The sequence below is a fragment of the Tamandua tetradactyla genome, chromosome X (assembly GCF_023851605.1).
Source record: "Tamandua tetradactyla isolate mTamTet1 chromosome X, mTamTet1.pri, whole genome shotgun sequence".
Classification (NCBI taxonomy): domain Eukaryota; kingdom Metazoa; phylum Chordata; class Mammalia; order Pilosa; family Myrmecophagidae; genus Tamandua; species Tamandua tetradactyla.
The window spans coordinates 163,432,565-163,504,653 of NC_135353.1; the positions used below are offsets into that span (position 1 = coordinate 163,432,565).

Here is a 72,089-nt window from a genome sequence, read left to right on the forward strand (position 1 = left end):
GAGAGAGGAAGGAGAGCAGGAATCGATGCTGAGAGGCCAATCATATTTCACCACTCAGCTACTTGGAAACCAGATATGCTTAAGCAATCATGTGCTTTGAGAGATTTGAGGATGCAAAAGAGAAGTGGCTCCATCTTTTGTAAATTATTAACAGGGACTTTTTTTTTTCTGACCATGAGCAAAGATGCAGAGGCTACTTGTCCAGGGAAAAAGCAGTCAGGTTTGGCGTGGAGTATATAAATAGACAAGTCAGGGAAGAAGATTTCTGATGGCAGTTCTGTCACTGACCTCTCTGAATCAGGACAACCCAGAGAATTAGAATTGAAGCCATAAGTAGCTTCAATGTGGAACGTCTCTTTTCTTTATAACAGAGTTTCTCAATCTTGGCACTACTGACATTTTGGGCTGGATAATTCTTTGTTGTGAGGAGCTGTCCTGTGCATTGTAGGATGCTTAGCAGCATCCCTGGTCTCTACCCACTAGATGCCAGTAGCATCTCCCAGTTATGACAACCAAAAATGTCTCTAGAAGTTGCCAAATGTCTCCTGGAAAGCAGAATCACCTCCAGTTGAAACTACTGCTCTAGACCCATACCTTTAGTGAAGTTTTTCAATAGAGGAGGACTGTCCTTTATATCCGAGATAGGCTCATGCCAAAGATAGGTGGTAGGTAAATAGTCAAGGCTTTGGGTGAACAATAGGATGCAAATACCCAAGTTCAGGTGGCCAATTAGCTTTGTCAAAATGGAGGCACATTTAAAGTGGGGAATGCTAACTCTGCAATGACATTTGCCAAACCACACACTCCCATAGTTTTCAATTCTCCAAAATCTACTTTCAGGAATTAGCTATTTTTTCTTTACTCACATATTCTGTATTTGACCTGTGTTTTTGTCATCCCATTGTAGGTAGAATTTCTTCTAGAAAACCATTTCTAGCTGATATTTGACAACAAAACAAATCAAGACAAAGATAATGAGAACATAGATCTCCTTAGCCAACCTCAGCTGGGTTGTTTCCTTAGGAGCTGTGTTAGTTAGATTCAGTTGTCAACTTGGCCAGGTGAGCATACCTAGTTCTGTTGCTATAGACACAAGCCAATGGTACGTGAACCTCATCTGTTGCTAATTACATCTGCAGTCAGCTAAGGGGCGTGTCTGCTGCAATGAGTGATGTTTGACTTAATTGGCTGGTGCTTAAATGAGAGAATGCAATGTAGTACAGCCTAGCAGCTTGGCATTCCTCATCTCAGCACTTGCAGCTCAGCCCAGGCCTTTGGAGATGCAGAAAGAAGTCACCCCGGGGAAAGTTGTTGGAACCCAGGGGCCTGGAAAGAAGATCAGCAGAGACCATCTTGTGCCTTCCACGTAAGAAAGAACCTCAGTGGAAAGTTAGCTGCCTTTCCTCTGAAGAACCAACAAAATAAATCCCCTTTTATTAAAAGCCAATCCATCTCTGGTGTGTTGCATTCTGGCAGCTAGCAAACTAGAACAGGAGCCTTACAGTCATACAAAAAGTATTTTCAATTAAATCGTATAATAACAGACCATTTAAACTCAGATCTGAGAAAATTAGTAAGATGATTTCAAAAGCAAAAGTGCAGATCAGCAAGTTCACAGATGATTGCATGACCTTCAGAAGAACGGCATGTGGAGGGTGAGAGCATGCAGAGGGGAAGGCATTCCAGAAGAAGGAACACTCTGAGAAGCTTCAGAACTTCCTTTCTGAGTAGGAGTGGATATGCTCAAGAGGAAGGTGAGTTTCCCACATGGGAAACTGTCAGTACAGCTTTCTGTCCACTACAGGGCTTATTTTGTAAATTAGTATACAGGGGTCAACCTGGAAGGCTGAGTGTTCTAGTTTGCTAACTGCTGGAATGCAAGATACCAGAAACAGAATGACTTTTTAAAGGGGAATTTAATAAGTTGCTAGTTTACAGTTCCAAGGCTGAGAAAATGTCCTAATTACAATAACTCTATAGAAATGTCCAATCAAAGGCATCCAGGGAAAGATACCTTGGTTCAAGAAGGCCAATGAAGTTCAGGGTTTCTCTTTCAAGTGGAAGGGCACATGGTGAACACAGTCAGGGCTTCTCTCTCAGCTGGAATGGCACATGGTGAGCATGGCGTCATCTGCTAGCTTTCTCTCCTGGCTTCCTGTTTCATGAAGCTCCCCGGGAGGCATTTTTCCTTCTTCATCTCCAAAGGTCGCTGACTAGTGGACTCTGCTTTTCGTGGCTATGTCATTCTGCTCTGCTCTCTGTGAATCACTCTTGTCCTCCAAAATGTTTCCTCTTCTATAGGATTCCAGTAAACTAATCAAGACCCACCCAAACGGGTGGAGACACACCTCCACCTAATCCAGCTTAACAAGCACTCTTGATTAAATCACATTTCCAGGGGGATGATCTAATTACAGTTTCAAACATACAATACTGAATAGGGAGTAGAAGAAACGGCTGCCTTTACAAAATGGGATTAGGATTAAAACATGGCTTTTCTAGGGTACATACATCATTTCAAACCAGCACATTCCACCCTCTGGATCCTAAAAAAGACATGTTTTCCCCATATACAAAATGCATTAATTTCATAACAATATTAGAAATTCTTAATCCATTTCAGCAGCAATACAAATGAAATACAAAGTTAGAAACAGTACAAACTCCTATCAATGTTAGTTACAGGCATGGTCTGTTCTAAGGCAAAATTCTCCTCTGGCTCTGGATCTGTAAAACTCAAACAAGTTATTTACTGCCAACATATAAAGGAGGAACAGTGAGAGGATACATATACCCATTTCCATAGGGAGGAAGGAACACAGGGGTCACTGTTTCGAAAATCCGCAGGGCAAAGTCTGTAAGATTTCAAAGTCAAGAGTCATTTATCTTCAGGGCTTCTGAAAGCAGCAGTCCCACCCTTCCCAAGGGCCTGTGCAGAGGTCTGCCTCTCTCTGAAAGCAACCTTGGGGAACATTGGGGAGACCACCTTTTTCTCAGCTCCACCCTCTCCAAGCACTGGGGCCACACCCAGGCTCTCTGCCATCTCCAGGGCACATGCTCAACCCCACCATGTGGTGGCAGCCAGGCTCTCCCCAAACCCCAAGGAATGTGCTTCACCCTCTTCAAGGGCTGAGGCAGCATGACTGTTCCACTGCAATGAGGTGGAAGGTCCATCTTCTGCCTCTGGGGCAAACTCAACCTCTCCACATGCTTGGGTGGGTCTGCTCTCCTGGCCCAAGGCTTCTTGACTTCAGACCCCAGCCTCAATGGTTTTGCCTCTGAAGTTATTTTTCCTCCAATGTGTCCCTTCTCTGTCCCTCCTAGTCCCGATTGGCAGTGGTTCTCTTTATGCAGATCCTACAACACTCTCATTGGCTTCCTATGCAGTAGCCTTGGATCATGCTCATCAGACATAAGGAGTTTCCACAAACCTTTCCTGGATAATTCCATGTCTAAACCTAGCTTTCTCTGAAATGACTGGTTGGTTCCACATTTGGCCAAATCTTCATGTGGGCCACTATTCTCTGGGGTTTCCCTTCCTGGAGGCCCAGAATTTTCCAGAACTTCAATTTCTGGTTTCTTTGTATCCAAAAGTTCAGTTCTCAGCTTATCTCTTTCCTGTCGCATTTCACTATAAGCTGCAAGGAGAAACCAGGCTGCACTTTGGACATTTAATTTGGAGATCTCTTCTGCTAAATATCCAAGTTCATGGCTTTTAAAATCTGCCTTCCAGCCAAAGCCACTCAACAATTTTGCCAGATTATCTGCCATTTTAAAACAAGGCTCATCTTCCTTCCATCTATAATAACATGTACCTCATTTCTGTCTAAGGCTTTATCAGAAGTGTCTTTAGAATCCACATTTCTATCAACGGTCTCTTCAAAACATTCTAGGTCTTCTCTATCAAGCTTCTCACAACTCCTCCAGATTCTTCCCCTTATTCATTTAAAAAGCTGTTCCAACATGTTTGTTATTTGCAACTGCAGCAGCACCCCACTCCTGGTACCAAAATCTGTTCTAGTTTGCTAGCTGCTGGAATGCAATATACCAGAAACAGAATGGCTTTTTAAAAAGGGAATTTAATAAGTTGCTAGTTTACAGTTCTAAGGCCAATAAAATGTCCCAATTAAAGCAAGTCTATAGAAATGTCCAATCGAAGGCATCCAGGGAAAGATATCTTGGTTCAAGAAGGCCAATGAAGTTCAGGGTTTCTCTCTCAAGTGAGAAGGCACATGACGAACATGGTCAGGGCTTCTCTCTCAGCTGGAAGGGCACATGGCAAACACAACGTCATCTGCTAGCTTTCTCTCCTGGCTTCCTGTTTCATGAAGCTCCCCGGGAGGCATTTTCCTTCTTCATCTCCAAAGGTCGCTGACTGGTGGACTCTGCTTTTCATGGTTATGTCATTCTGCTCTGCTTTCTCTGAATCACTCTTGTTCTCCAAAATGTTTCCTCTTTTATAGGATTCCAGTAAACTAATCAAGACCCACTCAAATGGGTGGAGACACACCTCCACCTAATCCAGCCTAATAAACGATCTTGATTAAATTACATCTCCAGGGAGATGATCTAATTACAGTTTCAAACATGCAATACTGAACAGGGATTAGAAGAAACTGCTGCCTTTACAAAATGGGATTAGGATTAAAACATGGCTTTTCTAGGGTCCATACATCATTTCAAACCAGCACATTGAGTTCTGTGCTTTGAGGGTCCTACAGGAAAAGATATATTGAATGGGCAGGGAAATAAAGTGCTATGTACCATTTCTTTTGGGATAAGAAGGGGAACAAAGGTTGTTAACAAAGCAGAAGGGTGTTCTGAGATGGGTGAACTCTGTCCCCACCTATAGACTAGATTCTAGGGGGCGAATCTGTCTGATTTGGGAAATGCCCAGGCTACCCAATGTGGCCTGGATGGGAATAGGACCCTTAACTTTGAGAGCTGTGTCCCAGCAGCAGGCGCTTCATGAAATAAAGTCTCTTTATTCTACCCTACTGTCTGCTGTGGATTTTCTTTTTTTTTTTTTTTAACTTGGAAACACTCATTTCTTAATACTGTCACAAGATACCACTGGATTACTGTACTCTTTATGTCATAGCTGGTTACCAAGGATTTATTAAACCCCTACTGAATGACCTGCAGAAGAAAAATATGAAAGAATTAGATCACTTAATCCTACCTTCAGAGAACCTTCTTTCTAGGATTATAAAGAGAGAGAGTAAAGAAAATATCTTCTTAGAGCAGATTTGAAAGATTTCACTTCATTTCATTTTTTTTACATAAAATAGATTTTGCTTAGTTTAAAGATTAAAGGAACACTTTAATTGAATGACCTTAAAATTACGTTTTGAACATTATCTTTTTTTTCTTTCAGAATGGCCAGTTGAAAATTAAGAAAGACTACCTAACATTTTATAGATGAGAAAATATTTGTATACCTCTCCAAGGAAGATGTTGGGGATTATTTAAAGTTGTTCAGATAGAGTCCTTGCTCCTCAGCCTGATACTAGAAGCCTCTGTCACCTCTTTCCAACTTTCCCTTCAGGCCCTTTCTCTCTTAAACCCTTTGTCATACTTGGAGTGCCAATTCATCGAGAATACAATGATCTCCCTATGCTTATCCACCACCAGACATTTTTCACCTGACATTTGTTTTTTTCTCCTTCCCCCTATTAGAACACGGTTTCTCTTCTTCCTGACCCAAACCAACCTTCCTTAAACACCTGATTCACAGTTCATCTCTTAGGAGGCCTTCCCCTTTTGGGGGGTGAATTAATCTCTCCACCTCAGTATGTCTATAGGACTGTGTAGCCCTGTAAAAGCAGCTATCACACTCTGCCTTACATTGCAAGCATTCGAGTTCACTACTTCTTCTAGACTGTGAATACCATAAGGTAAGAATTTTTGTCTACTTTGTTCATGGATTTAACTTAGAATAGTGGACTGATCTAGAGCAGGCTCTCAATAATAAAAATCGAAATAAGTAAATTGCTTTCTCTCCTACTGGACTATAAATTATTCAAAGAACACCATGTCATGCAGTGTTCAGCATGAGATACATAGCATATAACTCAATAAATAGTTATTACATAAAACTGAAGAAATGTGTTTACTTAAAAAAATATTTACCACATTTTGCCTCTCACCCAAGGGGGAATAAAAGATTAAACTAGGCTTTCCAGTTGGGTATAGTAACTGAAATTTTACTTCCAACAAATAGCAGCTTTTGGGCTGAAGGAATTCATACCCCATCCCTCAAAGGGATGATTTTTGAAATATCTTTTTTTTTTCTTTGTAAAACAAATCAGTTATGGTTATTTCTTCCAGAACATTAATGGGAAGAGATGGTGCTACCATCATTATTTAACAGATAGGGGCAATGAAAGTGTATCTTTGGAGCATGAACAGTAGCAATGGCTACCATCCTCATTGGTTGGGTGCCCAAGGGCCATTTAACTAGAAAGCATTCATCTTCATGTCAAAGAGGAATTATTTTAATATCTGGACATTCTAGAAGTGTCTCCTTAAGTTAGTTTCTTCTGTCATGAGTTTTAGTGTAATTATTACAAGTAACCTCCATCTTACAAACAGGAGACAGGAGCAGAACATACCAGATATTACTCTCTTGTCCCCAGCACAACTGAACTCTCTGGATGATTCTCTTTTGCTCTATAGTTTGTAGTTTTTTTTACAAAAAAATACTTTTCATGTGAGTATTTGCTGTTTATATATTTTTGTATTTGAAGTGTCCATTTAAGTACTCGCCCCATTTTTTATTGAGTTGAGTTGTAAAAGTTCTCCATATATTCTAGATACAAGTCCTTTGTTGAATATGTTTTGCAAATATTTTCTCCCATTTGCCTTTTCATTTTCACAGCAGTGTTTTGTTGTTGTTGTTTGTTTGTTTGTTTTTGTTTTTTTGCATTGGCAGGCACCAGGAATCGAACCCAGATCTCCAGCATGGCAGGCAAGAACTCTGCCTGCTGAGCCACCATGACCTGTCCCACAGCAGTGTTTTTTGAGGGCATCTGTTTAAAAGTTTGACTTAGCCCAATTTATCTGCTTTTTTCCTTAATAATCCCTGATTTTTGTGTCCTACTTTAAATAATTTTACCAAACCTAAGTCCACTAAGATTTTCTCCTATGTTTTCTTCTAGAAACTTTGCAGTTTTAACTCATCCATTTAGGTTTTAATCTATTTTGAGTTCATTTTTATATATGGTATGAGGTAAGGATTGAGACTCATGTCCTTATATATGCTTCTCCAATTGTTCTAGCATCATTTGTTGAAAAGATTATCCTTTCTACATTGAATTCCTTTGGCACTTTTATTGCAAACCAATTGACTATATATATGTGGATCTATTTCTGGACTCTCTAGTTTGTTCCATTGGCCTATATGCCTATCTTTTCACCAATACCACACAGTCTTGGTTGCAGTAGTCTCTAAGTTATAAATCCTCCAACTTTGGTCTTCTTTTGCAAAGTTGTTTTAGCTATTTTAGGTTCTTTGCACTTTCATATGAATTTGACAATCAGCTTATCAATTTCTACAAAAGAGCCTGCTGGATTGTAACTGGGATTGTGTTGAAGCTATAGATAAATTGGGGAGACTTGCATCAATACAGTATATCTCTCTCACTATATTGACCTTGCGACTGTCATTTCACTTCTTGTTCTTGTGGCTTTTTTGTAGATACTTTAGGATTTTCCTACATAAATGATTATCTTGGTTTGCCAGAATTGCTATGGCAAATACAACATAATGGGTTTGCTTAAACAACAAGAATTTATTGGTTCACAGTTTTAGAGACCAGAAGTCCCAAATCAAGGTGCCAGCAAAGCCATCAGTGTCTTTAGCGTTCTGGTGATAGCCTGATACAGTCCTTGGGGTTCCCTGACTTGCATCTCTGCCTCTATCCCAGAGGCATCTATCTCTGCCTCCTGTGGCTTTCTCTGACTTCTGTCTTCTATTTCTTCTGGTTTCTGGTTCCTACTGTCTGACTGCATTAAAAGTTCCTCTCTTTATAAGGCCTCCAGGAATACAGATTAAGGCCCCCCCCTCCCCAATTCAATTTGGTCACACTTAACTAGTAGTAACATCTTCAAAAGGTGACCTATTTATAAATGTGTTCACATCCATAAGAATGTGGATTAAGATTGAGAACATGCCTTGTGTTGGGGTACATGACTCAATCCACAGCAATCATATCATGTAAAAAATAAAATCAGTTTTACTTCTTCCTTTCCAATCTTTAGTTTTCCTCTTGCCTTAATGAACTGGTTAGAAGCTCCAGTATAACAGTGAATGGAAGTGGTGAGAGTACACACCCTTACATTGTGCCTGATCTTAGGAGGAGAGCATTCTTCAACAGTACCAAGAGTTGATAAACCAAACTTTACCAAAAATTTTAAAGTGTGGTCTTCCTAAGTGTGGGGGGTAGAGAAAATGTTTTTGTATCTCTGAAGAGTTGGGCATTCTGAATGCATTTTACTGAAAACTTAGGACCCCAGCTAAGAGCAAGCCTTGAGAAAGTAATTTACAACCGTATAGATAGTGAGAAAACTCCAGAGACATGTACAACTCTAGAGGCAGTATTTACATTTCAAGAGAAAATGAGGTTCAGGACCAGGGAGACAGCCCTAGGTCACAAAAAAAAATAAAACAACAAACACAAATAAAAAAACCAAAACAACAAAAAACACACAAAAAAACAAACACTGGGGATTATCTGGTCCTTAAAGAGATGTATTTGCATTCCAAAATACATTAGAGTGAGAAAGGAGGATTCTTTCCTCCCAATCTCTAAGGAGCTCAAGTTTTTCTCCCTCCTTTGCAGAGGAGAGGGGAAAGCAGCTGACTCCTTCTCCTGTATATAAGCAGACAAAATCCATTTGTCTTTGTCCCTTGCCTAAATTATCTAACCCCTCGCATAAGAAATGTTTCCATCTTGCTTTCATAGTATCACCTCAGGAATAGAGCCTGGGGTCAGGGGACTAGGGCAGATATGATTATGTAAATAGCACTAATGATAATCTATCTCTGATTCAGAACACTGTGTACTTTCGGGATGAAATAAAGATGAATATTAAAAACCGAACAACAACAATAAACCACTAGGCTTTGTTTTTTCTTTCTCCCTTGTGGTAGGAGGCTATAAAGAAAAGGTCCTAATTTTCAGGGAATTGGAAAATGCCCTCAGGACAAAAGCATCTTCCCTGTTCATTTACCTTGTTTTTTTTCCCATCTTTTCCTTTCACTCTTGAGCTGATATTTACTTGTAAAATATTTTATTCAGGGAGTTGGTCTGAAAAACCGACCCAGACACTATCAGAAACAGGAAGCCTCCTTTTACTTCTTCCACAAATTTACATGACAGTTCCCACACAGATTAGTTACAATAAGCCCCAAACTAATATCATTGGTCCTATGGCATCAGGGGAAACGTTTATTTACTTTTTGATAGAACACTAAAAACAAGTATATCTTTAACTTTACCTTAAAATATATACTACATCTTTATTCTTGGGTGCATTTTTAGTACTTTTTCATATAAAGATTTCTGACTTTCTCATGTGGCTGACACAGAGTTAACACAAAGTGAACATGTTAATTCTACAAAATACATCATGTACAGAATAAATGATTTTAAATTAAAACTATTCTTTGGAGAGCAGTCAGCTTGCTTTTTTGGTAAAAAAAATACTCTTTTCTCTAGTAACAATGAAATAGAGAATATGCTGGCACCAATTTTCTGTTATCTACATGCTGTCATTTATTTTTCTGTCTTCTTTTGTTTTCTCTGTAAAAGAGTAATGAAAATACCACATGCTTGCTGAGAATAAAACCAAGTTTTTTCAACTTTGAATTTAGAGTCAAAAATAATAAACACAGAATGAGATTGTATTCTTCATTTTATCCTTTTTGTAGAAAGAAAAGAAAATGGCATTGAAAACTTAAATTGATGACAGTCTTCTGAAATTGAATGGGAAATTTTCCTTCCAAACTCTTCTCTCAATCTAAATGCTCCAGCAATATTATTCAAAGTTCAGATAAGTTGCCTATTAAGTAAATTAGCTTTGAACACACAAGTGGTGTTCAAAAGCCTGTCTAGCCATGAAAGATTTGAGTTGAGTTGTACCTGCAATGAAGAATGAGGAAAGTATTAGAAAAGCTCATTACTTAGAACGCACATAGCAATTCACGTTTTCTATGCATCTATAATCAGATGCAAGTCATTGCTCAAAAAGGCCCTGTGTGGTCAATGGGCACATTTTCCATAAAACCCACAATGGCAGAATCTCACATTTCCATCAGTCTCTGCTCACTACCATGCATTCAGTATTCAATGGGCACCAACAATGAGCCAGGTACAATGTGAGGCAGAAATGAATAATGTCTGCCAAGGCTCAGCATCTTCAGCATTTCACTCCCAGCAACGTTTGAGAACTCTGGTTACAGATTTGTTGTACCCGGGTTTTGCTGCCCTGTCAGAGCCCTTTGAATTGATAGTTCCTTGTCCACCACCCCATACCCATGTACTATTTGGTTCTCCAGCCAGCTTTTCCTTTGACATTACCATCTAGTTCTCCCTCACTCCCTCCACACCCTACATCTTCTAAACTTGTCCAATTGCTCTCCCTTTCTCAGATCTGGAGTCTGAGCTAGGTGCAATGCCCAATGTCCCCAAGCAGAATTGGGAAGAGGGATGCCAGGCAAACCCCCATTAAGTTTGAATTTTAGATAAACAATTAACTTTTAAAATATAAGTTTGTCCTGTGCACTATTTGGGATGGAACAGATTTATACTAAAAAAATCATTTTTTGTTGTTAGTGTAGATTTAACCACGTTTATATTTGCTAAATCTGGTTACCCTAGTAGACACAAATAAAATACACTCTTCAAGGAACTGACCACTGTGAATGAACGCATGTGTTACTAGACGATTCATAGTAAGACTTTCTGGGGGATTGTTTTAGAGAAGCAAAACCTGAGATAAATATCTGAGTGCAAGGGAGGTGACATAAGAGAGTGAAGGCAAGGAACCTAAAAAGGGTGCATTAACCAACAGCATACCCCTGTGGGTAAGTGCAGAACTTGCTTCAGAGGTGTCTCTCACAAGGCACAAGAATGCTGGGAGTATCCTCTGCCATTGGTTGTGGGCTGATCCTGAGGGTTTTAACTCTCCGCGTTGGCATTCAAGCATTTCTCTACAGCCAGAGGAAACCCCCCTGGCAGAGAGTAATAGGTGCATGTAGCAAAAGCCAGCAAAAACGATGTGCGCCAAGGGAGTGAGGAACTGCTGTGACGGCATCTGCTACAGTGATATCTCTGGAGCATAAGCCCCATATACACTGAGTTATTTTAGGAGTCAAGTTAATTTGGGAGTCCAAGAATCATAGCAGGAAAGAATTGGGAAAGACCTCAGAGATAATCTAGTCCAATTCCCTTATTTCACAGATCAAGACACTATGCCCAGAGAGTTTCTTGTCCAAAGGTACAGAGTTATGTATTTGCAGAGCCAGAATGCTATTTTTAACATCAGATCATCACTGAACGACATGGGACAATTTGCAAAGAATTTTCGCATTTTATAGAACCCTGGCTCCACCACTCCAATTCCCAAGAGAGAAACAGCTCTTTGAGCTTGGTTAGGAGTAGGGTTCTGGGCAAGTACTCCATTTATCTGGGTATCACATAGACTCCAAGGCGCCTCTGTTGTCATGAGCTAAAAACTCAGCCTTTCTTTCTGCTTGGGTCTGCAAAGCAGGGTAGAACATGAATTAGGAATCAGGTCTGTTACATGCAGAGGTTGCCTTGCCCCTGCACCATGTACTGCCCTTCTTCTCTTCCCCACCCTCAGACCAATAAGGTGACTGGCCATTCTCAGTCCATGCTCAGATCCCATAGAAAGAAGTTCAGTCTGGGGGAGGATGGAGGATCTCCAAGCAGGACCAAGCTAGGACAACCTCTCCACTCCATCACTTTGATATTACTCTAGAAGAATCCCACACAAACTTTAGAGGTAGATGAGATTCTTGCTCTGCTCCTCTCCCAGAGTTTGTGATAATCAAGTGGGAAGACAGTGTAAAATATCTCAACTCCTATAGATCTGTAATCTATAAAAGAACATAGATATTCCACTCAAGGCACAGAACTGCCACATAGTAGACACATTGACCATTGCTTCCCATTTCTTTGTATGTTTCATAATATTCCATTGAAACCTGGACATTTTGATATATTAATATGTTCTCTCTGGAATTCAGGCACCTGTTGTGTCCTAGTGTTAGGACAGAGATACTAGAATGCTAGGACCAAAGAAAGAAAAAATAAAACACCTTTCCCACTCCCCAGTCTTTGCTACTTGTACATCTTGTCCCAGACATATATTATGGCCCCAGGAATTATCCCATTTACACAGATACAAATGTCCTCATTCCTCTAGGAACCATTGTTTCTTCATGGCCCCACGTGTGCTACACTGTACATCCTCAAGCTGGTATTCCTTTGCCCCAGGCACTGTTCTGTAGGGGAACTCAGTGAGCTGCCTCTAGGTGCAGGGCAAACTCTAGGATGGCAAGCCCATGATGCAGGTCTTGCTTGAGGACTTCAGGTGCCTCCTGACAGACTGGCACAGATATATACACACCCTAGTAGGTGCGCAAAGGTTACTCTGCTCCCTCCAGAAATGGAACTGGGGACCAGAGACCCACACTGAGAGCATGGGCCGGCTCCATGCTAAAGTGGTGAAGGGACAGAGGAGGGGACAACAAGGGTGCCACGAGAGCCTACCATTTTAGGTTGCCTTTATCTTGATCTGGTACACACTCTTGTCATCACAGCTCTTTAATTGCTTTCTGGAGCATTTAGAAAGTTACTTCTGCCCATTTTTGCTGGTTATTCAAAGCTTCTGTGGGGGGGGGGGTGGGAGGGGAAAAGCCCTGCTGTGTCTCACTCTGCCATTTGGGGCAGAACCTCTACTTCTTTTTGCTCAGTCTGGGAGAAACCCTTGACTACACGATTTGATAGTGATGGTCATATTCTGCTGTTCAAGACATAGGGTGCAGTCAATAGTCATAGGAATAGCTAGATAAGAGGATGGCAAGTATGAGAAGAAATTTCCAATGTGAATTTTATGACCTAAACAAGATTTTTGCAGATCTAATGATCTTTCAAAGCTACACGAGGCTTTTCTATACTTAAGCATTTAAATTCAAACTCAAACAATAAAACAAATCAAAATAAAGTAATTGATTCTAACTTAATACAGGCAGATTTCTCTTACAAAACCAGAATTTATCTCATGCAATATGTGTCAACTAACAATTTTCATGTCTGGCCCAAATGACCTCACAGCATGGCAAAGAAATTCACTTTGGATTTTATCATTATATTTAATGTTTTATTTTTTAATTCATTATACCAGATCCACACTTAACACATTATAGATTGTAAGTGAACCCATTTATCAAAGTTACTTTATAATTAGTATAGCCCTGCGAAGAACTGTGGGCAGGTACTAAGCCACATAATGAATCTATTTCTCCAAGCCCTGAAGCACCAAACCACAGAAGTAAACTCAGCCTGGAATGTTCCATATGTTTTCAAGATATATGTGGCAAAAACCCTATGTCTATTTAATGAGATGATAACTTCTTGAAATCATATGCTTTCTGAGTAGATAATGAACGTAACTTAAGTCAGTATCACCATGAGTTTCTTTGCGGATATAGTGTCTTACATTCCAGGCAATCTGGATGTAAGCTCCGAAAAGGATCTTGTACATAATTAAGTAGATTCAACTCATTTTACAAATGACAAAGCCAATGACTAGAGATGTTAAGACTTACTCTAGCCCAGGAATCAGGAAACTTTTCCTGTAAAGGCCCAGATAGTAAATATTTTAGGCTTAATAGGCCATACTCTCTCTGTCACAACTACTCAGCTCTGCCATTGTAGCATGAAAGACAATACATAAATGAATGAGCATGGCTGTGTTACCATAAAATTTTATTTACAAAAACTGGTGGTGAACTGGAATTAGCCCATGGGCCATAGCTTCCCAATCCTGACTAGATTACACAGCTGAGTAATGCTTGAACCAGGTCAGACCCAGTTTCCAGGACTTACTATGTTGATTTATATATCCATCCATTTAACCAATACTTATTACAAATCTACTGAGTGCCAGACATGGGGCAAAGTGGTAGAGCATTCTGTTATACCCAAAGAAGTTGACTTCAATTCAGACTGTAGTAGTCTGTCTACAGGGATAAAACTTAGCAGTCTCCACTAATTGTGTCTCAGAAAAACTTCTACAATAAGAAATTGTGTTTCTGATCATGGAAATTTTCTATGGGTTTCGAAAAATTGATCTCCTTTAGTGCTAACAGCACACTACATCTGCATTTGAAAGTTCTATGTTCCCAAATACATAGATATGCATAGATGCTTTGATAATTATATTACCAGACATGAGCCATCAGGATTTCCGGGTCCCGGTGACCTTTCCTACTCAACTCCGGGTCATGAGCATTTCATCCAGGTAGTTCTCAGAGCATCTGGCTCACCCTTCAACCACCTCATCCTTCCTAATACAGTGTATCCCCCAAATGATGCCATGGGGTTCAGTCCCTTCAGGCCCAAATGAGGAGACCAGATCCAGAGGCCTGAAGGAAGCAGAGGGACAATAGAAATGCCGAGTCACTCATGGACTCTCTTTCTGCAAAGCCCCTATAACATGCTAGAGATACAGAGGTGAACAGTAGAAAAAGGTCCCTGTTCTAAAAGGGCTTATATTACAATGCAGGGCACTAGGGGTGGCATTAAGCAGATAATGATGAGTTCTGTGAAAATAAATAAAAGAGAGTAATGGAATACAGAGTGACTGGGGGCTGTGAAGGAAGGAAGAGGAAACTACATAAAATACAGCGGTCAGAGGAGACCTCTCCAAGAGGGTATCCTTTGGAACAAGTGCTGTAAGATGACAAGGATCCAGTCTCAAGGAAATCTGGGTAATAAGAACCTCTGGCGCACACGCTTTGAGGCAGGAACTTGTTTGGTGTGTTCAATGTGGCTAGACTAGAGCATGGTAGATAAGCACAAGGGTAGTGTGCAATTAGGTCAAAACAGAAGACAGGGTGAGCTACAAGCCCTGATCACCATGCCTGGGAACCAGTGTCTACAAAGCAAGACATGTGTACCACAGGCACGATATTAGATGACCTGCTGGAGGATGAAAACATTAGCACTTTAATTTAAATGTATTTTTGTCTTAAAAAATACAAGAAAAATTAAGCTTTGCTAATAGATCACATAAAAGCTTGTCACTGGCTCCCTCTGTCAGTCAGGATGTCTGAAGGTCATGAACCAGGTATGTTAGTGGAAAATTCCTGAGGGAAGAGGGTTATTGAGGGGTCTGTGGGAGAACCTGCAATATTTTTGCTTTCTTGCCTTGCTAAGTGAATGTATGGATTATATTCTGTAGTTGTGACTAAGTGAACCCTCGTAATACACAAGTGGCTTAAAAAGCTCTGTGTAAAGGAATCAAGGATTGAGAGTGATGCTAATAGAGTAAGCACAATAGAAAAACAAGAAAACAGTAGAGTTTACACTTCTCCTTCTCCTAGTATGGGCCCTTCAACTGCAATAGGTTCTGGGTAAAAGCAAGAATGATCTAATGCAATACTTTCAAAAGTTTTTGATGGCCACATTTTCACATCATGATACATGATATATGATATTTACGCATATAACTATATACAGATGTAGAGAGATAGGTATATAACTGAAATAAAAGTTTCTCAAAACAATACCATTAGTGACATACTCTGTTTCTTCTCCTCTATTTTATTAGAAAAGATATTAATTATGATTAATATAATCTACCAAGGGCTATGATAAGCATCTTTTTTTTTTTTTTTAACATGGGCAGGCACCGGGAATCGAACCCAGGTCCTCTGGCATGGCAGGCGAGCATTCTTGCCTGCTGAGCCACCGTGGCCCACCCTATGATAAGCATCTTGAAAATCACTGATAAAATTGGATACAAGGAGAAAATCAAAAAATTTTCAGAGGTCCATAAGAAAATCAAAATTTAGCAGACTGCCTGAAATATGGATTGACAACCAACTGTTAACCATCAATCTCACCATAAATGTCTGATTACTCTCTTTGAAATTAGCCAATGGTAGCATGAACTCACCACAATTTGCAAAATATTTTTGAAACTAAATACCCAGATCATGATGACAAATTGTAACACTATTTATCAATAATATTAAAAGTCATGAGAGATTATTCATTTATTCCTTTTCAAAATGTTGCTAAGCATGATGTCTGTTTGAAAGCTTCTTTCAAGATGTCTCAATATAATAATTCAATAGAAAATGTCAAAAATTTTTTTTTGTTTTACTGAGAAAATGTACAAACAAGTTTGCACATAACCATAGCACACAGGGTTAGTCAGCGCTGGACCTTCAGCCTCCATCTGTGGATTTCCGGAACCCTAGACCAAGGACGGGGCTGTTTCACCTTTTTGCAATACCTATATACCTCACTTGCTATTGCCTAAACCCAATGTTCTCAATCCTTTATCAACTGACACTACGTGGACATTACCTCCTTCATGAAGTCCTTATCCTCGAAGGAGGTGATAAATAGACATATGGCCTCATAAGACCGGCGCACATATCAGTTTTTCCTATGTCAAAGCCTTGTACAAGTCGGTTCATTTTCAAGTCAACTTACTCTAAAATCTGAATATCCTTCTAGAAAAAGCAAATTTGTAAAAGGATCTGTCATATCGTAACCACCATTCAGTTTATCAGTTACATGATAGGCCCTGGTTTGGAGAGAACCAAACCTGGACTAGTCATATTAGATACATGAACACAGGCAATTACCTTAGCCTCTTTACGCCTCAGTTTCCATGTTCATCAAATCATGAAAATGCTTATCTCAAATTAATCCTGCTACCAAGGATTAATTAGCAAATCTATGGAATGCACTTATGCCCAATGTTCTATCATGCTGAGTCCTCCATAAAGTGCAGCTGTTTCTGTTGTGGTGTTAACTGCTGCTGTGGAGGTTTACTTCTGGGTGGCAGATGTGCTTTTTAGAAAAAAAATCAAGTCAGTTTTGCATTCATGTATGAAAAAACAATACCATCTTGATTACATTTGCAAAAAAAACGAAAGCAGTCTTTCAGTCAGATCAGCCCTGATGTTTTGGCCACCTCTGGTTTCCACAGCCACTAGGTCAACTCTCAAAATGAATATAAGATACTCACCTGTCAAGGACGAACATGAATTGGAAGGGCAGGGTGTGGGATATTGCATTCTACTTTCCATTCTCTGGGTAAAGCCAGGTCATCAAATCACTTATTTTTTTCTCTTGGTCTCTTTCCCATCCACCTATAAGATAAATGATATCTGGTTTTGACTCTCTTCTTTGTACCAAATGTGTTATACATTTTTTAAAGAATGATATCCACTCAGTTTTACTCATAAGAATTCTTCTCCTGGGAACATCACAGATGGATTTCTTCCATCGTTCCTACCTTCACCACCCTCAACTGAAATTATGATTAGCTTAATGAAACTACTGGTAATGATGAATGAGAGGGTTTCTTCCACACTTTTCTGCTCAAGGATAAACTTTTACTGGAGAAAAACCCATTTTACCATGGAGAGAATCACTCACATTGTACTATAAACAGAAGTCAAGAATGTCAACAAAATTAAAGAGCTGTTAAGATCAATATAAATTGTCAATTAAATTCCTTTCAATTTGGGAATGCATTTTGCTTCTAGTGGAAAAGTTAAAGATTGGGAGTCTTCATGGGTAAACCAGGCAGCAATTCTGCAGAATATTCCCAGGGCATCAAAAGAATGACAGGATAATTTTGCATAGAAAGACAAAAGGTGTAAGCACTTTTTTCCATTTGTTAAATAACCCCCTCAGTTCTCAGGGGAAAACAAACACTTTTATCCAAAGGGTACCAAAAGCTCTTATTCTCCAATTGTGCCTGCAAATCAAAACCACTGGCAATTTTCCTCTTCTTATTTATTCATCCTGTTCAGGGTCTTGGCTTATCCATGTAAACCCCCACATTCCCTCAGTGGCTTCCTCTGTCCTCAGTCCTGTGTGGCTGACCACACATTCAGCATTGCCCATGCAGTGGCCTCAGGGTGCCCTCAGTCCAGACCTGGGCTCCTCTCTACTTGTTCCCTCATTCCTTCACTCTTGCTAACTTTCTGAGCAGTCTATTTATTTACTGCAGATCTTCCCAGTAGATGCTATTTTCACAGACCAATACATGCGCTACTTGCCAAGGCAAGTGAGAAACTCGTCTTCCTCTCCTCTGCCTGTGCCTGGCTGTCTACTGTTTCCTCCAGTTAGCACCTGCAGTCAAGTCACAGCCTAAAGTTATGACATTATCACAATATCCAAGGCAACCCACGGGAAGATATTAAACAGAATTATTTCAGTGCAAAGCAGGTGAACAAGGCACATGCTTCAACATATATCTTAATTAGTATTAAATTGAGTCAAAGTAATTTCTGGCTGTCATGAGAGGTCTTTTGCAAATTATGAAAAGAAGGAACATTGTGAAATAAGAAATTGCATGGCCAGGCTATAATTCCTCATAAAATGTATGAGAGGATACTGAGAAGAAAGAAGCATAATAGAGAAAATAATTTCCAAACTGTCTTTGTCAAACACGTAAGATGACAATTCTTTCTAGAGTCAGAAGTTATTATTATTTATTATTTTAATAAAATAACCAATTTTATGAACTAGTGGTTAAATAATATGTTTTCTTTAGCCATGCATAAACTACATGACTTCAGTCATAGCTCATGATTAAATTATGAAATAATCTTACAAGAAGTCAAAAACTTTAAATGGCTCCCCACTAACAATAGCCAGGGTAGCATATGAGGTCCTACAGATCGCCATAATCTCCACCAGTTCCTACCCAAGATGCCCTGAATATCTATTCAATCTAAATAAAAGCAACATGCTTGCTGTGCAAACACATCTTCAAGACAAGTTTTCTAGCCACACATCCAACCAGGTTGTTAGTCATAAATGTCTTGAGTTAGAGTCCTGGTCCTCCTCCAGACCCCAAGACAGGGGGAAAGAAATGCTTAAGTAAAAGAAATATGGACAGGGCTGGACAAGGCTAGAGAGAGGACAGACCCAGCTTCACTAGGGTAGAAGCATTCTAGACTCACTTAGTCTAAAGGAAGTTCAGCAAAGTTTTCCGGGAGTTATTGAGCCAAGGTCAAGTGACAAAGGTGTTGGAATATCCTGGGACAGGATGCCTTAATATCTCTATCACATTCAGTCATTGATAGGGAATAACCATGGGAGGCATGACCCACAACGGATTCCAGAACACAGGACTGGGCCCTGGGTCAATTGCTCCCCAGGGTAAGAGGTCTGTGAGACACATTCTCATATCCAACACACCTCTCCCATGTAAACATTCAAGAGCTTATACCTGCACAACAATATAACTTAAGCCTGGTTTCCAAATTTTCCCTGGTCTCTACCTAACACAAATGTAAACCTTACTTTTAGCACTTCCTTTTTTGACATCTTATATTGGTCTAACAACCCCTTGGTCCCTATATGAGTCTCACAGGTTACAACAGTGCTTACCTTCATGTTATTTCCTTCCTTTAGATACCTTTTCCACCCCCAGCCCCCTTTTCAAGATCCTACCTACTCTTTAAGGTCCATCTGAAATGCCAATACAACTCCAAGACTGTACTCATAACTCATGACTCACACCCCTCTGCTCAACTCCCATCTTAATGAAAAGGTTCTCTACCCACTCAGAATTCCATGTTACTTCTACTTGGATATTGAATACTTTCTTTTTGCTTTAGTTATTTGGTTATATATTTTATCTCTATAGCAGACTCCAGGAGGGATTGTATCCATTTCATGTTTGTGTTCCTGTAATAACATGTGAACAGAAAATTGAATAAACAAAAGAATGAATTAACAAAAGACAAGTTCTGAGCTGATGCATCTCTAAACATGAACTAAAAAGAAAGCTAAATGACTTTCATTTTTTCTTTATTTGTGAATTTTTGTATCTGTGCATGTGTGTTATAATTATATGAGATAAACAGGGACTATCAAATCAAAGTAATATTGTTCCTAATATTCAAGGCAAAAAAGACGCAGACCCACTGGGAAGGGATATCATTATTGCTGCAATCATGGAAAAACTCACACAGTATAATTAGCTGACACAGGAAACTGATCCAGTAAATGACTATTTTGCAAGAGATTTAAATATAAGATCCTAATAATACCTCTTCAATTCTCTAGCTCCTTTTCTCAGACATCAATTATCTCAAGTCTTGTTGTCAACCTTATATTAGAGCTCTGGTACTTGTTCACCTTTATATCAATACATCCACAGTTAATGCAAAGAAACAAAATTACTAGCTAGCATGAAGTTGCTTAAGAATCCTGGAGCAGAGATTAACTTTTTTTATTTTAAAAATTTATATGCTTTGTGAAATAATATCACCTGAATTCAAGAGTCCTAGACTAAAAAGAAAATATCCGAATTGATTATGTGAATGGAGACCCTTGTAAACTTTTCAATAAAAGAACAAGCATTGGTAAATGAAGATTAATTAAGCTTCACCTCCCAGGAAAAAAAGAAATTTGAACTTTACAGAAAGCCCTTAAAGCACATCCCACCTCACCTTCAGAAAATGAAGGAACCATATATTACTAACTCCATTTGTGAAAAATCCAAACTGACTTACAAAACTTTTATCTCTTTCATGAGTTCATTTTTAATCAGGTTTCAAGAACCTCATAAGATGCTTCCAAGGAGGAAACATTTTTCTCCAAGACAATTTGTCTCTTTCAAATGTCATTAAAGTGTGATTGGCATAGAGCCCTTGGGGAGCTGACAACCAAAGGGAGAAGAACACATTACTAATAGCTAGTCAGGTGCCAACTGGCTCTAAGCTGCCAACTCCCTTTCCTGGAAAAACCAAGTATATCTAAGCAAAGAGAACTTTGATGATAATCAGAAAACATTCTCTGGCATCAAAATGCTACTTGGCAAGTCATGAGACAGGACTGCAAATACCACCTGAGCCACGGAGTGGCTTCCACCACACAGTCCAGATACACCCTGGAGGAAGCAGAATTTCAGGCCAAGATCCCGTAGAAAATCCTCAACCAAAAAGTTCCCCTCTGGCACCTCAATCTCAAAGAGGCAATTACCCTGACAGATAGTTACCATGTAAAGTAAGTTTGCTTAGAAAAAACTCAGCAAGCTATTCTTCAAGAGAAAACAATATCTTGAGAAATTATTCTTTCCAAAATAAACCATTTATCATCTTAAGATTTCACATTCTCCAGCAAATGTGCTCTTCATTTCATATTGTCCTGAGATGCACTCTTGATGCGTTCAATTGATAATTTGACTGATGTGAGTGAACAATAATTTTGGGGAGCTTGCAACACACATGGCCAAAAGAAGCCAAGCTGGTAAAAGTGACTGTCCAAATCCTCAAGAATAAAAACCAGAATAAACACACCCAACAATAGGTAAAGGCCACAGACAGAGTGGAAATGTCAGGAGACAGAAATGAGCATTTCACTTAAGTGGCAGCAGTCCCTAGAGTGCACGCACCTACGGGAAATCATGAAATGAAGAGACAGAGTCAAGACGGTAGGAATGACACCGTACAAAGCAAAACTCTTCAAGTATGGGGAGAAAACAAATTCAGTAATTCTTCCCTGACCTTTAACTTCAGTGACATTTCTAAAATAGTTTCAAATTGAGTAATAGCAATCTTAACTATTTAGCTTCTAAAACACGAAAAGACAGGAGCTCAAAGTCTAAAAAAAGAGGCTTTCCTTTATGCAAAATCAAGAAATTCTATTGTTCTAACATGGTTTATTTTTTAATTATCCTAGAAATGGTTCACATTATCTCAGGGTTCTTTCTCAAATGATCAATTCAAAGCATAATGCTATGCTTTGCTACTTTGTGCTTCCTGCTGTTAGCTATTATCAACCTATTAATGCAGAGAATAAAAATTGATATCCTGGGTAATTTTGTCCTTGTCCTTGCCTGCAATTGTAGTTCTTCCATGTGCAGTAAATGAATAATTTTTTAATTAAATAAATGTCAAGTAGTTCAGTTCATACATAGGAATGGCCTTAATAAGCCTGGATCATGTACACAAATGTTGAAGAACCTTGTGGAAAAACAGTATTTTCACACCTTCAATTGTTTATTAGGACCAAGGACAGGAAAAAAATCAATTATTTTGAAAGCTAAATTTTTAAGAACTTCTGCAAGTACAACATTTGCTTTCCTAATGATCTACAACATAAATATGCATCTTCTTGTTAAATTTACTTTAGTCAAAGAAAACAGGAAGAACCTCATTTACACGAAGGCATCATGAGCTGATTCAAAGTACATTTCATGGGAGATTTTCTAGTCAGAATCAACTTCTTTTCATCTATAAGAGTTTTTATAGCAAACATTCTTTTTAATTGCACATGAAACATTCCACCGGATAAACTATAGGCTGGTCCACAAAATGAGTCCCAGTAATTTTCAAAAGGCTAAAATCACATGAAGCATTTGTCTTCCCATAGACTCTGAGAAAGTGAAGCGTGGCCCACTTTATTGATGATGCCTGGAGCTTCCACCTGCTGCCCCCACAATAAATTCTCACCTAAAGGCATGATCGCGTGGTCCCATTGATATTGAGCAAAAAATAGTTCAACAGAAATATCCCAAGCCCCATCCCAGCTGCTACACTGTTATATCATCTATTTTTTCAACACAATTGGCTGGACTCTTTATTTTCAGCTGATATCCAATAAAGAATTAAGTTTTGCCACTGGATCAAAACAAAGACTTTTCTTAGACATGCCAGATGAAGGGATTTCACTAACTTCCTTTTGATACCAAGTTAGAACTTCATAACAAACCCCAGTATATATCTGAGTTGTTTGGATATACTTAAACCTAAGTTACTATATGTAATTGTATGTAATTCACATTCCAAGGTATGTGATTAGTTACTCTAAAAAAATTCTACTGTCATCATACCTAAGTTAAAGTCAAGAACTTTCCAGAATCCTTTGTTAAAATTCACAAGAACTCAAAACTTAATCATTTGTTTCTTAGGTCTCTGTCCTAGTAGGACTTGAATAGACATCTTTCCAAAGGAGATATATGAATGACAATTAAGAATATGAAAAGATGCTTAGTATCATTAGCCATTAGGGAAGCACAAATCAAAAATGAGATACCATCTCATGTCATTAGAAATACATAAATTATTAAAGAAAATAACAAGTGTTGGTGAGGATGAGGAGAAATAGGAAACTGCATACATTAGGAATATTAGCACACTGATGGTGATTATGTAAAATGATAAAGATACTCTGGGAAACAGTTTGGTAGGCCCCCAAAACAGTTAAACACAGAACCCGTGTGGCATGAAATATGTCAGACACAAAGGGACAGATATTGCATGATTCTACTTATATAAAATAACTAGAATATGAAAACGTATAGAAACAGAAAATAGACTAAAGGCTACAGGGCGCAGGTGGAGGGAGAAAGAATGAATGTATAATTGGTACAGGGTTTCAGTCTGGGGAGATGGGAAGGTTCTGGTGCGATGGTGGTAAAAATGGAACAGCACTGTGAATGTGATTGATACCCCTGAATTGTATGCCTCAGAGTGGTTGAGATTACAAAGTTCAGGTTGCACATATAGTTCCAAAATTAAAAGAGAAAAGAGAGAGAGGGAGAAAGACTAAAGAGACAATAACAACTGAATGCTACACATGATCCTTGACTGGATCTAATAATGGAGGAGAACATGCCGAAAAGGACATTATTGGAACATAGGAAAAAGCTAGAGTATAGACTATAAGCTTTGTATCAATGTTAAAGTTCTTGAATTTGATAACTTTACTTAAGGTGTTTACATAAAGTGAATATCCTTGTTCTTAGGAAATGTACATGGAAGTATTAAGTGTCCAAGGGGCATGATGTCTACAACCGGCTCTCAAATGTTTAGAAAACAGATAGATAGAAAGATAAATAGATAGATACATACACACATACATACATACATAGAATGATACAGTAAATATGACCATATATTAAAAGTTGATGGATCTTGGTATCTGGGAGAGGGAATATTTGGAGTTCTCTGTATGAGTTTTGAATTATTTTTGCATCTGCTCCTGTAAGTTTGAAGTTATTTAAAAAAAAGTTTACTAAAAAATAATTACACAAAGCAACCAAGTGGAATTTATCCTAGAAATACAAAGTGTAGAAACATATCAGAAATCATTAATGTAATTCCCCAAAGAATAAAGACTTAAGTCATGTGATCATGTCAACAGATGCAGAAGCATTTGAGAAAACCTACCACCCATTCATTATAAAACTCTCAGAAACACAGGAATAGGAAAGCATTCCCTCAATCTGAGAAAGGGCACTTATTAAAAAAAAACTATATCTAGCATCATACTTAGTGGTGAAAGACTGAAAGATTTCCCATATGATCAAGAACAAAACAAGGATATATGCTCTTGCCATTTCCATTCAAGACAGAACTGGATGTTCTAGACAGTGCAGTGTGACTTAAAACAAAGAAACCCTCAGAAATAGAGATTAGAAAAGCAGATATGCATTTATCTTCAGATTACATGATTCTTCATTTAAATATCCTGAAGATCCACAAAAATACAGGACAATTGGGTATTCATTTACCAAAAATTCAATTAACTAATTATAAAGTAGACAAGAGGTTTACCTCATATCATACACAAATATTTACTCAGAGTGTATCCCAGACCTAAATGTAAGAGCTAAAATATAAAACCTCTAGAGAAAATACAGAAAATAACTGCCATGACCTTAGACTTAAAATTGGATTTCATTAAAATTAAAATCTTTTTCATTTCAAAAGACACCATTAAGAAAATCAAAAGACAACCCACAGACTAAGATAGAATGTTTATAAATCATATATCTGATAAAGGACTTGTATCCACAATATATAAAGAACTCTTGCGGCTCAATAATACAAAGACAAACCACTAAATTTTAAGAATAGGTAGTCTTAGACATTTTACCAAAAAGCGCATACAGATAACTAATAAACATATAAAAGACACACAACATAATTTGTCAATAGGGAAATGCAAATTAAAATCACAATGAATGACTACTACACACATACTAGAATGACTATAATAAAAAAGACAAGAGGCTATGATGAGGATGTGGAAAACCTGGAATCCTTACACACTTCTGATGGTACCGTAAATCAGTGTGGCCACTTTGTAGAAGTTTGGCGGTTTCTTTAAAAATTAAACAAAAACTTATCATAAAAACTAGCATTCCACTCGCAGGTATCAACCCAAGAGACATGAAAACATACGTCCACACAAAGACTTGTATGTGAATGTCCACAGCAGCGTTATTCATAAGAGCCAAAAAGTTAAAACAACCTAAATGGTCATAATTGATGAATGGATAAATACAATGTGATATACACTATGTATTATACACTATTGCATACAACAGAATAGTATTCAGCAATAAAAAGAAATGTTCTACTGATACCTGCTACAACACTGATGAACCTCAAAAACATAGGGTAAGTAAAAGCAGACAGACGAGAAAGATTACATAAGGTATTATTATTCCATGTATATAAAATGTCAGAAAGGGAAATATATGGAAATGGAAAGCAGAGCCTGGAAGGAGTGGTGGTGGAGGAGGAAGAGTGGGAGGTGTAGGGGTGGGGATTGGTTATGAATGAACTCAAGGGAAATTTGGGGGCTATTAAAGTTCTAAAAGTAAATTGGAGTAATGGTGATACAACTCCATACGTTTGCCAAAAACAATAAAAGAAAACATTGGGTCAAATTAATCCAAAAATATTTATTTTAGAAAAGGAAAATTACCATCTTCAGCCCATAAAAATATATGAATATCCCCATAGGACTTTTTGTCTGTCTCATATAATATTGCTTTCTAATTTTTCATGTTGGGGGTTCTGCTCCCCATGGAATGAAGAGCACCTTAGAATATAGGCCAAGAATTTGTGCTAGATTCTTGATGTGTTAAGTTGAACTGAACTTATTTGACTTAAATTCATGGGAATAAGCTTGTGAGACTGAACAATCCTTCTGAACCAGATCTGACAGTATGGCTTTGCTATCTCTTAATTACTCAGTTTATGTACTTTGAATTCTCCAAACATACACAGAAATACTGATATCCAGGGGCAAATAAAACACAGCCTGCAGGATAAAAAAAAAAAAGGACACTGTACTCTGTGAATTAATACTCATTTCTGCTTTTCCTCATTAGTAGTATAGAAAATCCTATATGGAAAATGAGTGGGCATGCTGGGTGAACGCCAAGATTTCTTCTAGTTCCAACAAAAATTATGTCTCTCTATTATTCCTGACTATCATTTATCATTTCTACCCACTATCACCTATTTTATAAGAGTTGAGCACAAATCTATTTTTGTCACACAATTCTTTTACCACATCCTTAGGAAAGTAAGATTTTTTTCATATCAAGAGTCAAAAAAATGTAAGTATCACCTTTTAGAAAAACTGAATCCAGGAATATTTCAAAAATAATTTCCTCAAAATCCAGCATCAACTTAAATATTGAGACTTCTAATTCAAAGTATTGAGTAGTAATATTTTAAAAATGAAGAAGGTACAAACTGAAAGGCAACTCACTTTCAGTGCAAAAGTGAACTGAAATACAAAATAAAATATAGTTCATAGCCACAAATATAATTCATAGTTAGAAATGCAAATCTCACCCAACATGACCACGGGGAGTCAGGATGCTTAAACTCTGCCCAGAAAGGCTGTGAGAAAAGTGATTTACCATTTAAGGATTAAATTTAGCTATTGTTGGGCTCATATCTTTTTTTTTTATGCTGCGTAGCAGGGTTCACATTTCATTCTTTTTCATGTGACTATCCTGTTATTGCAGCAACATTTGTTGAATTTTTGTTTGTTTTTTCTTTTGTTCTTTCTTTGTTCTTTTGTTATTTGGGAAGTGCACAGGCCGGGAACCAAACCCAGGCCTCTTGCATGGCAGGCGCGAACTCTACCACTGAACTATACTTGCACCCCTGGCTCATATCTTTTTATTTGACATTTACCAGTAATACAGAGTGAGTGGGACAATGGCAAATGGAGAATGGAATGGGAGAAATTGTTGAAAAAGGGATGTGGATTTTGACTTTTTACTTTTCTGAATTGTCAGACATTTTTATCATGAGCCGATACTACTTTAACATCTTAAAACCTAAGAATAATTATTCAAGAACAAAATTGAGCTTTATAATGACCTCATGTGAATTTCCTTTGAAAGTACGGGGTGGGGGAGGACATAACAACAACGAACTTCAAGAAGAAAAAGCATGAGCTTTGCCATTAGAAAGCTTTAGATTCGAATCCCACAGCACTGCAGGTATATGTTCATCCTAAGCTTTCACCCGAGTGTAATGATGAGGTTTATCTGTCTCTTCCCTAAGCAGTGAAGAATCCTGTGGCCAGTCTGCATCTTATTTTCATTTTCTCTCATGTCTAGCATGCTGCCTGGTATGTATTTATTGTTCAATAAATATTCATTAAACTGAACTAGACCTCTGAAATCTGCTTCTTCCATCTCTCATCTTTCTAACCTTTGGTGGGTCATCGTGCCATTCAAAGTAACTCCCTCACAGATCTGTTGTTTAAATGAATGTACACACACACACACACACAGAGACAAAGACAGACATATGAAGACTCACTTATCACAGTGCCTGGTACACAGTAGTCTCTAGTCACCCTCATTTCTTTTAGAACAAGTCTATTCCCCAAAAGAAATACTAATAATTTCAGAAGGCAAAAAAGTCAGCCCAGCAAAGATGGACCAGGGAATACATTAGCCTTGGGATATATTTCGGGGATCCAAGACAACCCACATTCAGTAGGACTTGCAGGACTCAGCAGCTGTTGCACTCATGCCTATAGTTTATTACAGCAATCACCGAGTGGAAAAGAAACATCAGGAGGAGTCTGGATGAATCCTGCACAGGTTTGCTATGTTCTCTCCCTGCCATCAAGAAGGAATATGTTCCTTCCTTCAGCAATGAAATGGAGTAACACATGTGCAGTGATTCTGCCAAGTGGAGCCTGCTTAAGACTCAGAGGCCAGGGTTTTTATTGGGGTCTTGTCAATGAACAGTCACAACTACCAAAATTCCAGATTCCCAGAAGGAAGCAGCTGTTTGCTGCCTAGTGGTTCAGTGCAGTGATACAATCACTTAGCGAACATTCTGAAAGACAAGTTCCCTGATGCCAACCAAGGGCAAATCTTGCAAGCAAACTTTCTATCAATAGCTGCCTCAGGCCTTCTGTGCTAATTCTTTCCTACACAGCACATAGTAAATGATACATCAGGAAAGAGTACAGATGTTACAGGAAAAAGTAGTAATAAGTATTAGAGAAAGGGCAAAGTGGAGGAAAGGAAGAGAAAGAAAAAATAAGTGAAGTGATGGCAAGAAAAAAAAAGAGAAGGAAAAAAAAAGGAAGACAGAAAGAAGAGAGAGTAATTATCTGGCTGTCACAACCTGGCTTCCTTTCTCAGGCCACCTGACCCTATTACACCCTTGCTCAATGCCACTCCCCACAACACCCCATTTCTTACTATGCCATGCTGTACATGCCTATTTTTCATCCTCTCTATGTAAATACATATCTGTTCCCCTAGTCCTGCTGTTTTGGTGCCATCTGGCTGCTTTGATAGAGAAGAAGGAAGAGGGAAGGAAAGCCAAGGGTAAGGAGATTAAATAGGAAAAATCATTAGAGCTAAATGGAACAAGATGGCTATAACAGGTTCCCAGAAACCTTTTAAACTTTGAAAAAATACTTAGCTCTTCTGGCTGTAAAAGACAAGAGAGACTGGGGAAATATCATGGCAGAACGGGCTCTTCTTGAGTGTACTTTTAAGTTAGAGTGACCTCCTTGACTTCTGAAAGGTCCTGGGTTACTTCTCTCATTCAAATACCTAAAGCAAGTTTTATAAACAGCTGAAAGGTTCTGGGGTTGTATTCTTCCAACCGCCCCCCACCCCTTTTTTTTTTTTTTTTTAACTTTCTGATGTCAGAAAAAGGAAAATAAGATAAAGGAGCTATTCCTTGCCTCGGAACTTTTGTAATTGAAAAAAAAGACAGATCCTTTTCTCCTTTTCTCACATTTTGTATTTTAAAACTTGCTGTCAGACTAAGGCTTTGCCAAATTTCAAACCAAAGTGAAATCTTACCAAGAAAACTAAAAGATGTAAAGAAAAACAGATGGGACATAGGTATACAGCCTAAATAGTGTTATGTTTTTTTAAACAAGCTCTTGTGTTAAACTTATGATATTAGTTATAATTATAGTTCTGCACAGAAATATACCTGTATGTAGCATTCCATTGTCTTATTAACAGGAAAATGTCACTTTTGTAAAATATATATATTCACCTAGATAAAAACATATCTAGAACAGAGAAGAAATTAGGACAAACATTCAATTTTCTGAATGTCTACCATGCAAAAGAAGGAATAGATATACACTTTACAACTCCAGAGAATGGGGGTTGAACAAATACAACAGAGTTTTCATCAAGGTCACTGTGCTCAGTTAAGGAGAAAACTTGATATCAGTTAGATCCTTCTAAAATGAGAATGGGCTGTCCAACACAGTATTTTTCAAGTGTGGGAGTTCAGGACTGGAGCCCTGGTACTGATGAAACTCTGAGAAATCACTGGAGAGCTTATGGAAGGACTAAGCAGAAAAATGAACATAAAGAATCACTGTCCAGCAGAAATGAATTGGGGGCATGGAATGGCTTGTTGATGCGGGGTACATTTCAAAAAACTGGCTGAGACGGGTCAGGTTGCCAAATAAACTCAAGAGGTCTGAGGTTCAAGTTTAGCACAGACATAGAAGGACGTTCCAACTGGATAGGGAGAAAGGGATTGGGATCCAAAGAACTTAAGGGCCAGCAAATAGAGGTGTACTATTCCAATTTGGCTACATATGTGGAGGTAACAAATTAATATGGAAATTTCAGTGGCTTGATACAACAAAGTTTATTTCCTTCTCACATTACTTATTCCAATAAAGGTGGGTAGGGAGTTCTGTTCCACATAGTCACTGGGGGCCCAAACGAACACTGCCACCACTGCTCCATCTGCATCAAAGTGGCTCCAAGGTCTCTAATTATGAGAAACCAGAAAAGGAGGAGGCACAAAGATTCTTTAGTGACTCAGACCTATAGTAAGCCTTCACTTCTGCCCTGTCCCTCAGCCAGAGCTCAGTCACCTGTGCGAAACCAATGGCAAGGGGGCTGGGAAATGTAAGGGGGCAGGAAATGAATAATCAGTGAGCTCTCTGCCCAAAGTCCAGACAGAACTCTGTCCAGGCAGAAGAGCTGCAAACATTCTTTATCTCTGTTTATTCCCTATAAGGCACACCAACCCTTAAATGCATTTTTAACTTCCGACAATGGTGAATTACCATTGTTTGAGCACTCACAAAGAAACCAGGTGTCACCTTATTCAATTAGGCAGTAGAAGGGACACCTTAATTTGTTAGGAAGTGAATCAAATTATGTCTTAAAATCTCATCCAACCCTGAGGTTCCCTGATTTCTATGCTATGATTGGTATTGGATGAACACTGCCTCTTGAGGCAGGAAGGAATTTTAAAGGTCATTCTGTGCATTCTTTCCTCAGCAGTACTATTGCTGACAGGTCATCTGCCTGTGCTGAAATATCTTTAAATCCTTGGAACTTAGTGATTCTTTGATTAACTCTTTCAATACCTCCTTGAATGACTTTGTCTGAGAGACAGCCTTGCATTGAGACAATCGGTTGCTCTGTAGGTCCCACCTCTTTTATAAACCCATAAGAATCAGAAAGACAGCAGAGTCTAGAGACACATCTGATCTGTGCAACAGAGAATCCTACCAAGAAATGTAAAGCCTTTGCCGGTAAACACTGGACAAAATGAATCAGGGAAAATCAGACAGAACCAAAAAGGACTGCAAGCTAGACTTGGAGTGACCCTGAGGTCATATAGGACAGAAGCAGGGACTCAATTTAGGTGCCCATGAGGTGATCACTGAGCATGGCCACCAGCCAGTCTGGGCAAAGAGCAAATTGATTTGTTTGTGCCAGGGTCTGCATCCTCCTGATGGATAATGAATTTATTTCACCTAAAAATTCCTAAATCACAACTGCCCCAAGAGCTCCTTCAAAACTGCAGTTAGAAAGATCTATCTTGTAAGGAGTCTTTGACTAGAAGATATCAAAGAAATTTTCCAAGTTAAATGGATAGTTCTCAGTCCTTCAACATTCAACATCACTAAATACTTTTCCCTTGACATTTCACATTCCTTGTCTTTCCTTGTTTTGACCTTCTTCATTTATGGTCATTTTCTCTCAGCCTCCTTCACTGGATTCTCCTTTGTGACCTTCTGATAATGATGGTTTTCTCCAAGCCCTTGTTATCTTACATGAGACACCTTTGCTGAGCAACCTAGCCACTCCATGACAGTATCTACACTCATATGTTGATGAATTCCAAATGTAAATCTCTCCTAAGAGCCTCTCTCCTGAGCTCCAGCCTCCTCTTTATTTGAACAGGTGACACAAACCAACAGCATGTATTCTCACAGTTGGATCCCATTGCTGCTCACTGCCCTGCTCATGCATTTCCAACTCGGCACCAGAATTACCCAGTCATCAAAACTGGGAAAGCAGAAATCATCTTGCATTCTTACCTCTACATGAACTTCCATCATCCAGGCACCAAGTCCCATCAATTCTATCCCTGTTAACTTTTGAAATTTTGTATTATAATAGATTCTAGTTTAGGTGATTTTTACAACAAACGATAACAGTTTCTTGGCTCAATCGTACCCTAAGACAGTCCAGCTTCCCACAAGCCACCAAGTAAAATCATCACTGGTCTCTGATCATCTAATGGGTGTCTCAATATCTCTAGATAATATGTTTTATGTAACAAATCCTTCCTTGGCTTATTAACATTAGAAATTATTTCTATTAAATTCCTGCTATGGTAGATGAAGATATTAGTCACTTTCCTAACCAAAACTTCCAGTAGCCTTTCTTCCTAAAACTCTATATGTACCCAAGTAAAAGGCATGGTTTTTTCCCTCAAAATTATCCCATCAAAAATAAAGTTCTTACTAAAACTTTCATAACACATGAAGTCTCTCAATTTACTTAATTTTGAACAACAAAATACTACTAGGGGAAAACATAATTAACCTGAAATGACCTCAATCAATGCTAGATTTGGATGCTTATTGAGGACATGCTAGGGAAGATACATAAATGTAATGCAGAATGAGCAGGTATTTCTGGAGAAATGGCTTCAAATGTCAGCTCTGGTTGCCCCTGCACACATATCTTTCAGTAATCACTTTATTTCGATGCATGAATGCTTATATTGTAGCACTCACAGCGAATGAATGGGGATATGTTAATCAGGACAACACATCTAATGACAGCATCATATACAGATTCGAAACCTCAGGAGAAGTGACTATGTACTAGGTTTTCAAGTGGCTCTAGATGAGGAAGAAACAAATGTCAACGTGTATGTGAGGAGCTGGGAAAAAAACTATCATGAAATGTGAGAATGGAAAAGAGCAATTGTGTATAATAGTATATTTTATATAACCTACGATTTAAATATGTATATATAACTGAAGTTTATGCTGAATATTATAGGTAGACATTTAGCTATTTCAACTCTTAAATGTTGGGGAGTCAAGTCGAAAAAAAAGAAAAGTTGTTTTCAGCCTTCTCATTTAGAAAAAAATGATAATTTGATTTATAATCAAGGTTTTCTGATACTTATGCATATATACACTCTAGTTATATCTCCAGATCAAGACCTCCGTGGGTCAGCACTACCAGTAGGTACACTTCTATTTCTCTATTGGTGTTCTATCCACATCAGGCAATGCCTCTTCCCTACTTTCCTGTCTCCATCAATCTGATTCTGTAACAAAAACTGATTTGTTCAGCAAGGGTTGCAAACCGTTGGCCCCTGAGTGAAGATGGCACAGATCTGTGCTGTTAGATTTAAATAGGGATTTTTAAATTTGTTTCCCTGTATTTTAAATAGAGCGATTTTACCTGCAGCAGGAGTATTGTTTTCTTAATATTTTTATTGTGCTTTATTCTCTTGCCTTCTCCATTATATGAACGCCACCCTAGAATAATCAATCATCCAGCTGCCTGGTGGGAGACCAGAATTTATCACAGAAGAAATTTAAAAAATAAGTCCAAGGGAATATTCACTTTCTCATTAAAAATAGGCTTACGGGGGCTGGGACGGGCTGGGGACCCAGGGTCACGTAGCACGACCAACACGCAGACAGCTATCCGGGCAGGGGTGGGGAGGGAGGTAGTGCGAGGAGCTGGTGAGCGCTAGCCAGCCAGATTGGCGGTGGGGGGGAGCATGAGGACAGGTGAGCTCGCGGCTGGCTGGCCTGATGGGGGTGGGGGGAGCACAAGGACAGGTGGACGCAGGCTTGGCGTTGGCGGCCTGATCTACCACGTCTGCGCCCACGCGCCCTGGAGGTGGGGCCCTAACCTCCAGCAAGATGGTGTCCCGGATCATCTCCAAAGTCGTGGTGTTGGTGTTTGGAATGCTTTATCCTGCATATTATTCTTACAAAGCTGTGAAAACAAAAAACGTGAAGGTATATGTTTGGTGGATGATGTACTGGATTGTTTCTGCTCTCTACACTGTGGTTGAAACCGTGCCAGATCAAACCGTTGCTTGGTTCCCCCTGTACTATGAACTTAAGGTTGCTCTTCTCATATGGCTGCTGTCTCCCTATACCAAAGGAGCAAGTACAATATAAAGAAAATTTCTTCATCCATTTATTTCTTCAAAGGAAAGGAAGATAGTTATATGTACAAGCAAAGAAACTAGACTTCAAGGCCATGGTGAACTTCGGACAGCAAGGTTTCAATTTAGCAGCTACTGCTGCTGCCACTGCAGCGGTGAAGAGCCAAAGAGCAATAACTGAACCTTTAAGAGGTTTCAGTATGCGTGACTTAACAGCCATTCAAGGTGATGGGCCTCTGGGCCAAAGACCACATCAGCCTCTACCAGAAGAAAAAAAGAAAAGTGAACCAGCACCCAGTGAATCAGCAGGTTATGGAATTCCACTGAAAGACGGAGATGAGAAAACGGATGAAGAAGTGAACCTATTCAGATGATGAGATGTTAACACATAAAGTGCTTTGAAGATCACAAAGCAGGAAATCTGAAAACTATCGAAGAATCCTGAGACAAATTATCTAATGCATCGGCTTCATTTCAGACATTATATATTCAGGATTTACACATTAAAATAATTCTTTAAATTGTGGTGGTGATTGTGTTTACTTTTATTAATTTAAATAGTTTATATTTCTTTAACAATTACTTCCAAATTGACTACTAAAGGTAATTATGTAAATTTTTTTACAAATTATGTAAATATGTATATAAAAATTGTAGAAAATCATGTTATCTGTTTTAAATTCAGCAATATCAAGTACCTGGAATATGGGGTTGAAAAAATGCCACAGTATACTTGAAAAAAGTCTTTTTTGTGGTTCAGGATATATTAGTCTTTGGTAATACTGTATTGCATTTACCTCCCATTTATGTGTTATATATCTATACATATATCACATGAGGATAGCAATTAAATAGATCTTTGACCCATCAGTCATAAAATAAGGGTTTAATGTAATTCTTACCTTTATAATACTTTCTAGTTTTTCCACCATCAACTGAACATTTTTTAAACAAATATTTGAAAACCAGGTATCCACATAGCACTTTTATTCCTGAATAGTTCTGCACATTTAAAAACTGTTTATTTTACAACTTTACATTTCTTTTAAATTTTATTAACACTTTATTTTGTCACATAATGACATTTCACCTTGGATTATATCATCTATTTATGCCTTGGATTACATCATCTCTTTTGCTGTGGTTCTTATTTGTTAAATTCATTTAACTTTAATAACATAAAAATATAGCTGAACAAAACAAAAAAATTGAAAAAATAAAAATATATACAGCTGATTACTTCATTTTAACTGGATTTATTTTAGTTTGTATTGTTTTTGTGGTTTTTTTCCTTTTTTTAATCAGTGAAATTGTGAGTTTACAGAAAAAAGCATGCATAAAATACAGGGCTCCCATATACCACCCTATTATGAACACCTTGCATTGGTGTAGTAAATGTATTACAATTGATGAAAGCACATTTTTATAATTGAACTATTAACAATCGTCCATGTTTTAACTTAGGATTTGCTGTTTGTAGTGTGCAATTCCATGAATTTTTTTAAAAAATTTCTATTCTAGTAATGCATATACAACCTAAAATTTCCCCTTTTAACACCACATTCAAATACGTAAACTTAGTGCTGTTAATTACATACACAGTATTGTGCTGCCATCACCACAATCCATTACCAAAGCTTTCCCATGGTACATTTTAAGCCTTAATTCCGTATTCCCTATCCCCGCCCCATCACCTGATAACCTATATTCTAGATTCTGACTCTATGAGTTTGTTTATTCTAATTATTTCATATCTGTGAGATCATACAATATCTGTCCTTTTGTGTCTGGCTTATTTCACTCAACATAATGTCTTTCATCCTTATGTTGTCACATGTATCAGAACTTCCAATTCCTTAATCACTTAATTTACAAATAAATTATTTTAAATATTAACCAATTTTCTATATCTAGCTGCATATTGTAGTTGAACTTAGCGTGTGTTTTGGTTTGCTAAAGCTTCCAGAATGCAATATACCAGAAATGGATTGGCTTTTACAACGAGGGGTTATTAGTTTACAAATGTAAGTTCTAAGGCCATGAAAATGTCCAAATGAAGGCATCAAGAGGAAGATACCTTCTCTGAGGAAAAGCTGCTTGTATCTGGGATTCCCCTGCAACGTCGGAAGACTTCATGGCTGGCATCTGCTGGTCCTTCACTCCTGGGTTCTGTTGCTTTCAGCTTCTAATTCCAGCGGTTTTTTTCTTGGAGTGTCTGTGGGTTCTCTCTTAGCATCTCCAGAGCATTTCTCTCTAAGTGATCTGGGCTTTTACTGTCTTTTATCCTCTCACAAAGGACTGCAGAGAAGGATTAAGACCCACCTTGAATAGGTCTCAACTGAAATAGTCTAAGCAAAGGTCTGACCTACAAGAGGTCTGCCCCCACGAGAAGGGATTAAAAGAACATAGTCTTTTCTGGGGTACATAACAGATTCAAACCAGCACAGCATGTTTTCATTAACATAGGCCATATTTTCAGCTTTTAAATGGTAGCTGTTGTGAAGTACAGTCAGAGACCAGCATAGCACTTAGGTCTCTGCTATTTTATGAAATTATCCAATACCCAATCCACTTCACAAGCTTGGCACTGATTAGTACTACTGGTTTATAAATCTGGCATTAACTAGAATCATTTGAAACACTTTTCTTTAGGAGATGATTTCTTGAAGATAAGTGACAATGCACAAATACTGACGTTGTTACTACTACATATTAGAAATTATTTGAAAAATAGCCTATTTGAGTTATTGAACTTTGAGACTTTTTTAGGTGGCATTGATAGCTATGTATCATGAACCTTAATTCAATGTATTTTTGGTGATGGTCTCAGTAATCAATAATCAAATTTTTATAATTACGTTTAGTCATAATTTATTTGACTGATCTACTTGTTTGTTCAAAAGAAAAAGAAATGAGAGAAATCTGTGAGATCTTTGGCCTTTCTGTCTTTTAAGAAAGGAAGAGAGCTGATAATGTATAAACAGGACTTCTTCAGAGTATTAGCTGAGAAGAGAATGTTTACTCAGGAGTACCACAGTATAACTCATACCTTATCTCTTGATACGAGCCTTAAAATATTTTCTAGGTTCTCTCACATTCTTGAGTTATAACACCAAGTAAAAACGCATTGAATTTTTCCCCTTAAAGTTTAACTCTATGAATATCTTCATCTACTTTACCTTGACTAAGTTTTAGCTTCTTAGTTTCTGGAAAAACTCTTTCTGTTCATAATTTGTCCACATTTTAGTTCACAATTCCTATAAATTCTGATTATAAACTCTTGAAAGAGAGTTTTATTTATATTGCTTAGTACTAGACTTATCATAATTTTTAAGCACACAACTCAACAATAAAAAGGCAATCCAATTTTTAAATTGGCAAGGAATCTGAATAAACATTTTTTCAAAGAAGATATATAAATGACCAATAAGTCCATGTCAAGATGCTCAATGTAACCAGTCATTAGGGAAATGAAATGGAGATCAAAACCACAACGAGATACCATTTCATATCCACCATAGCTATAATTGAACAATCACAAGAGTTGGCAAGGATGTGGCCAAATTGGAACCCTCATACACCGCTTGTGAGACTGTAAACTGGCACAGTCACTTTGGACAGTAGTTTGGCAGTTTCTCAAAAAGTTAAGTGAGTTCCCATATGACCCAGCAATTCCACTCCTAGGTATATAGCCAAGAGAAGTGAAAACATATTCCCACACAAAAACTTGTACATGAGTACTCCAAGCAGCATTATTCATAATGACCTAAAAGTGAAAACAACCCAAATGTCCCTCAAGCGAGGAATGAATAAACAAAATGTGGTATATTCATATCATGGAATATTATTTGGCAATAAAAAGGAATGAAGTACAGATGCATGCTTCAACCTGGATAAACCTTGAAAATGAAAAAGACCACGTATTGTTTGACTCCATTTATATGAAATATCCAGAAGAGGCACATCCATAGACACAGAAAATAGATTATTGGTTGCCAGGGGCTAGAGGGAGGAAGGAATGGGGAATGACTACTAAATGATGTGAGATTTCTTTTGGGGATGATGAAAATCTTCTGGAATTAGTGATAATGGTTTTCAAAACCCTATGAATATACTAAAACCCACTGAATTGTACATTTTTAATGGGTAAATTTTATTATATCTCAATTTTTTTTTAAAAAGGAGGTAAGCAATACCTCCTAAATTTTCAGAATGAACTAAGATTTAAGTAAGATTGACTTTCAAGTATTTTGGTGTTTTGTTTTGTTTTTCCTCTAACTAGATGAAGGGAGAACTGGGGGAAGGCCATCATTACAACCTAAATAAAGAAATGAGATTTGTTTCTTCCTATCTATATTGTGGCTTGAAATATTTGCATAAAAATCTAGCTTTCTGGTTCCCTTGAAATTTTCAATAGTGTTACAGTGAGCTGGTAACCATGTATGTAAGCAGCCCTCTCAGCTCAATAGCAAAGCACTGCCCATTTTAACCATTTTAACTGTGTCTATGGATGTGCCTCTTCTGGATATTTCATATAAATGGAGTCAAACAATACGTGGTCTTTTTCATTTTCAAGGTTTATCCAGGTTGAAGCATGCATCTGTACTTCATTCCTTTTTATTGCCAAATAATATTCCATGATATGAATATACCACATTTTGTTTATTCATTCCTCGCTTGAGGGACATTTGGGTTGTTTTCACTTTTAGGTCATTATGAATAATGCTGCTTGGAGTACTCATGTACAAGTTTTTGTGTGGGAATATGAGAGAACATGACTCTCCGGTTTGCCATGCTCCCCATTACCAAACCAGTGTCACAGATTCACATTGCCTATCTAGTTATGAACATATTTGAATTTTTGATTCCTATTCACTAAGTCAATTATGAATGTTGAATGTCAATAAACAGTGTTTACATTTCATTTCAGTTAGGAATGTGTTTAGTTGCAAATATCAAAACCTAAGTAACAGTACCTTTAACAAATAGGGATTTCTTTTTCTCGCATTTCAAGAAATATGAGACCCATGGATTTCCCAAAACAAACAAACAAGCAAAACAAAGAAAAAAATGAACAAAACAAAAATTCAATAAATGGTGTTGCAATTCTGAGATACTCACATGGAAAAAAGGATGAAATGTGACCCCTGCCATACAGCATACAAAAAAAAAAAGAAGAAGAAGAAGTATGGATGTGGGTGGTTGCTGAAGTTGGCAAAGGTTACCAAATATCCATTTTTCTCTTCTCTGCCCTATGTGAATGAGTTTACTAGAAGCAACAACATACCCAGCTAAAAACTATATTTTCCTGCTTACCTTGCAACTAGAAGTGATCATTTGACATAGACCTGGCTAATGATATGTGACTGGAAATCACTGAATGGGACATCCAGGAAGACAACTTTAAGGAGGTTAAAATGTTGGCATATGCCTTCTTTTCCCTTTGCTCTTCCCCTTCTTCATGCCTGAAATGAAAAATATGATGGCTGTATCTCTGAAAGCCATTATGGGAACAGGGACAATAAAGGTTCTACCCGAAAGATGGCAAAGCAGAAAGCCAAAAGGAGCATAGTCTCTGGTTATATCATGGAGCCACCGTAACGGCCCTGGACTACCTACTGTGGACTTATTTTCCATAGGAGAAAAATAAGGCTCTGATTTAAGCCACTCTTTCACGGCTTTTTATTACTAACAGCTGAATGAAATTTTAATTTATACACTGTCAATATATCTAAAGCTGTCTTGGCTTTTCATTATGGTTTTAAATTTGCCTTGCTTGATCATGACAAGAATATGAAGGAGGGGAAAGGGTCTTTGGATGCTGCATATGTTCTCTTTTATCAGAAAAGCAATTGGCCACCTCACTGCAAGGGATGATGGGAAAGTAAGGAAGAAGGATGTCCTAATGGCTTGGACAAATCATGATGCACTGTGCTATACTCGACTCTTTGCCACTTCAAATAAACTTTAAGTCCTGTTAACAAAGAAGAAGAGGGAGGGATGAAGTTTGAGCAAGCCACAAACACACTGTCCACTGAAGATCAAGTTCATGCTAAGATTACAAGACGCCTTATCATTCAAAGGAAAGTACTCCTATTGTGCATTTTAATGGAGTGTCTTTATATTTACTTCACAATTGCCTTTATCTTATTCTCAAGTCTCTCAAAGCCCTCAATATTACTACATATTCTCTTGATTGTCATTTATCCCCAAAAATCTTGTCTCCTTCATATCACTACCTATACAGCTGCACAACGCTTCCCTCCTCCTGACTCACCCACATTGATCTTTTAGATTATACTGGCCTTTTTCTGAACCTTTGTCTATCTGTCTCCCTCCCTCCCTCCATTCCTTCCCTCCCTCACCTTCTTTTACCAGTGTTTCCTTAAGTATCTCAATAAGAAATTAAGAAATGGTACAAAGAGACAAATATTTTGAGTTCTTACATGTCTGAAAATGTCTTTAATCTACCTGCTTGCTTGTTTAATAAACTGGCAGATAGAAACCTAGTTTAATAGTCATTTTGTATCCTTGCTCTATTGCCCAATGTTGCTTCTGAAAAGTATACCATTCATATTATTTTTATTACATATGTTTTTTCCTTTTTCATGAACCATTTTGAGTTTTTCTCTTGAACCCTAGAGTTCTGAAATTTCACAATGATTTGTCTAATTATGGGTCTTTTATAGTCATTACGCTGAATACCGAACAGTGATATTTCTTGTCTCCTATCTTTACTCCCCTCCTTAAAAATCACCTTTCTTTATTTAAAATTTTTTTGTCTCTTTATGTGCCTTCTTTAGAGTTTTTATTTTGGCAATCATATTTAAAATTTTTAAACTCATATTGATTGTTTTCATGCATCCTGTTCTTTGTGGATGCAAGTACTTTTCAGTCATCTTTGAGGATACTTATTACACGTTTTTTTCATATTTTGATGTTTTGTTTGGTTTTGTTTTTGGTTTACTTTGGTCTTGCCTTTGAATTATCACTTTCCCCCCGATTAATTATGTTTGCTTATTTATTTTTTAATCTTGGTCTTTCTCTTTTAGATTACAAGCCCCCCTCAAACATGTGGTGATCCTTAATTGTCCACTCGTATTTTAAAATAAGGAAATCACAAGGCCACCCAGGAAATCTTTGTCCTGGTATAGGGCTAGTCAACTAAAATGCTTGCTGTTTTGCCTGGATTAAATGCTTGTCCAATGGATTTCTGGAATGTAGAACGAGTCTTAAGGAGACTGTGTGTGTGTGTGTGTGTGTGTGTGTGTGTGTGTGTGTGTGTGTGTGTGTGTGTGTGTGTGTATGTGTAGGTGTGGGAAAAGAGGACAGGACTTCTCTACAGTCTTTCCAATAATCCTCCTGTTTTCAGGGCAACCTTCCTTTCTTACCCTCCATTGTCCTTGTCCGCAAACCAGGAGCCTCATCAAGGTTATAGCCTGTGGATTGGCTTCCTTCTCATCCTCGGCATCCTCCTCTTATGCTGTGAGTTATGGCTTCCTCTACTCTACCTCATCTATCAACTCTTGACCAACTATGTCATTACCAGAATTGGGTTTAAATTCTTCATTTGCTGATAGCCTCTGTGGATCTTATATTCATTCCCCTTTTTTCAACAGTAACAGGTCCTTTGTGGTATTACCTGAGCCCATGCTACATGGAATAAAGTGTTCATCTGCCATCTTCCCCTGTAACCAGGTACAGCCATAGGGCTAAGTTCCATTTAATGGTATTGGAGGGAAAATAAAGCGTGTGTCTCAGGAATGTGTCCTTAAAGGAAAGGGATGTGCCTGTTCATCTTTTCCCTCTTCTCATTACAGTTGCTGGAATGCAATCATAGTGGTAAACCCTCTTGGACCACATGGATCAATGAATTCCTTAGAGATGGTAGAGCAACTATAGAAATATAGCCTAGGTCTCTGATGACTTCTTAGAGTACAGCTAATTAGACTCTTAACATGAGAGATAAATGACCTCCTATCTTGTTTAAGCCACTTTTATTTGGGGACTCTGTCTTACGTGGTCCTTCGATTTTTTTCTTGTATTGGAGTTTGATCTGTCCCTATTATTATTCTTTTACTTTCATTTTAAATGGGTCTTGAGAGGGGGAGAAGAAGATATGTTAAGTCTACCATCTTGAACTGGAAAGTCCCCATAATAGTCCGTTATGTACTAAATGGTTTTCAGGTCTGTGCTTTTGACCCTCTGCAGTGTTCCCCATATAGGTAAAGAAATGACTTCTCTAAAATACAAATGTGATTCCATTTTGTCTACTTTCACAACTCATAGTTCTCCTCTGCCTTATAACTGGAATCAAACCAGGATACATGGAAACTTCAGACGTTGTGCTGGCGATGAGGCAAAGCCACAGGATGAATACACATTGAAAACAACATTTTTATGACAAAATTAACACAAATATAATATTGAGTAGGATACAAATTCTATGTGAGTTTTTAGACAAAACAAAACAGTTTTCAAAGTAATTTTCCTCTTTGGGCTACCCGGGGAGATAGATATCATTTGCTCTTGTCTGCATTAGAGACATTTCCATAGAAGAGTGTGAAATAGATCGGTCCAGAAAAGAAAAGTCAAGTTCCTAAGCAAGCAGAAGAGACCTTTCACAAAGCAGGATCATCCTACTTCCCACCAACATTTCCAGGACTTCCACCCTGCATATTTTCCTCCAAGAATTATCTCGATGCAAACTTAGATGCTCTTTATGATGGTGAGGTTTGGTGTCAATTTGGCCACGTGATAATGTCCAATTGTCTGGTCAGGCAAGCACTGGCTTGACCATTGCTGCAAGGATATTTCGTGGCTGGTTGATAAACCAGAAGGATGGTGTATTAAATCATCAGTCAGTTGATTGCATCCGTGGCTGATTACATCTGCACTCAACTAAGGCATGTCTCTCATCAACAAGATAATCCAATCTGTTGAATACTTTTAAGGGGGAAGAGAGACTTTTTCACTGCTTCTTCAGTCAATGAGCCTCTCCTATGGAGTTCATCCAGACCCTTCATCAGAGGTGCCAGCTTCACAGCCTGCCCTACGAATTTTGGACTCTTTCATTCCCACGGTTGCATGAGACATCTTTATAAATCTCATATTTACAGATCTCTCCTGTTAGTACTGTTTCTCTAGTGAACCCTAATACACTCTTTATCATAATTTTCTTTAAATATGTCTCAATATTAAACTAAACATTAAATTCCTTAAACTGATAGCTCTTTTACAAATAGAACCAAAACTGCAAAGCCGATAGCATTCTCAATAGTATTCTTTAATTTGATAAATGTGTTAATTTGCATAAATAAATCACTGATGTTTGATTTAGTTATAGAAATATATGACTGCAAGTCTGTTTCCACAGTAATTATCTTTCCGAATTTTTACTTTAAAAAGAGCAATGCAGAGAATACCTGTTCTCATAAGAAAGTTTCATGAAATGGTATTAAGAATTTCAAGGCTTTGTTTACTTACACTCAATATAGTAGATTTCATGCTTATGCACTTTTCTGGCCATGAGTAATTCCCAAATGCCTGGTATAGTGAGCTGGAACAGGTAAAGCTCTCCTGTTCACTTGAAGGCAGGGGAAGCACTGGAGCATTATTCAGGCACTAAATGGGTATCCAACCCAGTTGTGGTTGGGAGTAAAAGCAGAAAACGTCTTCTCTGGATATGTACTACTACAATTACTATTGAAGTTTTGCTCAAGTTGGTACAAACTGTACCAGCTGTGCAAAGCATTCACAAGAACTCAGAATATACTACTGCTTACTAGTACACATTTTTTAAATTCCACGTTCCCAATTACCATGTGCTGTGGAATAACTGGATTCTCGTATCCAGTTCCCTCTATTCAAACTAAAGCACTATTTCAATAAAATACAGACTCATCTAGATGACTAGAAGGAAAAAAATACATATATACATGTATGAGATGTATGTACATATATATATACACACACACGTATCCATCTATATGTATGCAGTTTCCATCTAAGTAAAAACACAAAAAGTTTAAATTCTTATAGAAAACTTAACACCACCCCCCCAGCAAGAATACATCCTTCTGCACACCCAGTATGAGACACGCTGTCCTAAACAGTTAATGATACCCCTCTCCTTCTTTTACCTCTCTCTGAACTCTGTATGTGCTTCTCTCATTGTGTTTGCCGTTTGGTAATATAGTCCTTGTTGAATCAACTCTTTGCTATTTGTCTGGTAGCCTTTTGAGCTCAGCAACTGCTCTTCTCTATTTCCCTACAGATAAATCTAATTACTTATCACTGAATAAATGCTCAATGCCTACTGGTTGACTTGAATGAAACTGTACATAAAGCCTACCACATATTGAAGGAGGCCTGTCAATAAGACAAATCTGAAATTATGTGTAGTTGCAATCTGTACGATACACAAAAAAGGAAAACCCATTAAAAGTTCTCAAGTCTTTTAGAACTTGACATTAACGATCTTCAAAGAAAAGCAAAGAGAACACCTAGTCATCAGGGCAGATATTTATTATTTATCCTTCCTGTCAGAAATCAAAGATTTTGTTTAGCTTGCCTGTTCAGTCAGCATCAAGAGGCATCATGGTTGTGAAAGGTCCCTAATGCCTTTGTTCTCCTCTTCCCAGCCTCCTATTTTAGGGAAGAGCTGATGAGCTCATTTGCAGAAAGGCTTGCCAGGCTCTGCATATGGCTGGTAATATAAATAGATCACATCTTAGGCATATCAGCAAGACAGAGCAGGTTTTCCCTCCCCAAAGTCTGCTGAAGTAAAAATTCTCACTTAAAAGTGTAGGCAAGCCACCTCTACTTTCTACTTCTCAGGGAATTTAAGGATATATTGTGTGAAAATTTCAATCTCAGGCAAACTTAGATGAATCCTGGAATATCCAAAAATAAAATATACCAAAATTAAAAATTACATGGAAAGCCTGTTTAATTTCAAACTTTCACCTATAGTTGGGCTTCATGCCTGCTACTTATTAAAATCAAGTTAGGTTCATGATCTGGATTCTGACCTATCTCAATAGCTTAAACAGATATTGATTAGATTCTGTTTTGTCATTTATTAATAAAGCCTGATCATTTGGATTAATTACGATATGAGTCTCCATAAAAATAAAAATAAATCTACAAGGTAAAAGGTTGACCATAAAACCAAGTGATCCTGACCTTCACAATAGTCTTAAACAGAGTGTCTTTCAACCAATTTCATACATCTGATTATTGGTTTCTTTATAATACCCCTTTATTTATTTATGTATTTACTATTATATATATTTTTTTACATAGGGAGGCAGCAGGAAGCAAATCCAGGTCTCCGGCATGGCAGGTGAGAACTCTGCCTGCTGAACCACCCTGGCCCGTCCTATCCCTTTATTTTGAAATAAAGTTTCACAAGAAGTTGCCAAAATAATACAGAAATTTCTGCCAAAGATAACATCTTAGATAACTATAGCACATTGTCAAAAGCAGGAAATTGACATTGGTATAATACTATTAACTCAACTAGCAATCTTATTTGTATTTCACCAGTTTTTCACAATGTACTCTTTTGGGGAGGGAGGGTGTAGCTTATAGTTTTATAAAATGTTATTATATGTACAAATGTGTATAACTACCACTACAATCAGCATACAGGTTATTACTTTTTAAAAACAAATTCATGGAAGCCCAACTGTGTACTAGGCACTATTAGGTGCTTTTAAATAATGAGCTCATGAGATAAGTTTATCTTCATTTTAGAATGAGAAAACAAATAAAAAGGGAGAAGAACATACTTATCCCCTTCTTTTGGTCCATTGGTATCAGGTATGTGGCCTGGTACATTAAATGACATTGATTACAATCTGAGGAATTGATTCTTTTTCATTTTCATATTGGTCCAATATTAAGCCATAACTCTCAGTTTTCAGATCTATAAAGAGAAAGTTCCATGATCTGCTCACTATTGATTCTTTTCTTTTCACTACAATTGGGTATGAAGCAAATGTAGTGATCACAAAACAGAGAGGGTCCATCCTGCAACTAGGGATGATAAAAGCCATAGTTCTTAAATCCCATCTGTTTTTCCTCAAAACCCTAGCAACTTCACTTATAGTCTTGTTTTTCTACTGCACCCAGACAATAACGGTTTTATCCTCTGAGGATTATTTCTAAAAATAAAATGAGAGAAAAGGAAAAACACATAAAGGTCTCTATCTTTGGTTTCTAAATGTTACTTTTAACCTCCTATTTATTTTAGTCACCATTCTCTACTAGGAAACACTCTGCCCAGTACGTTCCCTTTAGGCTCCATGCAGTTAGAGATGGTATTATCTGAATGCTTCATGTCACCCTGTCCCTTCAACCACCACTGGAGATCCCATAAAGCAATATGGCGGCACTCATTGGGGCTCAGCCCTGAGCTGTGGGGCATTAGCTTATGTCTGACTTCTACCTTGGCCTTTCATTAACTATTAAACCAAGTCCAGCCTAAACAGTTGGGATCCATCATATGGTTTTTGCTCCTATTTCACTGGCTATGATCTTCCAGTATCTTCTACTGCTTCCTCCTACTCTTTCGGATCTCCAAAGTTAGAGATGTATCCTTAGCCTTTTCCTTAAAACCGTGATTCTCAACCAGGGGTGATTTTGCTCCCCAGGGGACATTTTACCATATCTGGAGATAGTTCTGAGTGCCACAATTGGAAGGAGGGTTGCTATGACATCTAGTGTGTGGGAGGCAGGGATACTGCTAAACACCCTATAGTGCACAGGACATCTCTCACAACAAAGAATGTCATTAAGAATGCCAAGTTTAAGAAACCCTACCTTAAAATACCGCATGCAATGACATGATAGCCCCTGATTCAATCTACATACTGATAACTCCCAAATTTCCATCTCTAGTCCTGCCTTCTCCCCCAACTCCAGATTCTTCTATCCAACTAACTCCACTTACATCTTGTTAGGCACCTCAGACTTAACTTGTTCACAACCAAACTCTTGACATTATCCACAAATCTATGCCTACCCTGCTCTTCTCCTTATCACGAATGATACCTTATCTGCCTAGCTTCTGGAGCCAACATCCAGTAAATCATCTTAGATTCTTCTCACTCCTTCACATCAAGCCATTAACAAAGCCTTGCTACATTTGTTGACTTCAACCATTCCTCACTAGGGCCACTGCCTCCCTGCATCCAAGCTACCACTCCATTTGCCCCCCAAATGAAGTCACTATTGCTCTCCCAAAGTCTATTCTCCACCTTCAGCCATGATCATTGTAAAGCATAGATTAGATCCCACCACACCCGAGTCAAAACGTTCTGCTGACGTACAGTCATATTTGGAATAATATCCAAATTAAACTCTATCTCTCTCTCTCCCCTCACTCACTGTACTCTAGCCACATGGACCAAGATTATTCCTGCCACAGGACTTTTGTACTTGCTTGGAACACATGTAGATGCAAAAAAAAAAAAGTGTGTTTTTTCCCCAGTATTTGCATTCCTTTCTGTATACATTCAAATATCACCCTCTCAAAGCAACATATAAAAACTAGTATATAAGGCTTTATTTCTCTTCATAGCACTTAACATTACATGAAATTATGTTACATATATATATATATATATATATATATATATATATACATATATTTGCTTATTTACTATAGCTCTTCTCCCTTCTAGAAAATAAGCTCCATGTGGACATAACATTCCCAGCCCAGATGACAAGTTAATTATTCAGCAAAAGATAGGCAATAAAAATTGGTTGAATGAATGAATAAACCAATCAGTCAGCAAAAAGTATAGGGTAGAGGACTACAGATGTATTGTGACTTGATATATGCCCAAAGTTTCATCTTTCTCAAACTCTTTTTCAACAGCTTTCAAGGTCTTTCAAATGACCACATTATTTTCTGCATAAAAATACAGGAATCAGAGTGTGAGAGCTGGCTCTGGTGATTATGTCTTTACAGTTTAAAATGATATATATGAGAACTGTGCAAGTATATAATTGACCTTCTTCGGTATCTATTGTGGTGGGCCTCAGGTTAAGTAAGGAAGGTTGAAAACCACTAAGTTAGGTGATCTTTATAGGACCTTTCAGCTCTAGGCATCATGTCAACAGGAAGGTAAGGATGTTGGTTCATGAGAGACTAGAATATCATCCCTTGGTTTACATTATAACCCACTAGCACATAACACAGTCCATGCCATCAGATTAACAGACAGGGTCAACAAAAGAGGGGACGTCTGATGAGCAGACAGATGAAAGGAAAAGATCATAGAACACAAAAGGAAATACTGGGTATAGGTACTGTTACAGGGGCACCACTAGGGAGCAGGACACTCAAAGTTGGAAGATGGATCATCCTTAATATACTTTTCTGTTTCGCCCAGAGTTGGCCCTAACAATTCCTCTTCTAAAAAGGTAATTCAAATGTAGACATCACATCACCAACATTTAATATGTTAATACATTTAATTTGGAATAATATCCAAATTTAGTTTAAAGCGTGAGGTGTAGCTTTCTTTCTTAATGCTATATCTTTGAATTTCAGTTTTACCTCCAATGAAGAGGAGGGCAAAGGAAGCTTTTCCATATTTTTCCTAATGAAGTCCTATTGGAAATTTATATTCCATCTCTAAATTTCAATTTCATGGATATCACTTGGCTCAGGCATACTCCAATTACAATCAAAGAATAGTTGAGCTATAAAGAACCTCACTGGGTAGATGAGGAGAGCCAAGACCCAGAAGTTTTTGAGATGTGTCTAAACCTACATATTTAATTTGGAAATCGAGCCAGAATGAGAACTATGGTCTCCTACAGCTTCTGGTCCCATCAGCTTTCCCATAGCTAACTTGGGAATTCATTGTTAGGGAGTTTTGTATAGTGTAGGGGTCATTAAACTAAAACCCATCAGCTAAACTAGCCTGCTGCTTGCTTTTGTATAGTACACAAGTAGAATAGTTTTTACCGTTTTAAAATAGTTGAAAAAAATTCAAAGAATAATATTTCATGACGTGAAAATTATATAAAATGTAAATTTTAGTGTCCATAAATAAAATTTTATTGGAACACATCCATGCCCATTCACTTACATATTGTCTCTGGTGGCCTTCATCCTACAACACTGGAGTTGAGTAACTGCGACAGAGACTATCAAAGCTGAAAGTATCTACTTTTGGGCCCTTTGCAGAACACATTTGCTGACCCTGGTAGGTGATAAGAGCTCAGATTTTCGAGTGAAAAAACATGGAATATGGTTCTGTTTTAGCTGGCAGTGTGATCTCCGAGCTGCAAGTGTTCATCTCCTCAGTGGGGATAATCACACTTTCCTTGAAGGACTGTTAGGAGTATTAGAATAACACACAAAGAGATTTGGAGTATACCAGGAACTCCACAAATATTAGCAATAATAACAATAATGCTTATTAATATTATCAGCATAAACTTTCCCTCTCAAATTTTTCCCTACAGTGTGCTTTGAAAGTTGCTGTGTCAAATGCCTTTTTCTGAAATCCAAGCAAATATATAACTTAAAATGACTCTGATAGTCCCTTTCATCCTTTAGTTGCATGATGACAGAATAGGCTCCCATCATATCAGTGGGTTTGACAGGAAACTGGAGGGATGGTAAATATCTTTATAATGCACATGTCATTGCTTTCAATAATAAATTCCCTCATAATTAGTTTCCTGGAAAATCCCCTCCTGGGTGACAAAGTTGACAATATCTGAAATAGCAAATAGCCGTGACCTGCCCAATCTTCTCTCTGATCTTCTTATCCCAAGAATGTCAGAAAATTAGTTTAACAGAAAATGAGAGAAACCAATATTAAATCATGAAATAGTACCTAGAAACAGTCCTCAAGCTACCCCACCCTTTCAGATTCCCTGGAGGGCACTAAGAGTGACCTCAGAGGCAGGGACTGACTGACCTTGGTTTGTCATCCCCAAGAGCTTCCAGGGCAAGAGATGGGGGATATGCCTGGCACTCACCTTGCCCATGGCCTCTGTCAGGACATTAACCTCAGCTGTGGCTATCACCTCTAATCCTTCCAGAGATTCAGCCATCCTTGGTGGGCTCTCGGCCTCAGGCTTGCTTCCCAGTTTATATCTCATTCCCTGAGTGGAGAAAAGACCAGCTCTAGCTCTTTTTCTTTGTGTGACCCCATCCTTTCCTCCTCTTGCAGACTGCCATATTCTCCTTGTCTCTAAGGCAGTTTTTGCTGAGCAGAGTCACTTCCAGCCTCCTTGGATTTCCTCTTCCCTCTGAACTCCCCTCTCTATGGTACTTTCTGGGATGATCCACATCCCTCGCTAGTGACAAACCGTCATCTTGCTAATTAACATCTGGCCTAATTATGGCTGTGTTACACTTTAAAAGACAGAATTAAAGTCTGAAGTGACCTTAGTAATTAGGAAGGGTAGATAGAAACGAATGGAATCAGGAGCAATAGGTCAGGGTAGGCAATGTATTAGAAGGCTGAAAAGGGCCAGAGTTCCGGAAACAAACACCTGGCCATGACTAAGGTTTATGGATACCTGGGATGGGATCTGGGCAGGCTACTGTTTAACAAAAGGGAGACTAATATGTAATGCAAGACAGGATTTTCTAACCTTCTTCCCTTCTTTGTCTCTTTTCCACCATCCCTGGTACTGGGCTGGTGTTTGGTAAGTCAGAGAAAGGGGACAGAATTTTACAAATGAGGAAAAAAACTTGTACACATAAAGTTATATTTTCATGTGGTGATACAGAAGAAACAGGCGGTCTGATAGCTTAATTGATGTGCTGAAGTTAGCACTGTTAGTAAGTGGCAGGGGTAGAACTGGGACAAACAAGGACATGATGTGTGCATTGGTTCATCCCTCAGAAATCAGCCTTGGGTTAAGGATATGAATGTAAATAATTTTTTTTGGAGGTGATCCAGAAAACATTGGTATGGAGTGAGAAAATGAGACAGGGAAGGAAAGGGCTGCAATAGAAGGTACATTATCAAGCAAGGTAGTGCTGTGGGCAACTTGAGCTCAATTTGGCTAGGGAATTATGGGAAACAGTGTAGAACAGGGATCAGCAAACCTTTTCTATAAAAGGGTCGGTGGTAAATATTTTCAGAAATGCAAAGGGTCTCTATTACAACAACTCAGCTCTACTGTTGAATCACTAACACAGAAAATGGCTTATTTTAGTCTAAAACTAAATATGTAATAAAGAAAGTTTTATAAAACCACAGAAAAGAAAAATTATTTAGTATATGCTCGTGAAAAAGCAGACTAGGAAAAAGGTACACCCTCATTTTATATTATATAACAAGTTAAGTTCCCAGTGGATTCAAGAATAAAAAATAAATAAACATAGAAAAACTGGAAGAGATTCAAAGTCTAAATTTAATTTCTGGTAGAATAGCTTTAGGAAATAATAAAAATTATGCAAAAAAGAAAATGGAGAAAGATATATTCACACATCAAATGTTCAATTAAAGGGTATGGTTCCAGAAATGACAGTGTTTCAACTCCATGGAATAATAAGTGGCACCATTCAAATAAATTATAAAGATTGTGGCAACACAGAAAAATGTTTATGCAGAATGCAACTATGAAAACTATGCTATATTAATTTTCTATTGCTGCTGCAACAAATTATCACAAATTTAGCCCCTTCAAACAATAATTACAATTCTGGAGATTAGAAATTTGATGTGGTTCTCCATGGGTGAACATCAGATGTCAGCAGGGATGAGTTTCTTTCTGGGACTTCCAGAGGAGAATCCGCATCCTTGTTTTTTCCAGTTTCTCAAGGCCACCCACATTTCTTGGCTCCTGGCCCCTTCCTCCATCTCCAAAGCCAGCAACAGCTGGTTGAGTCCTCCTACCATCACATCACTCTGACCTCCTCCTTAGTCACATCTCCCTCCCATCCTCCTCTCCTGTCTGCCTCTTCTACTTTTAAGGCTCACACAGCTAGTTCAGGATAATCTCCATATTTGAAAGTCAGCTGGTAGGCAATCTTGATTTTATCTGCAACTTTAATCCCCTTTTTCATGTAACCTAACAGGTTCCAGGGATCCGGATGTAAGTGGGCATCTTTGAGGGACCATAATCCTGCCCACCATGTATGAATTTCAACAGATTGAGAAAAATATATAAACATGTAACTATATATTAAGGTAATGGAATAATGAGTAAATATTTTCTATTTTCTAAACTTTTTATATTGGCATATTACTTCTCAAATTCTTTGAGACCAAAGAGGGGTGACTGATGGGGCAAAATATGAGAAAGATTTCCTAAATTTCAGCCTAATAAATGTAGGCTAGTGCATTAAGGTCTACTGCATTGCTGCCATCCTGGCTTTTCTTTTTGAACAATTTTATGTTATCCTCAATCCAGGATCCTTCAGTGAAGTTCTGACCCATCAGGGTGGTCAGAGATCCTTGCCAAATACCCCCCAACCCTACCTGGCACACATGCATCACCACCATTAATTTCCCTGGGCATTTAAGCGCATATCTGAAGCCTTCCCAAAACAGTATCCTGCAGAAGGAAGTGCTTTGGCCTTAGGCATATTTGCTAGAGGACCCTGGAGGAAAACTAAGGGGCTCAAAGCCCGCTGAGGTGAGGAGCTGGGAGGAGGGAACAGTCTCCTCCAAGCAAGTCATCACCTGCGTGCAAGGAGTTAGAGGAATGTTTAGGCATTCACCCTCTCTGCATGATTGAAAACTCCTATCCTGGAACAAAGCCAAGTAGTGTTTCCCTCAGCAGAGCACAGAAAAAGACTTGAAGGAAGGCAGGTCACAACACAAAGCAGCTGGGGACCAGAAGGCATGATGTCCTGCCCATCAGAAAGTTAAGAGGAAGAACTGGTGCTAAGGGCTGCCCTCAACAAGTATGGAACAAGAAAAACAACTTCTCTTGGCTAGCTGAGGCTTGCTATTCTAAGTTTGTGATTTGAATACTCTAAGCCTGCAAATCACCAAGGCACCTAGTTAAAATGCAGATTCTGATTCAGGAAGTCTGCCTTGGGCCTGAGGGTCTGTGATAGTCTGCATTTTTAACAAGCTCCTTAGCTGCTGGCCTATGGGCCACGCCCTGCCTGGGAACTTGTTAGGAATGCAAATATTCATGTTCCCTTGGCTGACCTAGGCCTTCAGGAACTTTGGGGGTGGAGCTACCAATCTTTTTTTTTTTTTTAAGCCTTCCAGGGGATTCTCATTACAGTCAAGTATGAGAACCTCTGGCATAAAGGATCTCAAGACTTCTTTCCAAATCCCGCCCCCTAATTCCCACACACAGCACTTAAAAGGGGAATGTGGACTGGAGGCAGCCTAGGAGAGAATGCTACCATACCACGTGACCAAACAGTGAGCATGGAGCAAGAGAAGACAAATAAACCTCTCCTCTTCTGGGAGTCACTTGTCAGAGCAACTGAGTTTTGAACAGCAGTTGGTGTCCACAGCACCCCCACATACTACTGTACTATGTCACCAGGAGTCATTTCCATATCATGTTGGCTTGAAACTATTATGTACCCCAGAAAAGCCATGTTCTTCTAGTCCAATCTTGTGGGGGCAGACCTATTGTTTGGGTGGGGCCTTTTGATTAGGTTGGTTCCATGGAGATGTGGCCCACCCAACTGTGGGTGAGTCTTTGTGAGTGGGTTGTTTCCATGGAGTTGTGACCCCGCCCCATTCAAGGTAAGTCTTAATTCTTTTGCTGGAGTCCTCTATGAAGAGAATAAAAGACAGAAAACAAAGAGAGAGCTTAGAGTCGACACAGAAGGCAGAGAGATGAAACCAACTGACACAGATATTTAGGAACAGATATTTAGTGATGCTAAGCTAAGAAATGAAACCCAGCATTTGTCCCCAGGGAAGCTAAGTGAGGACCCACAGAAGCTTAGAGAGAAAGCCATTGGGATCAGAAGCTGAAAGTAATGAACCAAGAGCAAGGACCACTAGGCACCAGCCTTCTCAGCTGACAGAGGTGTTCTAGAAGCCAGCAGCCTTTCTTCAAAATCTGGATGCCTTAATGTAGACATGTTTATGGCCTTAAAACTGTGAATTTGTAACGTGATAAATCCCCGTTGTAAAACCCAATCCATTTCTGGTATATTGCAATTAAGAAGCTTTAACAAACTGAAACATATACCAAAGTTTTGGTATACTTTATTTTGAAAAATATTAGAGCAGTTTTAAGGTAGTTATGTCACAGCGTCACACTTGGTTCTTTCAATTTACTGTGATTCCTGAATGGGAGAGAGGAGTGCCATCCCAGCACACTTTAGCAGAGCGTGGGGTATGTCACAAGATTTTGTCACACGGATAGTGTAATCAGTCTTGGGTTTTCCAGCTGAAAAAGGGCTGAAAGTCAGTGATCTATACACAGTGGTCCTCTGGCCATGTTCAACACCCCAGGGACACTTCTCACATTTTAATGTGCCTGAATCACCCAGGGAGCTTGTTAAAGGGCAGATTCTGTCTGGAGTGGGGCCTGAGATTCTGCATCCTAAATAAGTCCCTAGGTGATGCCACTGATGGTTCATGGACCAATGTTTGAATAACAAGGCATTATAATGCACCCAACTCCCAATCTAGCCGGGTTCCAGAAAGACACCTTGGAGTACGGTAACCAACAGTCCCAATCTGCGTGTATTAAAACCAGGAAAGTCCCAGGCAAACCAGGACAAGTTGGTCATCCTGCCTAGGTGACTGGTAGTGTTAGGTCCAACATTTATTAGAAACATTTATTAGAAATCTTTGACAATTCTTTTTCCAACCAAGCCTATACTTGGTCTCAGGATTCTTCTCAACACTGACTTCCAGCAACCACTCCCAATTAATTGGAATTGGCAAAGGAAATGAAACCTATTTCCAAATGCACTAGAAGCCAAAAAGCATTCTGTATCATTTTTGCACTCTCCAAAGAAATGACAAACATGATTCTGACAACAATGACGACAATCCAACTAAAGTTACTGTGTATTTAGAGGGGACAATTTTGTGATTTGTGCAATAGTATCTGTAGGTAGATTAACCTATTCAGATATAAATAGTTCATTATAAGTACAGCTTGGAGTAGTAGAAAAATCATATCTTGATATTTAGAGATAAGAATAAAGCTGAACAGGTTGGGGTTAAAGTAATTCAGAACATAGGAGTAAAGTAGACAGTGTCTGTATTTTAGAACCACACATATTCTTTGAGACCAATGGAAGAAAGTTTTATTTGGTCTGAAACTAAAATTTTCTGTAGTGCATAATCTAATTCAACCTATCTGTACAGCTCATTTGAACAACTGAAACACAGGGAGCACAGAATCGTGTATAGATTATTGTAATGCCTGGATACATATTGGAGTATATTAAGCAGATAATCAAAAAATATTGATAAAAAAAAAAAAAGCATTGACATAGTCCCCTGACCCCTAAGGGATGGGAGAAAGAACATGGAACTATTAAACCTTACCATCAGGGAATCCCCTGATACTGTGCCAAACTTTAGGGACACCCAAATCAATAGGCCATACCGTTGATCATGAGGCTTACTCTTGTGAAGCTTATGTAGATAGTGGAGAAGCTTAGACTACCTATAGGCATGCCTAAGAGTTACTTCTGGAGGACCTCTTTTGCTGCTTACATGTGGCCTCAGTCTCTCTAAGCCCAATTCTGCAAGTGAAATCATTGCCTTTCCTCCTACGTGGGACATGACATCCAGGGGTGAAAGTCTTCCTGGAGATGTGGGAAAGGACTCCTAGGGATGAATCTGGACCTGGCACCATGGGATCAACAATTCTGTCCTGACCAAAAGGGGGAAAATAAGTGAATTAATAAAGTACCAGTGGCAGAGAGTTCCAATAGAGTCGAGAGGCTACTCTGGAGGTTGCTCTTATGCAAGCTTCAGTTAGGCCTTGCTACCTATCATAACCTGCCAACCCCCAACCAAGACTATTCCAGCCAATCCTAAAGAATACCTAGGGCAATATATAGGATTCCATAAGGGTTCCATGCACTAGAGTAACTTTCCAGAAACCTATAACCTCCAGATGGGTCCCTGGTCCAGATAAGTCCTGACCTAGCCCAGCCTCTCCAGAACATCAGATAGTTCCATCTCCCTACCCCATATTAGTGACAGACCCTTCTAACATGAAAAATTTAGAATTGCCATAGCCCAAACAACCCTAAAGAGAGGGATGGGAAGATCAAAGGTGATGGTGGAATTATACAGAGAAGACAGGATTTAACAAACGAATACGAATGCTGAATCATTAAATTGATATCTCTTTTAGTCTTAAGTATCTTAGAGCAGCTAGAAGTAAAAATGTGAAATTGGAAATTATAACCCATGTCAAATTCTGAAATATGTTCAACAACTAATTGTGGTGCTGTGCTTTGAAATTTATAGCTTTTTTATGCATGTTATTTTTCACAAAAAAGGAAGGAAAAATAGACGATTATGATGATAAAAACATATCTAAGCCCTAGCCTCCTTTATTCTGGAGCAACTAGAAGGAAAAATCTGAGAGGACTGTATGGTAGCCCAAGACAAACTCTGGGATCTGTCCTGTAACTACTTGCTGAAGAGTGCTTTGAAAACTGTTGCTTTTCTATTTTTTTGTTTTTTATATATGTTATACTATACAAAAAAAGTTAAAAAAAACTATATAGTGGCAAATACACAGCTATGTGATGATACTGTGAGCCGCTGATTGTATACCATGTATGGACTGTATATTTGTGAAGATTTCTTAAGAAAAAAATATTTTTTTAAACCCACAAAAAAAATCATATGTAAGAAAATATAGGTAGGGTCCAAACAAGTGACTTAACCACTGTGAGCCTCAGTTTCTCCTTCTATGAAATGGAAGAACTGCACTGCTCTTATATTTCTGACCAACATCTGGGCCAAGCACCAAGCACATGCCTGCAAACCTGTATTCAACTTTCTTCTTTCCCTTCCTTTATCAACAGATTCACCTCTCTAATTCGGGATTTATCAAAGTAAGCATCCATGCCAGAATAGTGGAGCCTGATTCTTGGTCAACAAATCACATTGCCAGGATCAGCAGACAGGCCAGAGGTCCTTCCCAGGGACTAGAGATATCCTATAGGGGATCAGATCACAGAGATCCTTGGAGTAAGCCTCTGTATGGGAGTGAATCCTGCTGGAAGGCAGCAGTTTCTCTCACTTCCGCTGAGTGCCAAGTTTCAAAAAATGGCACCTGAAGCTTAATCCAGCTTTGTCTTTCATCAGCACTGCATTGGTTATCTATTTCTGCCTAGCAAATTATCCTAAAGCTTAGCAGCTGGAAACACCACATATTTATTATCTTACAGTTTTTGTTGGTTAGGCATCTGGCCATGGCTCAGCCAGGTCCTCTATTATAGGTTCTCCACAAAACTGCAATCACGATGTAGTTCTCATCTGAAGCCTTGGTTGGGGAAGAACCCACTTCCAAGCTCACACACATGACTATTCACAGGATTCAGTTTCTCAAGGATTGTTAGACTGAGGGCCTCAGTTCCTCTCTGATAGGTGGCCAGATGCTATCCTCAGTTCCTTGCCATGATGGCCTCTCCAACTTGCTTTATCAGAGCCAGCCCAAGGATGTCAGAGAGAGAGAGTACAAACAGTATGGAAGTTCAGTTGTTAATAACCTAATCCTAGAAGTGACACTGCACCAGTTTTGCTGTATTCCGTTGGTTAGAAGCACGTCACTAGATCCAGTCCAGCTTCAAGGGGAGAGGATTACACAAGGGCCTGAATAGCAGAAGGTAGGGATCATTGGGTGTCATTTCAGAGACCACAAGCAACTCTTATTGAAGTCACTGATTTCAAACTAACTTGTACTAGTCATTTTGTAAAGCAACCTAAGGATCATGGTTTCCTACTTCAACAAATGGAAACATAGCAACTATTCCTCCCTCACCCCATTTAAATAACCAAAATAAAAGATGATGTTTATTTTAACTGTTGCCATGGTGAAGTATCAAGACAATATGGTTGTTAGGTGGGCAGTCATGGAAATATCATAGTCAGTCCACCTAGTTTCAGAAAAATTGATTAAGTTGGCCTTCTGTCCATATCCATACACAATCCATAAAACCTGGTGTCACTAAGTCTGCTTTCAGTCCTTCCCTGGTCCTTCCTGATTTCTCAACTTTGCTAATAACTCGACTGCTCTGGAAGTGTTCCAAGATGAACTCTACCCAGTTCTAATTCGTCTACTTATTGAATGACTTCGAATACCTTACAAAGAATACTATATATGTTGTAAGAGCTAGCTGTGTAGGTTGAGATTTTTTTCTCCCCATAAGTGGGCAAAATATTTTAATATTATGGGTTATGTCAATCCAAATCACAGGTATTTAAAATAAGAACAAAGCTGGAAAAGGACCATAGCAATAATTTATTTTATTAGTACTCAACCTTGGCTGCATATTAAAATCACCAGGGGAGCATTTAAAAATCCAGATGCCCAGGACACTCCCCAAATCAGTTATATTAGAATCTCTAAGGTTGGAACTCAGGAATCAGTGATTTTAAAGCTTCTCAGTACCATAACCAATGTTTGGAACCACTATTCTACTCTAGAAAATGGATGTTTAGAGAGTTAAAGTGACTTCCAAGATGACATAACTAACTAGTAGCAGAACCACTGGCACTATACTTTCTTTAGAGCTGGTACTGAAGGAATTAATTCTGCTCTAGATATGATCTAAAGCAGTAGTTCCCAATCTTGGCTGCCAATAGAATCACATGAAGGCCGTTTAAAATATGGAGCTTCTTGCTCCCACCCCACCAGGGATTCTGATTTTTTTTTCATTTAGAAGCTGTGCATGTGATTCTAATGTGTAGCCAGGGTTGATAACTCTTGCTCTAAATTTAGCAGAGCATATCTGTTCATCTTTCCTAACCACAGACCATACAGTAGGAGAAATGCATCTCCTCATGTTCAAGGGGCTTCATTAGAATGAAGTCACATCCATAAGCTCTTAATGTCCAGAAGAATGTGAAATAGACATATAACATTAAAACTATCCACATGATTACAGGAATTCCTCTCCAAAGAATGAGGAAGATTTGCAACAGCATGTTTCTGTGTCTACAGCTTTAATACTCAGAAGAAAGTATAATATTGATGACATAAGAATTCAATCCATAACATAAAGGAGTGTGTGGCAAAGACATTATTTTAAATATGAGATCATCAGGTTGATGGGAAAAACCACATACGTTCTCATGGAGCCTTGAGTCAGTATGAGGAGTTATTTAGGAGTAAGTGAGTAAGTAGAGATACCCAATTGGGGTTTAACCAAGGAGAATACATTAGTTTTCTCTGGCTACATAGCAATTGTCCCAAATTTAGCAGCTTAAAACAATAAACATATATTATCTTACAGTTTCCCTGGATCAAGCAGGTGGGAGCCGCTTAGCTGGGTGCTTCTGGCTCAGGGTCTCTCCTGAGATGCAGGCACAGTGCTGGCTGGCTGCCGACCTGGGAGGACTTCACTGTGTCTGTCACCAAGAGGACTCATATGATGGACAAGTTGATGCTGTCTCTTGGCAGGAGGCTTTAGTTCCTGGCCTCCTGGGCCTTACCATAGGGTTGCTTTGGTGTCCTTAACACGTGGCAGCTGACTTTCCTCACAGAAGGTACGCAAGACTGAGCAAGAGGCAAAATGCCAGAGTAGAAGGTCTTACAGATGACTCCCTTCACTAGAAAGATGAATGAGCTGGAAAGTCTGGAACCTGACAGGACACTGTAACCAACTACTGGATTGCCAGAAGCAGTGAAGCCGCTGAGAATTGGGGTGTTGTGAGTGAAGGCGGAACCTGCTACCAACCTGCCTTCCCGGGCTGCAGAAAAGCCCAGACCCTGGGAGGAGGCGGCTGGGCGGATCCCTGCGGACCCAGCACTGGCCCCGCGGCTAGGCCCTCAGGGCGGCGGCAGCGGCTTCCGGCCGCCCACCCGCAGCCGCCGGAAGCGCGGGGGCTCTTCTGAGGCGGTGGATTGCACCTGTTGCCTTTGGGTGTGTCCCAATCTGGCGGATCCCGAGAGCCCGAGGCGAATGCTAGCCTTGGTTTGGGCACTCCCGGCAGCAAAGGGCCCGGGCACCTTTCTTCCCTGGTTTTCCTCCTTTTGTGGCTGGGCGTTTCTCGGTCTGGCGGGTCCCTGAGGGCCCAGCTTCAAGGCTGGCCAAGGTTGCGGCCTCGTCAGCACGGGCCTGGCAGGGTCTGGCCTGGCGGATTCCTCAGGGACAAGCCTAGATGCGGCCCTAGGCTTCCGTGCCGCCGGCAGCTCCGGGCTTCCCACCTGCCTATAGAGACCCCGAGAGGCTTCCCCCGACAGTGGGAATCAATCGGATTCCTTCATAGGATACTGGGTGCAGTGAGGGAGTGATTTCCTTATCTTAAAAAACAAACAGAACCCACTTCTCATTGGTATGGCAAGATACTCCAAGACAGCCTCGATATTTCAGAACCGTTTTATGTATGTCAAGACCTGAATCATATTCGTTAGGTAGCTGGTGACCATTTGAAAGTTGTAAGGCTGAAATAGCAAATGTCAGTATGTGTTTTATGCTATTTTCATATATTAACTCCCCCCACCCCGCCATGGGCAGGCACCGGGAATCGAACCTGGGTCTCTGGCAGGGCAGGTAGAGAACTCTGCCACTGCGCCACCATGGCCTGCCCTTGTGTTAACTTTCAACACAAAAAAAATGTTTAAAATCACTTTGACATAAAAAAAGTAATTTATTAAAGTTTCCAACTCTAAAACTAAGTCTTCTTGAGCTTTTAATTCATCTTATAAATCAGATTATTTATAATTACCGAATTTTAATAATCAGTCTTGGGGGATCTTTAATGTTTATTTCATTACCATGTAGTCCATTAAGTTCTCTCTAGTATGTTAAACAGCATTTAAAATTCTAATATATTCAATTCCTTTTTAAGGGCTTTCATTTTGTTAGTTACAAGCCTTCCTAAGTGTGTTAGTTTGAAGGCTGCCAGAATGCAGTATACCAGAAATGGAACAGCTTTTATAAAGGGGAATTTAATAAGTTACAACTTTATAGTTCTAAGAAAGTGAAAGTATCCAAATTAAGGCACCAGCAAGAAGTTATCTTCACTCGAGGAAGGCGGATGGCTTTTCTGAACACCCCTGTCAGCTGGGCAGTCGTGTGGCTGGCATCTACTGGTCCCTCGCTCCTGGGCTCCACTGCTTTCAGTCTCTGTTCCTGTGGGGGTTCCTCACTTTGCTTCTCCAGCTGGCTTTCATCTCTTGGCTTCCCTTGGCTGTCTCCAGGTTCTGGCTAGCTTAACATCTCATGACGACAGCTGCTGGGCCAAGCATCTCCAAGCATCCTTGTCTCTGTTCTCCATGTATTTGCATCTGTGTCAGCTGTACTCTGAAGTTTCTGTCGGCTCTGAGGCTTTTGTCATTTCTGGCTCTCCATGTTTCCTCTTTTAAAGGATTCCAGTAAACTAATCAAGACCCACCTGGAATGGGTGTAGTCACATCTCCTAATCAAAGTCTCACCAACAATTGGGTATGTTGCATTTCTCTGGAGATTATCTAATCAAAAGTTTCCAGCCTACAGATTGAATCAGAATTTTTTTTAAAAATGGCTGCTCCACAAGACTGAATCAGGATTAAAACATGGCTTTTCTGGGATACACAATATCTTCAAACCAGAGCACTGAATATTTGAGTGATGTTTATAAACCTAATAGATTAAATTTGTAAAGATGGTGATAAACCTACATTCTTCTATATTCCAGTACTGCTGATAAACTTCATAAAAGATAAAGCTAAAATCAAAAATTTAAATCAATAACTCAAGTACACATTTTAAATTGGTATTGCAAGGCTGATTGGTTATTCCAATAGGCCAAATTCTCTTAAATATAATAAACACCTAAAATATCAAATATGCAGTTATTCTTAAACAGAAAAATATCAGTGCTATAGTTTTCTTTTTCTATTTTTTCCCTGTAAATTCTAACTCTCCCTTGTAATTAAAGATGCTTGGCCATTAAGGAAACGTTTCCTTCAGCACTGAGCATCTTACGGTTTTCTTTCAAGCAGTTATGGAATCCCCAGGATTGTTGGGTTACCTCCGAAGCCGTGTTTGGACTTGTCTTCTAGTTCCCTGAAAAATGGCCCAGGTTTCAGCCCTTGTGAACTCCTCTGAGTCAACCATGAAGGGACACACTGAGGGCTCTTTATAGCCACCACATTAATGCTCTCCAAACGAGTGCTCTCCCACCCAGCTTCCATGTAACCAAATTTTCAAGTCTGCTGATGGAAACCTGGAACCCACCCCCCCAAACTGAAATGATTAAGTTTTATATTTCTTGGGCGCGAAAAGATACTTACCACCTAATCCTCTAGCTCTGAAGACCTCTGAACTTGAGTGACCTCTGTCTCCTTTTCATGTCCTTATTAGCTAGTCAATAAAGAATGAATTGTAATGACCAGAATAGAAGCGGGGGGGGGGGCAGTTAGGATACTATTTCAGTGGTCCATATGATACATGACAGACTTGGCTGAGAGTGATATTAGTGGAGATGGGCAAATGCAGACAGATCAAGATATGTTCTAGAGGTAACCTTCACTGAACTTGATGGATAGTAACTATTGGGAGGATGCGAAGGAAGGAATAGTGCCTAGATATTTGCAGCCAGGTGGTTGGTGGTACTGTTTACCAAGGTGAGGGAGACTGAGATGGGAGGAGGTTTGAGCAGAAACTTCCAGAATGTCCTTTTAGACAAACTAAGGTTGGGATGGCCCTTAGACAATCAAATGGTGATGTAATATTGCAAATTTGAACCTGGAGAGCGGGAGAAAAGCCTGAGCTAGAGTTATAAATTTGCAAGTCGTTAGCATATAGGCAATAGGTAAAATAATGAGACTGGATAAAGTCCCCTAAGGAGTTAGTATAGAGGAAGGAGACCAGGTGTCCTCCAACCATCCCATGGAATGGTATTTTTCTCTGGAGACAGTTTTTTTTTTTTGGTAAGATGAAGCATTGGTGGTTTTACAGACAAGATGGAATTTGGCGGGGGGGGGGGGGGGTTCTGGACCTGGGGGAGAGAGGAGGTGAAGACAGAATTCCAGTCTGTTTCTTCATCAGGCAGTCCTACACGCCAGCTTTATTTACAGAAAAAAGGCAAGGCTTGGGGTATCCACTGCTAGGTAGATCTACTGCCTGGATCCAAGAGAAAGGGCCTTAGTCCCTTGTATGATTTCTAAATAAACTAAGCCACAACTTAATGCCTAATAGTAGATTTCCTTTACTTCCAAGTAAGCAGGAATAATATCAGTATCTAAAGTTTTAAATGCATGCAGTTCTCTATCATAAGAATTGTGATAATTTGGATTGCCTCTTTAAAATTGGACTTTATTATAAAAGATTTTGGTTCAAAATGATCTAATAGTCAGCCCCTATAGTTATTTATCCATGTGATTCACGTGGGTAAAAATTAATTCAGTAAATTACATTTGACAATCAAGAATGTATCCTTGCTCTGCCAATTATGTTTACTACACCCAGGACATCGAATGTGTTTCTTAAATATTTGGTGAAGCGGGGAGGGAGGGAGGAAAGAAAGGAGGGAGAATTTCCATCTGTAAACAACTTTTCTGGAGTTTCTGCTTGGAAATAAAAATATAGGTCATCCATAACAGCTGGCCTTGCCGCTAATAAAAACCATCCTCAGCACCTCTTGGAGGGTTCACCATGTGCCACTGATGAAAGAAAGGGCTGATGAGTTCTGTTCAGAAGCTGAGGAAAGAGATTTCAAAAAAAGTAATTATTTCTAGAGACAATGTGCCATTGATAAGAAATTGTTTCAAATTGTAAAATGCATCTGTGTAAAAGCAATGCATGTAAAAACCTGCATGTTCTTTTGTTAGCAGAACTGAATTTAGTTAGATAATCTTTCTCCATGTTATTACAAAGTGAGTTTTACATTAATTAGCAAGCTCTCCCAACAGAATGAAAGGCAGCTGATTTTCTGAATTGCTTGCTTACTAATGCATGAATGCAATTTAATAGGCCACTATGAATAACTTATTTTTAGGACATAAGTTTGGATGCCATTTTCACAAAGAGCTATAAATTGCTGACAAATATGTATATAAGTAATAAATAAGAAATACCTTCATAGGATCATAGACCTAAACAGAAAAGCAAAAGCTATAAAATTTCTTGAGTAAAGCATAGGAAAATATTTTCTTGACCTTGTTGTAGGCAAATGTTTCTTTAAACAAGACCCAAAAAGTTGACCAATAAATTAAAAATTGATAGATTGGATTTCATAAAATTAAAAACTTCTGCTCACCAAAAGATACCATAAAGAAAATGAAAAGGCAAGTCATAGATCATGATTTATATTTGCAATACTTAATCCATGACTAAAATACATGAATCCAGATGATAAAAATTTTAAAGATCAGTAATAAAAAGACAAAACTTAATTTTCAAAATGGTCTTTGGTTGGGAGTGGTTGAGATGGGAAGGTTTATATTGTGTATATATTTTCACAATTCAAAAAATAAAAGGAGACTAAAGAGACCATGACAATTAAATGCAATACCTGATCCCAGGAAGGATCTAATAATGGAAGAGAAAATGCCCCCCCAAAATATTATTGGGACATAGAAAAAAGTTGGAATATAGAATGAAACCTTTATATCAATGTTAAACTTCATAAACTTGATAATTTTACTGAAGGTGGTTACATAAGTGAATATCCTTGTTCTTAGGAAATATGCATGGAAGTATTAAGTGTACAAGGTTTATGACATATACAACCTACCCTCAGGTGTTTTTGAGAGAGAGAAATGACAAATGTGGCAAAATGTTAAAAGTTGGCGGATCTGGTATCAGTGTGGGGGTGTGTATGTTAGAGTTCTCTGTATGAGTTTAGTATTATTTTTGTAACGGTCCTGTAAGTTTGAAATTATTCAAAAAATAAAAAGTTAAAGAAATAGTATTTGAAAAAGGCACTTCACAAAAGATGTATTGGTGGCCAAAACACACATGAAAAAAAACACAGCAGAATTAGTCATCAGGAAATGTAACTTACAACTGCAATGAAACTCTAATATAAACCCAGTAGAATGTTTTAAATTAAAAGATGGCATTAACAAGTGTTAACAGTAGGGTGTGGAACTACTGGAACTTATACATTGTTGGTGGAGCTATAAAATGGTGCAATAATTTGGGAAAGAGTTTGACAGCTTCTTATAAACTTTCTATATGACACAGCAATCCCATTCCCAAGTATTTACTGAGTGTAAATGAAAACACAGCAACTTTGTTCATGGGGGCCAAAAACTGGAAGCAACCCAAATTTCCAACAACAAGTTAATGGATAATCAAATTGTGATATATTTTTACAATGGTGTATTACTCAGCAGTAAAAAGAACAATTATTGATATATGCAAATGAATGAATCTCAAAGTCATTATGTTGAGTGAAGAAGGTTGTAGTAGTTAGGTTCAGGCGTCAACTTGGCCAGGTGAAGGTGCCTAGTTCTGTTGCTGTGGACATGAGCCAATGGTACCTGAAGCTCATCTGTTGCTGATTATATCCGCAGTCAGCTAGGAGGTGTGCCTACTGCAATAAATGATGTTTGATTTAATTGGCTGGATGCTTAAATGAGAGCTCAATATAGCACAGCCTGAGCAGCTCAGCATATCTCATTTCAGCATTCACAGCTCAGCCCAAGCCTTTGGAGATGTAGAAAGCTATCACCCCAGGGAAAGTTGTTGGAACCCAGAGGCCTGGAGAGAAGGCAGCAGAGATCACCCTGTGCCTTCCCATATAAGAAAGAACCTCAGTTGAAAGTTAGCTGCCTTTCCTCTGAAGAACTACATGTTTTTAATGAAATAAATCCCCCTTTATTAAAAGCCAATCCATCTCTGGTGTGTTGCATTCCAGCAGCTAGCAAACTAGAACAAAGGCCAAACTCAAAATCCAGATACAATATATTGTATGATTTTATTTACATGAAATTCTAGAACAAGCAAAACTTCTGTAGTGAAGAAATCAAATTAATGGTTGCCTGGGGCTTAGGGTGGGAAAGTGGGGGTGGGATTTGACTGGAAAGGGACATGAGGAAATTTTGTAAGGAGACAAATATGTTCTATAACATTGTTTGGGTGATGGCTACCTGGATATATAACTTTTTCAAAACTCAATGAACTGTACACTAGAGATAATTTGCATTTTACTGCCTGTAAATTATTCCTCAATAGAAGTTTCTTCTTCATAGGTAACATACGTTGTTGCCTCCATGTTTTCCCACTCACAAACATTTTTCCAGAATTTTTATACAACAGTTGAGATTTTAGAGCATAGATTAGATTTTTCAAAGGCTCCAAATAGACCAGTATCTTAAGAAATTACAACCACCATTCTAACACTATTTTATGAAGATTTGCCTTGCATAAAAAGAGGCAGGATGTAATCATAAAAAGTTAATATTCTCTACTATGTTTCCGTGGGTTATCATAACATGGAGATCTTCTGCATGCAGGCATATAGAAAGGAGCAAACAGCATTCTTTACGGATCACCTATATATTTCAGGAACACATATACTCATCAAAGTAATTTTACTGGCTCCGGACCATATGGCATCCTAATGCAGCATTCTTTCATGACAATACGTGGCTCTTCAGCTGTTTCCCCCTTGGACCTTAATGGACTGATTGGCTCTCCACATCCCCGATTCCCCTGCAGATCCCAATCCCTGATGCAGATACTAGGCCATCACCAAAGAGGCCAAGTCTGCCTTTCTTTACACCACTACTTAGTACTATGGGTCTTTTCCTGATATAGTTTGAGATATGATATTTACCAAGTAGTAATATTTTGATGAGAAAACTAAATATTTGAGAACCATTTAAACAACTCAAAGATTAGCAGGTTAATGTAATCACAATATTTATAATTCAGGTTTTCATATTTCGTAAATGTGGTGGAAAAATTCTCACTTTACTTAACATTTAGGACAGACATCATATGGGGATTTTGATACATCAAAATCTTTTTTTCTCTCTCTCAATTTGGTGGTTGGAGATTGAGTGGAATTTTTCTTTGAAATGCTGTAATTCCACACTCACAAACTCAAACTTACCAGGCAATAGTAGATTTTCATAAATAAGAGACTAGATTGGAAAATGACAAATTTTTCTATTATCTGAAAATAAATTTTCTTTCATATGCATTTATTGACCCTGAACGACTTTATTAGCTAGAAATAAAGGGGCTTGGTTTGGTCTACTGCCTATTTATTTGCATGAAGGAACCAACCCTAGTGTATAGCAAAATCCAAGTAGGACATCTTTATAGACTGGAATTAAAAAAAAATAGTTTCTGCAAAATTAGGTATGCATCACACTTGAAAACACTGATGTCAAAGAGAAATATAGACAATCTAAGGAAACTCTTTTGTCCCAAGCTAAAATACAACAGACCAAAGTTCAATTTAGAAGGCTGAACTATAATCTATTATTTTTCACCCTAGCCACTGCACTGTTAAAATAGAAGATGTGGCTAATCAATTACAACAGCTGAAATGGAGTACTGCATAGCTTGCAGTCTCTGAAGTCTAAAAGAAAATCCGTTTACAAAAATTCAAAGATACATCAAAATGACAAGGGGAATAAAAGTTCGTTCTTTTTCAATTAACACCAACCATCATTTTAGAAAGCTGTAACATCCTTATTCCCCTTTTTCTCACCTCCTCTAACGTCATCCAATTTGACCGTAAACTTATCTTGGAAGCAAAATTGATGGGATGTTTACAAAACAGATGTTTTCAGGGGATGCTAATAATATATTTAAACCTTAAGATCTACTTTTCCAAAGGTACATAAATTACAAGTGACAGAATACAAGGCACAGAAGAACGCATTAAAATATAAACCACAGAGCAGACGAAATTGAGGAGATGTTTTCTAGATGGTAGTTATTGAACACCCACTATATGGCAAAAAGTTCCCAAATTTCTCTCGAAGAATTAATTCTTTCACTCTGTCAAGCTATGTACTATCTGTTTCAAAAATGGCTCAAAGAGAAAAATATATATTTCACCCTACCCAGAAGCAACAGGAGAAGAAAAAACAAGCATATTCTGAATGCTGTCTTCCTATGAATGATTAAATAAAGGAAGAAAGGAACATATGTGTATCTTAATAATGATAAAGTGGGTTTTTTCTTAACTTCTTTACAAACGAACTATGCTTGCATTCTCCAATGGTGAGTGCCCATGACAGTCAACTCTGGTTTGCCACATGGTACAGAGATCTGACTGTTGTTGATATTTCGTTCTTCCTATTTCCTTCTTTTTTTGAATCTCTGCATGGACATACCTTTCTTATTCTAAATAAGGGGTTTTTGACCCACAATTCTTCACTTAGCACACAGCAGACCCACTATTCTTCTGATAGCTCAGCCTCAGTTTCACTATTACCACTCTTTTTAAGTCAGCAGTTCTCAATTAGGGGTGACTTTGAGACATCTGACAATGGACATCTGACAATGTCTGGAAACATTTTTGATGGCCACAACTTGAGGGGATGGGGAGAATGCTACAAGCCTCTAGTGGGTAGAGTCCAGGGATGCTGGTAAATATTTTGCAATTCAGAGGACAGACCTCCCACACCAAAGAAAGATCCAGTCCAAAATGTCAACTTTGCAAATATTGAGAAACCCTGCACTAAAATTAGCTATAACTAATTAGGTATAACTAGGTCTACTGTGTGACTGGTTCAGTGCTAAGCAATTTTATTTTTGGATCTCAGATGCAGAGGGTTGAATTAATCAAACTCCCTGGTTCATGGCACATTTTCATCATTGGGCTCTACAAGGTCTTATTTCATTTACTGCTTTTCTAATCCCATTCTCCACTTCACCATTCTAATGTATTTGCTGGGTATCCTTTTATTTGTATGTGTCCTTATAAAACATTTAGTGGTGTGTTTGCATACGTATATTTTATGTTACATACACAGCATTGGAATCTAAACCTACATCATTTTGTTTCCTACTTTTTTTACACAGCACCGTTTTTAAGATCTATGAATCGTGTTGTTTGCTGACCTATCATTATTTTCACATATCTGCAAGATAAGTCATGTAGGGTCTTCATGAATTTGGCCTGTGTCTCTTTGGACCCAAGAAGGCCCAATGAAGGCTAGTAGGCTAGTGGAAAGAACCCTGGCCAGGAGACCTGGAAACTCAGGTCTAGTCCTAGCATTATTATTGGTCAGTTGATCTTCTTTGGGTGTCATGGGACTTCCCTAGGAAAGAGGTCACTTTTCAGATCATGTTCCCATGAGCCCTAACGGTCAGTGAAGGTCCCTCAAGGGTCATTCCGGATGGGGGAATGGTTGAGAATGGAAGCTTTAGCACCCACCCATTTTGGCCATTTTGATCAATTTTCTATATTGACATCACTTGTAAGAATTCACCTTTTTACAAAAAAAAAAGTTCTAATGCTAAAGAATGATTTTGAAAGTGAGTGATCATGATGACGTCAAAATTCTTCTTAGAACTAGACATTCTCTGCTTCTGTGATTCACTCTACCTCTCATGATCCCCAAGCTCTGAGTTCCCTTAGTTTTCCCCTCTCATATAAGACAAGGAAGTTGAGTGAGTAATCATGCTATAGTAGGCAGGGCCAACTTCTCCATTAAGCTTAATCAGCATAGTATCCAGGGCCCATGACACATTTAGAAGCCCACAGGAATGTTCATTTCTTTAAAAATTCATTTTAATTTCTTTAAATGTAGAAAAAAAAGGAACACAATAATAATAATTCCACCTGGATTATATTTGTCTTTGTATCAACACTGTTGTAAAATGTATATTCTTTTTTAATGGAGGAAGGGGCCCATAGAGGTTTCATGAGGCCTGTGGAGACAGACAGACAAACCTGGGCTCAAATCCTTGCTCCCTTATTTGCTGCATGTTGTTTATCTCTCTGTATCTGTCTCCTTCTCAGGGAAATAGGGACACAGATTCCTCTCCTCCCATCAGGGCTACCCTCCTTTCCCCTTCTCTTTGCACAAACCCTCAACCACTTCACAGGAGCAAAGTTTTTAGGAGACACTTAGCAAGATTTGCTCCTTCTCCTGACCTCAAAGCTTCTAAAATCTCCTGCCAGAAAATTAAGCCCCACTTTCTTGTCTCCATGTGAGGGATTAAACATAAATCATTTGATGGTCTTATAATTGTCTTTTGCTTCTCTATGGAAAAATCCCACTTTTGACTAAATAAGCTGAGGTAAATGAAGGAGCCACAGCCTGGACCTCACCTTTCTCATTTCATCCCTAAGAGCTAAAAAGCAGCAAGACCTAAATAGTACGGCAGAATGTATGGTTTGGTTAACATCAAAGAGCTGTCCCTGGAAATAGGTGCACATAAATCCAGCTTTCAAAAATTGGATTGTGCTTACCGATCAAAAACACACAAAAACTTTCACATTTAAATACAATTATTTGCTATCTTAATTTAAAAATAAGAATATAACATGAGCAAAACCACTCCAAATTAAGAGCATACTAAAAATAAAGCAGAATTGATTGGATGCTTTAAAGGTTTGGAGAAAAGATGAAGAACTCTGTCTGAACGTGACCTCAAATTCACAATTCACTGTAGAAACAATGGGGAAATGTGTGTATGTATTTGTATGTATGCATATGTATATATATATTCATGTATGTACGTACATGTATACATATATTGGTGTGTGTGTGTGTTTGTGTGTAAAACCCATTAGAAGGAAACTGGGATACAAAAGTGACCCCAGGAGACTAGTCCCAGTTGAACACCTGGACTAAAACATGATTGGGATCACAGTTTACATACAAAGGATGCTTCTACCTCTTCTCCTCCCATTGAGAAGGGCCTCAATTGAACTCAGCTTCCCATAGTCCCATTGGCTCCTCTCCTACAAAAAAAAAGGGTTAGAGGTTCCCATAGACCCAAAGTCCTCAGGTCCTGGCAACTGGAATTTCTAGATCAGCCCTGCAAACAGTCGGTACCTAAAGTCAAACTGCCCATGCCTCTCATATCTTGCCAATCCTGATCTTGTGAGTTTACCCTTTTCCTATAGGACCTACTTAAGCCATACTATGTAACATAGAATTTGTACCAAACTCTTATGGATGACCTATAGACAGCCAAAAGAACCACGTGGCATGACAGATGGAAGCTGAAGTATCAGTGGTAAGCATGCCTGGGTGGCGGGACTATAGGCAATAGCTAGTTCCTTCCTTCTACTTTTCCAACTTCCCAAATTTGCTACCTTTCTCTTAGAATTGGGGAAGCAGGATAGTTATTTTCTAAAATGAACTTTAAACCATCAAATATTGTGTATGTATATATATATATATATATATATATGCATGTATGTACATGTATACATATATTGGGGTGTGTGTGTGTTTGTGTGTAAAACCCATTAGAAGGAAACTGGGATACAAAAGCGACCCCAGGAGACTAGTCCCAGCTGGACACCTAGACTAAAATATGATTGGGATCACGTTTACATACAAACCCCTCAAAAGAAACAAATCTACTTGGTGTTTTGGTCTGGAATTAACCACTGTTTCCTTAAGAGATGTAATCTGAGATACTGATTTTAAAGGAAATCTGATCTCTACTCAATTTATCACCCTAAAAGTTGCTGAAAGATGAACCTAGTCCATGTCTCTTTATAGAAGAGGACAGACTGCTACAAAAGATCATTTCTTATAAAGTGTCTTGCATCTTTACAAGGTTGCTTCCCTCCAGGACTTTCAGGGAAAGCTGTTCTTAGGAGAAATAATAAATCAAGCTAAATGAAATACGGCCTAAAAGAGGATTTACACTTACATTTACAAGAATGGATAGTGACAGTAGATGAATCGAAGTCACCTCATTTTATTCATAATCCTAACAAGGGTGGTTATCTGGTTTCCCAGCCTATAGGGGAAAAAAGCAGCAAAAAAGGAGAGGGATGGAGAAAGACAGTTCAGAGAAGCAAACTGCAAGGCCAGCAGC

At 38.6% G+C, this 72,089-nt stretch overlaps 1 pseudogene; it reads left to right on the forward strand.

The window, feature by feature from the left end:
• The first annotated feature begins 33,758 nt into the window (after positions 1-33,758).
• Positions 33,759-34,383, forward strand: LOC143672150 (receptor expression-enhancing protein 3 pseudogene; annotated as a pseudogene).
• Positions 34,384-72,089: the final 37,706 nt, after the last annotated feature.